This window comes from Pinus tabuliformis, chromosome X (assembly GCF_031772625.1).
Source record: "Pinus tabuliformis cultivar Carrire ecotype Pingquan chromosome X, CPIR1, whole genome shotgun sequence".
NCBI classification, from domain to species: Eukaryota; Viridiplantae; Streptophyta; class Pinopsida; order Pinales; family Pinaceae; genus Pinus; species Pinus tabuliformis.
Window position 1 is genome coordinate 60,113,729 of NC_142308.1, and position 72,089 is coordinate 60,185,817.

Here is a 72,089-nt window from a genome sequence, read left to right on the forward strand (position 1 = left end):
GAAAAATTTTTCAGATGGGAGATTTAGTTTTGAAATGGGATAAGGCTCATGAAGAAAAGGGCAAACATACGAAATTTCAAAAGATGTGGCTTGGTCCTTTTCAGATTGTTGAAGTCATAGGTCCATCAACGTTTGTGTTGCAGGATTTAGTAGGTAGAAGGGATTCTTTGCCTGTTAATGGACAAATCCTCAAAAAATATTTGTTGTGGGGAAAAATGCCTATGCAGGACGATCCTATCCACCTAAGGTGTGACAGTGCCTTAGCAACAAACAGAGACAGCTATTCTGGTATTCTTCCTTTATGAAATGTGACAGAAGAGAGAGATAAATAGACTTACCGATGTCTTCCGTTTGTCCCTCGATCCGGTCTCTCTTCTCTTTGGGAGTTCACAGCTACTTGCCTTCTTGCTCGTCCAGCTTCAATAGATTCCTGCAAGATCACAAGAGAATAGCTACTTGCGACAAGAGAACAGCTACTTGCGACAAGAGAAGAACTCTACACAAAGACAGATATTCACATTCATAACTGATTTAGGATTAGAAATAAATCAAATACACTAATGCAATCATACATCAAAGATACACCAATGTATAGGAGAAACCAAGATAGCTTTATTGATGAATAACAAGGTTCAGGAAGAGATACAACCCAGAGAGGCCCAATCCAGCATCTCCTTCCTAGCAAATGGAATTCCTATCTTCACCTCCCTTCAAAGCATTAAGCACCCAATGATCTCAGTCTCAAACCAGCAGCAATTCTTTGCAATAACAAAATTCCAGCCTCTGGATCTCACGGAGGAGAGATCCATATATAGATGTTTGTAGAGAGGATGAGTCAGCTTGAGATCTGACTAGTGTCCTCTCCCTCTGTTAGTTCTTGAGTCCACTTGGAGGTTCTTGCTTCCACTTGGAGATTTGGAACCTCTTACTCATCACCAGTCGAATTCCCTGAGGCAAGTGTCATTTTGGAAGCTTCCTGGGTTTTGACACCTTGAGGAATGAGCCTGCCACATGTCCAATCTTGCTCAGCGCAGGTAGCCAGTGTTGGAGTTGACATTCAGCGCAGGTAGCCAGTGTAGCCATTGACATTCAGCGCAGATGGTCAGTGGATCAGTTGACATGATCCTGAATTGACTTGTTTTTTAGCAGTTTTAGGTGGAGAACTTCTGTGAATTACTGTGGTTTGTTAGCCTTGTTCCTCTAGGGGTAGGAACAACATGTTTAGGGACTTTGGATCCCTAAGATTATGGACATTTCATGCTCAATGCTGTAAGGCACAAAAATGTCTATAACAATATTTTCCATAGAAGATTATTCTTCTATTTTGTAGAATAGTTTTGGTTTTTCTTTTCTTTTGCATAATAAAACCAGTTGTAAATGGTTACTAAAGGTATTCACGAAAAAGACACCAATTCTCTTTCAGATTTTGAGCTTTTCGCTTGTATAAATAACAAAAAATTTCATAAATCTGATCTTTATTATAGACAAATAGAGTTAAAAAACTTTAGCCTAGATATGATGCTAGTTTCAACTTCAAAAATTTGATGAAAGCAACCTTTAGCGAAGAAATTGTTTTATATCAGCACAATGAAAGGTATCAATAGCAAAATAAGGGTTCTCTGTAAAACTGCTGTTTTCAAACTCTATTATTGTCGTCCAGAGCTTTCTTAAGGAAAAACAATGACTTCCTCCCCGCTAAAGAAAATCGTAGCATTCAGAGGAACAATCCAAGAAACACTATTTCTTAAAAGAATAAGAGGTCTCATCATGAGCCGGCTTATCATGATCACAGATATTATAACTTGCTGACTTTGCCAATATTTTCTACCAAAACAGGGCAATGACTCAAGATTGTTGCAATCAAAAGACAAGGGGTCTCATCACGAGCCAGCTTGTTCAGCAAAAGTGTAAATCAAGTGAATGACTGTGTCATAATTTGGCTACCAAACCAAGACATTGTTCTTTAGAGAATAAAAAAGGAAAAAGTGTCAATGTGGATTTTTCTTCGAACGTTGTAGATAGCCTTAAGCAGGATAAAGGATCATTGCTGGGTAACAGGTAACCCTGTCGAGGCTATGGACGCCTGCTGGCAGCAGAGGCTCTACCTACGACAAATGAGCATATTTTAAAAGCCGGCACACAGAGAAGACTTTATTTTACCTTTACAAGACCAAGTAATGGCTGATGTAAATACAAGGACAAAGCCTGAGGAAGCAAGCAATTAGAATAGAAAAAGGTTGAAACAAAATATCATTAATAGGATAAGGCATAATGTACTCTATCTGTCCATAACGAAATTTAGACTTATGAAAATTTTTCTGTTTTGGAAGTTAGAATTCAATAGAAAAACAGAGATAACTGGTTCTTCCAGGTGAATCGCCATTGTTGTGGCCACAAACAACCCCCCTCTTTGTTTAGTATTAGCAATAACACTAAGCAAATGGGGACCCTTAATAAAAATCCAAAAAACATTTTTATAAAAACTTTTGTATTTAACTCCTTAAAACTATATCGCATCGCGAGAAGAGAATAAAGCATTTCCTTATGAGCATAATAAACTTCAAAGAAGCGATGCGAAATTCATCACATCGCGTACATTATGAAGCGCTCTTAAATGAAAATCTTAAGAAATCTCCGATGGCCGATGTGCGACGTCGCATATCGCAATATCGCATAAGCAGCACCCAATGATTTAATGACTCGTGGCGATCTGCGATCTGCGATAATCTAATCTGAAAAAGTTGCGATGACACATCTAGGTAATGCGATGACGCGATGCTGCTATCGCCCATTGCAAATTTCCTCTGCTCAACATTCAAGAAAAGCTGTCTATAAACCAAAATTGGGCGTGCGCCTTAAAAGAAATTAATGAATGTACGCCAAAGTATTCAAGAAGGACAGTTTTGTGTTTTTCGAAGAGTCAGTTCACGATGAGTGTCATGATTTTATACATTCATAGAGGTTAGAGATTTCGTATCAATATTGATTATCATTACTCTTTTCCTTTGCGTGAACTGCAGGAATGAAAAACAGGAAACAATATGAAGCAATGAGCAGGAAACATCTAAGGAAAAGGGGAAAGCGTCAATGCTCGGAGAACAGAGAAGAGATGCCTTCATAAACGGATGCCGCATGCAACAGAACCGCAGATTCCAGAGTATCACTCAACAGATGCTGATGTCAATAGGTGATTCAACATTCAGGGTCAGAAAGCTCACAAAAGCAGCATGTTTACGAAAAATCCTGAAACTTCTACCCGGTGAAGGAAAAAGCGCTAAAGGCGGAAAATGCACTAGAAAAGCCCGGAACAAAGAACGGAGGCAGTTTTCGATTCGCAAGGCCGGAAACCGAAATAGCAAAAGCAGAAGCAGTTTGAGAGAAATTTGGGTTATTACCAAGTATACACGCAGTAAATCCACCCAGCCAAAGGAAGATTCTCAAAAATATCTTCTAGTTTACTAGAAAGTGGTGCCAGCGCTTGCCATTTCTATTTTCATAGCTCAAACAAAAGCAGAAGACGACCAGCCGACTCTTCCCAGGCGAATGTTGCATGCTCGCAGCACTGAGGAGCAAATACAGAAATAGTTAGGAATTAGATTCAATTTTTAGAAATAGTTTTGCTTAAGAAAAAGGGCGGTCATTTAAACCGTATCCGAAATTTATGTAATTAAGTTATTTTAGTTAGCAGTATTTAAACCCTTCTCATGCATTTGGAGAAGGGTCCAGAAATTTGTCAAAAACTTGTCCTCAGAACATGCACTTTTGCACCCTCGGAGGGGGTTTTGATGAATGGATGGATCAAGGTTTATTAATGTTTGCATTTGATATCTGCTACTGATGTTGCACTTCTGTACTCTTAGTAGATGTTAGAGCAAGGAGAGATAGATCATTGTTGCTTGAAGCTTATGAGTAGAACCAATCATAAATGGTACTTTTATCTCTTGGCCATTTCTGCTTATATTCTTAAAGTGATATACAGTCTGTAGTTGTTTATATGCTATTGCATGAATGTGTGAGTTACCATTTGGCACTTTTGTACGGTGGAGCCATTTATTTATGTCTGATATATGAATAACTTATTATGCAATACGCTGTTCACAACTGTTTTGCCTAACTTTTTATGCAAAGTGGTTTATCTTAATTGATTTCCATTCTTATGATAGCTGAATGATCTTTATTACCAGTTATTGTCTGAAATCTTTTTAGATCGCATAATAGAAGAAATACATCCCGGGTTAGCATAGATTAGATGTGTTGTTTTTCATTAGATTACAATAGCATAAAGTTAGTTTAAAAGTTTGAATTAGATTAGCTTTAAGTATTCTTAGATCAGCAACATCCAACTCTGCACATACACACACACCCTTAGATTGGGAAACTGGTCCCATTATCCCCAGTCGGACCCGCTATACCAAACGGATAAGGAGCTGCCAACCAAGGTCCGGACCGGGTGGGTATCCCCCTTGTTGTCGACCCAATTTTCAGGGCCTTCAATAGGACACAAACCTTTTTGAATTATAGATAGATGATTGGATGAAAGCATAGAAATGTATGTTGAAATGGAAAACTTTGGATAAGATTCATGTGTATGAGAACCTTGTGGAATAAAGTTGGTTTATGATTAATTATTTATGATGCTAGAATAGAATATAATGTGACTTGCTTAAGAAATGCATAGAAGATTGGGAATTTCTCCAGAATATACATTTTATATTTATTAACATCTAGTAAAATCTTATGAACAAAATTTGTAACTTGGTAATCAAGTTTGATCCTTGGGCACTCTAATGCATGAAGGAAATATCAAGTGGATATGGTCAATATGGATGTTGATAGAATGAGAAGGTCACCATGGAGAGGTAATTCTATTTCATTTATGGGTTGGTTATCTGGATAACATATTATTTTTGGCTACTAGGAAAGAATGTTGCAGGAATACATGATGACAATTAGGGCAAGTTCAACTATATAGATGAAGAATGTTGAGAATGTTTGGTACCTGACAAATGTAAAGTCAAGATGATTTCATCTTGGGATTGAAAGGGTAGTTGTATGAAAAGATAACTTGAAGGTCAAGGAAGATCACTTTTATTATCAGATTGAAGATCGGGAAGTCTCAATGCAATGCCTATATGATTGAAGAAGAAATTGATGGGCAAGTAAGATGACCTGGATCCTGTCACAAGAATGAAAGAGTGGAAATGGCTCCATGATACCTCAAAAGAAAACAAATGTTGCAAAAGAAAGAGGGAGCCATGTAGCTATGGAGAATTAGTAGGTGATACTCTAATGAAGAAAAACTTGTAAAGGCTTGTGGTGTTGGCTTCCATTATTGGAAGGCAAGAATATCCTCTAGTTTGAAAGGGGACAAAAGGAGTCTCCTTGAATATGGAGCAACAATATATTCTCAATATTAAGGGAGAATATGGATGTACTCTCTGGTTGAGAAGGAGTGATAATGAACATCACATGTGCATTCTCCTCTTCAAGTGATGAAGAGAGAATGACAAAGGATTGGATAAGCATTTGTGGTTTCCTTGAGGATATAACATCCAAGAAAGGAAGGGATTGACACTCTTTGAGGTGCGGGGGCTTCACTCAATGAACCTCTCACATATCACATGCGTTCGTGACATATTAAACAATACCCTTATTTTAACTACATATTGGAAAATACCTCTGAAAATCACATTATTTAACCCCCTACCAATATGAACCCAATACACCTTCCCAATTTAAAAAAACCCTACTTTCACTAGATATTGTAGGTATCCATTTTTTCATTAACTTTGAGCTCCATTTTTTATACTTCATAATATAAAAACCCTTTACCCCCAATATATGCTACAATATATTATGTAATTTTTTCCTCAATATATATATATCCCCCAATATGAACCCACGTCCTATGACATTACTCCCTAAGTGAAGCCCCTATGCTTTGACGATGGGACAAGAATCCAAGAGAAGAGTGGTCGAAGGGGACCAATATTCTTTGAGGACTCTGGTATGGAGATGATCCATAGATAAAAAAAAATAGGCTCAAAAATGAAAGTACTCAGAATCTTCTGAAACTAGCGTCAAGTCATAGTGTTTGTCATCTTGATTCCAACAACACTTAAATCGCCTCAATTTTACATCGTATGAAGAAGTTATGGTGTTCTGAAGTTTTTGACCAATAATTAAAAATTCAAAAATAGGGCTGACTAGGCAGTCCATACAAATGATGTCATCATATGACTGTGGAAGGTATGGTCGATGGTGGACCAATCAAATCTTGACACGTGGCATGTTCGTACAGGGTGCATTTGGCGCATTTTGGTTGGTTGCTAAAGTTTAGGTGGCCCAATCAGAGGCTGCCACATGGCCCTATCGGAGGGCACCACATGGAATCAATGATTGGTAAAAAAAAGTATATAAGGCCCGAAGGCCTCAGTGGGGTTCGACCCCTTGACCTGCTATTTAAAAACTTTGCACCCAAACATAACACAATCTCACAAGTTCTTAACCCATATAGGGCGTGATTTATATTTAATGTCAAATTTTTTGGCATTTGGGAGGAGGGGATAAGTGGTGAGCCCTGGCCCCTAGTCACACCACTACCATGTGTCCATAACATAGACAAAAGGGAGTGGGGTTGGGCACTTGGACCTAGCCCTTGGCCACATTAATCACCCATACGACCAGGAAGAGCACTTGGTGGAGAGGGTAGATAAACCCCAACCCTTGGTTCTCTGCGACTGTTGTGACCATTACCTAGGAGCTCCAGCAGTGGGGGTGGGAAGTTGGCCCTAGCCCCCGGCCACATCAACACATGTGACCATGCCGAAAGCAACGAGGATCCTAAGTTGTCGATGGCAAGCAATTGGCCCCAGCCCCCGGCCCTATGGGTGCCACGTGACCCTGATCCGACGCATAAGGGTTATTGGAAAAATTAAAGAGGCAACAAATTACACTTTTTTAAGTGGGAATCTCGTCAGCCACAAGAAAAATTGTCACTTGGAACACTGAGAAAAGGGTGAAATCTTCACATAGTTAGCAGGTTTTGCCAATTTGTAGGACAGATAACAGAGCTTGGATTGGAGATGCATATCTTGCTCAATTTTTAACCTTTTTGAGCTAAATAAGAGCCTATATGGGGTTTTTTTAGTGTCTTGGACTCAATGGAAACCTTAGTTTTATGATTTGAGCACTTTATGATGGAATTTTTTAGGAATCAAGTATTTTAGTGTTAGAGGCAGAGTCAAATTTGAAGCATTATGGAGGCATATCTCAGCATGGAGAGAGCCTGGTTAGAGGTTTTCTAGAATTCCAGTTTCATCTACAGTAGTTGTTACTTTTGTAGAGAATATTTTTTTAGTCTTTTCTCAACGTGTTAAGGAGAGAAGCCCTTTTTAAATCTTCATTGTGGAGGAGTTGCATGTTTGTGCTTTTGATTCAGGTGGAGTACAAGGACCTATTGAGTCAAAGTCCTTTCTATGTTGAAATTTTTATGACTTGCTGTACGGAGTCATTTTTCTAAGTGAGAAGTATTTGTAAGAGAACATTTCTTTGTAGGAGAAACAAGCCACACTACTACTAACAAGTTGTATGTACTCATTTGATGCTGAAATCAATATAGTGGTCTATTTGTTGGAGTAGGCCTAGAGATGTATCCCAGGAGGGCTGAAATCCATCATCAAATGTTGGTTTCTTATCTTCTTGTTTATCATTTTGAGATGAATGTGAATTTGTTTCTCTTTTAAGTTTATATGAAAACTTAACTCATCGTCTTGAAGAGGTTGTGAAACTTATTTTACCTTTAAAGACCCATTTTATTAACTTGCAAAGTGTTAGAGGACGATCGGTTTTTAATAGGAGGAGCTTCCCTCCATTTCCATATTAGGTGGTATCAGAGGAGGTTATGAGCAAGTTGCAAGTATGGAAAATAAATTGAAGCGTGAAAGACTCTAAGAGTTGGAAGAGATTAATCTATCTCTTCGAATGGAGAATGTTGAGTTAAGGAGATTGCTTGAAATTGCAAAGGAGGAGAAAAGGAAAACACACCTATAGTTGTAGCATGTAGTGGAGGAACAAACTGGTGATAGTTCCATCATGTAAGCAACAAATAACCCCTCTAAGATGAAGCCAATTTGTGGACATGGTCCATACACAAGATATTGACCCTATGTTGAGAACGATCCTTGTGAGTTTTTTCAACATCTAAAAGATTCTCCTTATGTGTCAGTTGGTAAAAGTGGTTGGCTTGAGTCATCATTCAATTATTCATCAAAATCTGAAACAGAAAAGATGGGTGATAGGCCAAAGGAGGTAACTATCAGTTTTAGTTCTACTCCTTCAACTAATGTTGATAGCACATATTTTGTAGCTTTTGAAAGGCATACCAATGGTATTGGTATGAAGATTTTTACTCATATGGGTGATGATAAAAGAGGCCTTGGAGTTAATGGCCAAGGTATCACTAATCTTATCGAGGTGAAAGAACGACCATGTTATGAAGGACTGGGTTATGGTCATAGAGAAATTGGAGAGTGCTCTAAAGTTGTTGAGGCAAAGAAATCATCAAGTGATGATATGTCACACCATGATGGTAGTGATGATGGAAAATTGTCTCCAAAGAGAGATGAATGTTCCAAGGGACATGCAAAGTCTAGTCCTCATCGTCAAATTCACAACCCAAAGGACAGGTATAAGTGTCATGGGGATTTTAGAAATGTTGGTGATTTTTATTATTTATGGGAAAAGTTTCCTTGCACATTTTGTGATGCAGCTAACCATTGTGTGGTTGATTGTGAGCAATGTAAGGTGATGGTCAAAAGAATGGATCAAATCCTTGGGACAAAATATGAGGAATCTCTCCCTATTATGAAGACTTCCTTGTCGATGGGAAAGTGAAATAATTTTTGTACCCATTGTAGCATGAATGGGCATCAGATTGAAAAGTGTTGGAAACTTCATATAGAACTTCGTCCCAAAAATGAAAAGGAAGTCGTGCGATCCTTTGTAAGGAAAGTGACAAGTGGCAATGTGGAAACTGAAGTAGTTCCTGGAGAAACCTTCAAAGCAAAGTGGGTGCAGAAAGAGAACCCATAAGCATGGGATAGGCAAAGAATGGGTAGAAAATTTTGTACAGTGTTCTTGCTTTGTAAGATTGTAGTTACTTATTATATATTCCCTTTTAGGTACTTTGTAAAGTGAAGTCATGTACAATCACTTATCTGCAACAAGTGTGTTTTCTTTGGAATGTTATGTTATTTTGGCTTGATGATGAGTCCATTTGTTTGGGGACTTTGGGATGAGAAATTTTTCTATTTCATCCAGTATGTCTATAGTTGTGTCAGGCACTCACTTATATAAGTGTTTCGATATGAAGCTTGTTTGTGAATTTAATCTTTGGTAAAGATTGTGCAGAAGATGACCATGATTATTGGACAAAGTTAAGCATGCCAAATGCAACCAATGTATCTAAGAGAATAAGTGCAGATTGAGGATAACAAAGAAAAGTACGAATCAGTGCATGGTAAACATTGAGTTGCTTATGATTTCCACGTGAAAAATCAAGATTGGGTTTAACAAGGAGGGACTTCAAGGTGAAGTTTGTTTGAACCCAAAGAAAGATGGTTTTAGAGAGAATGTTCAGATTCCATCCATCGAAGTTTTCTTGTTCCTGAATGTTTAAGAGAATTGCAACAAGCCACAATTCTTGGGAGGAAGATAAGGACTTCATGCAGCAGCAAGGTAGAGTACCTTGATTGGAGCTCGAAGGAACTAAGTCAAACATAAAAAGAAGGATTGAGATCGAGAAATTTAATGAGATTTTTCCTCACTTATTTGCTAAGTGAAGATAGAATTTTGGAGATCCAAAAGTTCCTAGTGGGGAGGTATGATCCAGAGATCAAAAATAGGCTCAAAAATGAAAGTGCTAAGAATCTCCTGAAACTTGTGTCAATTCATAATGTTCATCATCCTGATTCCAATTATGCTTGGATTTCCTCAATTCGATGTCATATGAATAAGTTATGGCATTATGGAGTTTTTGACCAACAACTAAAAGGTCAACAACAGGGTTGACTGGGCAATCTGTATAGCTGACATCATCAACTGACTATGTGGGGTATGCTCAATGGTGGACCAATTAGGTCTTGACATGTGTCATGTTCGTACAGGGTGCATTTGGCGTGTTTGGGTTGGTTGTTGAAGTTTGAGGTGGCCCAATCAGAGGCTACCACATGGCCCTCTATGATTGGTTAAAATTTTGTATAGGGCTATAAGGCCTCGACGGGGCTTAACCCCTAAACCTATAGTGTAACAAAATTCATGCCCAATCGTCACACCATTGCATAAGTTCTTAACCCATATAGGGCACGGGTTATATTTAATGTCAAATGTTTTGGCGTTTGGTAGGAGGGGTCCAGCAATGAGCCCTGGCCACTGATCATGCCACCACCATGTGTCCATAACACAGACGAAAGGGAGTGGGTTTGGCCACTTGGCCCTGGCCCTTGACCACGTTAATCACTCATACAACTGGGTGGAGTGCTTGGCAGAGAGGGTGGATAAGCCTTGACCCTTGGTTCTCGGCGACTGTTGTGACCGTTATCCAAGAGCTTAGGTGGTGGGGGAGGGAAGTTGGCCCCCATCCTCAGACACATCAACACATGTAACCATGCTGACAATAGCAGGGAGCCTAAGCTATTGGGGATGGGCAGTTGGCCCCGGTCCTTGGCCCTTGGGCGTCACGTGACCCTGATCTGACGCATAGGGGTTATTGGAAAAATTAAATAGGAAACAAATTGCACTTTTTACGACAGGAAACTCATCAGTCCCAAGCAAAATTTTTGCTTAGAGGACTGAGAAAAGGGTGAAATTGTCGCGTAGTTAGCAGGTTTTGCCAATTTGTAGGACAGATAGTAGAGCTTGGCTTGGAGAAGCATATCTTGCTCAATTTTTAACCTTTTTGAGCTCAAGAAGAGCCTAGATGGGGTTTTTTATATGTCCTAGACTTAATGGCAACCTCAGTTTTATGATTTGAGCACTTTATGATGGATCCTTTGAGGAATCAAGTCTTTTAGTGCTAGAGGAAAAGTCAAATTTGAAGCAGTATGGAGGCATATTTGAGCATGGAGAGAGTTTGGTTAGAGGTTTTCCAACCTTCCAGTTTCATCTACAACAACTATTACTTTTATAGAGTATCTCTTTTCAGTATTTTCTCAATATCTCAAGGAGAGAATCCCTTTTTAACTCTTCACTGTGGAGGAGTTGCATGTTTATGCTTTTGATTTCAGGTGGAGTACAAGGACTTATTGTGTTAAAGTCATTTTTATGTTGAAATTTTTATGACTTGCTATAGGGAATCATTTTTCTGAGTGGGAATTCTTTGCAGGAGAATGTTTCTTTGTAGCAGAAACAAGTCACTCTATTGTCAACAAGTTGTATGTACTCATTTGTTGTTGAAACCAATATAGCGGTCTAATTGTTGGAGCGGTATGGTTTCTTCTCTTCATGTTTATCATTTTGAGATACATGTGAATTTGTTTCTCTTTTAGGTTTATGTGAAAACTTAACTCACGATATTGAAGAGGTTGTGAAGCTGATTTTACCTTTAAAGACCCATTTTGTTAACTTGCAAAGTGTCAGAGTACGATCAGTTTTTGATAGGAGGAGCTTCCCTCCATTTCCATATCAAGAGATCCGAGATAAGAATAGTCCTAAAAGAACATACCTTGTGGACATCTGGATGGGTTATGTACCTTAGAGAGGTAGTGCAATATCACACATAAAGCCTCCCAACATAAAGCTCTTGAATAAGATAAGATCTTGCCTAGTTAGGCCTCAGGGACTGTGTTGGTTATAATGATGATTTTTACAGTATGGTTTATCAATTTGACTCTTCTTAATAACTCTTCAGTTTGAGATATGATGTTGTACTGGTTGTAAAATTATGAATACCTCCCTAGTTAAGAGGGAGCGTTGAGAAATATAACTAGTTTTAGTATTCATAAATGTTGTACTCATTTCAATATGTATCCTATGTAACAAACAAGAAAAAGAAAAGAAAAATATTATTATTAAAGCATGGGTTTCATGCTCATTATTTATGTTATTTTAGGTAAAAGCATGTTCTTCATGCTGCTAGGGTTTGTTAGGTCTTAATATTTATTAACATGAGTCAAAGAAGTCAACATCATGTTTATAAGACCCTTCCAGGCAATTTGTAATTGTAAAAATAGTTATTTTTGAGACTAGAATGTCTTGGAATCTACAATATTACAAATCGGACCTAGGATCCTCAAGTTGGCCTAAAGGAGGGAATTCAACCCCATGAGAAGGCTATATAAAGAGCAGTTCAACTTCATTTGGAGACACACTCACTTACAAGTTCGATCTACAAGAAGGAGTTCAATCTATAGTTGGTTAGCTACAAGAAGGAGAGAAAAGGTCAAGAAGAAGGAACAAGGATGAAATTTATTGGTTTTTGGGCTCTATCCCTCTCACACGTGTGAAATTCTAGGGTTTTTGGGTTGTAGGAAGAGGTCAAAGTTGCAGGGTTAAGTTGTTGTAGGACGAAGTGCAGAAACTAGTAGCTGGAAGGAAGGAAACTTTGTCTAGACCTCGCTAACCTTAGGAAGAGTTGTCTTGCTCTTGGAAGGTCCCAAAAAGAGGTCAAATTAGGGTTTATTTAGGAGCTACAGGGCCGAAGTTGCAGGTCAAGTAGCAGTGTTGTATCTGACATATCAAAGTTGCAGTGTGTATCAGTTTGGTGTAGATTCAAGAAGGACTTGAGGAAGCGTTGACTTGGTACTAGGAGAAGGACTTGGTATAGGGATTGGGTCTTTGTATCTCATTTGAAGCAGATTCTATGAAGAGAAGAGTTTCAGGTTTTCCCCTTCGAGGGGTTTTTCCCTGACTGAGAGCCTATATCTGTGTCCTCTTTTGTTGTTGTTGTTTATTGATATTGTTTTATGAAAAATATCTACCTAAAGAACATAAAGAAGATAACTAAGATTCACAAGAAAGTATCAAGGTTAAAGAAAATAAGATATAGTCATTCCCACTTTACATTTTATAATAGTGGGAGGGGGCATTATAGATACATTGCTACATAATTGTTCATTGATAAAAAGTTGTGAAATGGTTAAATTGTCGGCACACTGATTCATACCCCCCCGTCTGATCTTTGGTCCAACAATATATAATCCTTATTAAATTCCAAGTCTCTTCGAGGAAGCCATTATTTTTCCTAGAGTTTATTGCTTGACCTCTTGCAATATGCCAAAGTGTGTCGTATCATCTTGATTTTAGGTCATGGATGAGGGGTATCAATATTCTATGCATATGTGGATCAAGGCCAACTTGTACCTTATCCCCATTTCCTACCTTTCAAATTAACCAATTCCCATTTAAGGGGGTAGAAATGATTATGCATTTCTAAATCATAGAAGAGATTTGGGCCTTTTTAATTGGGGTTTGGATCCAATATTCAATGAAGAGGGGGTGAGACATTTATCTTTTATTGTTTATCCCAAAAGAATTTCCCTTGAATGAACCTCCACATGTTCTTTGTTATTAAAGTTTTGGAGAAAGGAAACAAGTTTTTTAGTCCCCATCTTGCTTGTCTCTTTATGATGGCTATTTTTTTTCCAAGAGACTAGAGATATTCCCTTACTCTCTTAGTCTCCTATCTAGACAAAATGGGAAGAAAATTGTTGATTTTTTTTCAAGGATGCCTTTTATCATCCAAGGAAGAGACATCCATTATACTAGGATGGGCTCAAGGATTGATTTTACTAACACTAATTGGCCACTACATGAGATCCATCATTTGTACCAGGTATTACATTTTGTTTTACCTTGTCTATGAGCCACTACTAGTCTTCCTTCATATATAGGTTTACCTTAAGGTGGAAACCTAGATACTTAAACCTTGTGTTGAAGGTAGAGGGCATGAAAAGAAAGATATGAGTGATAAAATTCTTCTCAAGTTTAGAAAGACCTTAGCTAATTACCAAAGACTTAGAATCACTGATAATTATACTCATAATTATGCAAAATAAATATATGATTTATTTTAGTTTATCCACACTACATCTTGAATCATAACCAAAAAATAAATTAATATTAGTAATTAATAATAATAATAATCTTTATTATTAATTAAATAAAATAATAATGATTAAAATATTTTATTCGAGCATCATGATAAGATTAAACAATTTGTTTAACCTCCACAATCTTATGGCTGACAATATTCTTTTTATTATTAAATTTGTTTTAGTTTATTCATAAAACTTACACTTTTAAATAGATCAATAAATTGATCAAGAATATTTTGAAGAAAACTATAAAAAATAATCTTACACCCTTATAATGATATTCTTAAAAAATGATGATACCAGGAGTAAACATTATTCTTCTATTCAGATAATTGGAGCTTCTTTAGAAAAAGTTGCGGGAGGCGCCGAAGAAACTAGGGTTTGGAACTGGGGGCAACAGAAGCGAGCTAGTAACTATGGAGGGGTAGGGAGGAGGGAGGTCCACTCCCTCCTACAGTAACATGGTTTCAAACAGAGGCAGAGAGCTGAGTCAGAACAAGCTCCAAAATTCAACGGAGAATGAGACAAAAACAACTGGTACCCAAAAGCCGGAAGGCAGCAAACCCCATGAAAAGGAAGGGACCCACGAGGAGGTTCGAAAGGAAATGAAAGCTGGAGACAGTGGTCAGAGAATGGAGGGTAGAGCTACAATGGGACCCTGCAAGCCCAAGTCTAATATTAAACCACGGGTGGTCCTAAATGATCCTGCTCTGCAGGCGCACAGAGATCACATGGCAACCTATGCGGTCATATGCAAGTTTATGGGTATTTGGCCCACAGAGAAAGCACTATACACTTGGATAAGAAACACCTAGAAACCAAAAGGAGAAATAACTATACATCTTGGGTCCAAGGGTTTTTTTTACCATGGTTTTCACGAACCTGGAGGATAAAGACAGAATTTTTGAAGGAGGACCATACTTCTATGCTGCTGCAGGCCTCTACATGCGACCTTGGATGATGAACTTTGTTCCGGAGCAAGAAACATTCACATCAGTCCCGGTATGGATTAGATTATATTCCTTACCTTTAGATTACTGGCTGTCGGAATCCTTAAAAGCTATAGGTAAAAAATTAGGACATTTTTTAAAGATATCAAAGGCAACTCTGCAAGGTAGATATACATCCTTTGCCCTCATATGTGTAGAAATGGACTTATTGGGAGCACTCCTGGATGAAGTCATCCTAGAAGTATATGACGAGGAATGGGTACAGATGGTCGACTATGAACACATCCCATTCAGATGCCGCAAATGTCATGAACATGGGCACCTCTTCAGAGAATTCCCACTCAACAAAAGAGAGGACAATCTGAAAAGCAACATCAGAAAAGACCTTGAAGGTTACACCAAAGTGGCAGGCAGGGGGGAAGGAGTGGGGAAAAAGCACCAAAAGTAACCTAGTGAGAAAAAACCACCATGTCACAACAGTTTTGAGATTTTAGAAGAAGAGGGGGAAGAAAATGGAAAGAGTAATGACCTGGAGAACATCCCAACAGAGGGAGAAAAAGAGGACAGCATGGACATCATACAGGCAGATAATGAAGTAAAGGAGGACCCACTAAGCACTATAGGACTTGGAAGGGACCAGGAGATGACCCCAAGCAAAGGAGGAACGGAGGATCAAGACCTACAGGAGATTCTTGATAGGGAGAACCTTGAACTAGAAAAGTTTCTAGAACAAGGAACCAGCAAAGGGATTGACTCTCTGCCACAAGAGGAGTTTGATAGAGTGCAACAGCTATTCCTCCGAAGGTCTCAAACAAAGGCTGCAGGATTCAAAAGGAACTATGACAGTCATGAGAATAAAGGGGTCAAACAAATGGAAAGTAAATCAGGAATCTCCATCAAAAACCCAGGAAAGAAAAGAGGAAGAAGGAGGAAGAATGATCTAATGTCAGAATGTGGGAAACTCCTGATTAATTTGGGTAAGATGAAAGATCTTACCAGTTACTCTTTCACAAACACATCATTATGAAGCTCACAACCTAGAACATTAGGGGGCTAGGCAGAAAAAGAAAGCAAAGAAATCTCAGTAACAGAATAAAAGAAGAAAAACCAGACATGGCTCAGAGAACTTCACAGCAAATGGCTCAACAACTATGAGTACTTTGAAGTCAAAGCAAATAATACAATGGGAGGAATTCTCACCGTATGGAATCGCCAAAAATTTAAGATCATAGATGCAGAGGCATCCAGAAATCACCTTTCAATGGTAATACAACCTTCAGGGGACAAAGAGTGTTACTTGATCACAAATGTCTACGGTCCTCAATTGCTAGAAGACAAACTAAAGCTCCTTACCTCTCTGGAGGAGCTAAGAGAGAGACACTCAATTATCCCCTGGATTATGGGAGGGGACTTCAACATGATCAGATCCCTCTCAGAGAAAAAAGGGGGAAGCAGAATGCTGGGACGAGACTCACTTGCCTTCTAGAACTTCTTAGACAACATGAGACTGGTGAGTATGGAAACAATAAATGGCACCTTCACATGGAATAACAGGAGAGGGGGATCTGCCCAAGTTGCATCGAAATTAGATAGATTCATAATCTCGGAGGATCTCCTTCTCTCCGGTCACACTATGACTGCTTGGATCCTTCCTTTTGGAGGCTCGGACCACTGGCTAGTCCAGTTGGAGGCTTCTTTTATTGGAACCCTGAGAAACAAACCTTTCAGGTTCAAAAATGCATGGCTCACTCACCCCAACTTCATCACTAATATTAGAAATTGGTGGGTGGAAGATATGCACACCCAGGGCACAAAAATGTTCCTCCTGCATCAGAGACTCAAGCATATCAAACGAAGGCTCAAGGAATGGAACATGAAGGAGTTTGGTAACATTTTTGAAGCCAAAAGAGAAGTGGAGAGAAAATTACAAGAAACTAATCAAATTCTCATCACGGAAGGATTCACAGAGGCAAGGAAAATACAGGCGGACTCTCTGCAGCAAGAATGGGACAATCGATGTCAGTAGGAGGAAATCTTCTGGAGACAGAAATCTAGAGTACTATGGATAAAAGAAGGGGAGAGAAACACCATATTCTTTCACAAGTCCACCATGAAACGTAGGGCTCACAATAGGATCACAAAACTCTTAGATCCGCAAGGGGAAGAGTTAAATATGCACAAGGAAATGGAATCTGTTCTGGTACAACATTTTCAAAGCATAGCAGAGGAAACCATTGCAGACAGATCTCAATTCATTAAGAGCTTCACAAAGAATATTCCAAAATTGGTGACCAGGGAAGATAACTATAATCTCAACAGGCCAGTAACAGAGGAAGAGGTCAATGAAGTAATCAAAGAGATGCACAATGGGAAAGCTCTAGGCCCGAATGGTTTCAATGTAGACTTCTTCAAAACATGCTGGGAAATCATCAAATATGACATTTTGGATGTGGTGGAGGACTCGAGAAAATCAAGAATAGTTCTTAGAGCGATTAATGAATCCTTCATAGCATTAATCCCTAAACAGGAAAAAGCCATGACACTAGAAAGATTTAGACCCATAGCGTTATGCAATGTGGTGTACAAAATCATTTCCAAAGTTATTGTTAACAGACTCAAACCTCTACTTCCATCGCTTGTGTCAGAGGAGTAGACTGGATATGTGGAAGGAAAAAGAATTCTCAACAATATCATCCAAGCTCATGAAGTGGTTCATTCCCTCAAGATCAATAAGCAAGCAGGTATGATAATACAACTGGACATAGCGAAAGCTTATGATAAGATAAGTTGGCCCTACATAAAGGAAATTCTTAAAGCTTATGGATTTGACTACAACTAGATAAAGTGGGTCATGGCCCTAGTTACCACATCAAGTTGCTCTATCCTTCTCAATGGCTCTCCTTCAAGAACCTTCAGGCCTTCAAGGGGCCTTAGGCAAGGCGATCCTCTCTCCCCATTCCTCTTCATTCTCATGATGGAAGGATTGGGCAGAATGATCAATACAGCCAAGGAGGAAGGAAGAATCAAGGGGCTAAAACTCACTCAAAATGGGGACACATTGACTCATCAACAATTTGTGGATGATACTATGCTGCAGGGTGCACCCACTGTCAAGGAAGCCAAAGCCTTCAAACAAATCCTGCAGGATTTTGCAAAGGCTGCTGGCACAGAGGTAAGCCTCACAAAATCAAAAGTTTTCTTTTTCAATACGGATATTTCCATCCAAAGACATCTCACTAGAATTCTTGGATTTCAAAGAGAGAATCTTCCCTCTAAATATCTGGGAATGCCTCTCACTGACAAACCCCTGAATAAGGAAGTTTGGGAGTCAGTTACAAATAAACTGAAGGACAAAGTCAATAACTGGACTAGCAGATCTTTGAATTTAGTAGGAAGACTAACTCTTACAAAGGTTGTTCTACAAACCATTCCAGTTTTCATGTTCTCAGCCCTTCCTGTCCCAAAAGGAGTTTTACAGCAGATCAGGAATACTCAAAGAAACTTTCTTTGGGGTCAAGAGGAAGAGAAAAAGAAATTGGCCCTGGTAGCATGGGACAAGCTCTGCAAACCCAAAACCCATGGTGGTTTAGGTCTCCATGACCCGGATACCCTAAGCAAAGTCTTGGGGGCAAAACTTTGGTGGAGATGGCTAAAGGAAACTAACAATCCATGGACCAAGCTATGGAAACAAAAGTATGCAATGGATTGGTAGGAAAAGGACCACATTCGGATGATAGGGCACATCAGGGGATCTCATATTTGGAACAAGGTTTGGGAGAACAGAGCCTTAGTTCAGAATCATAGTTTTTGGGAGATAAGAAATGGGAATCTTGCCTCGTTCTAGGAGGAAAACTGGTAGCAGGAACAAAATCTCTACAGAGAAGGTCTAGACATCATCAAAAGTGATACCTTTAACAAATGACTAAAAAGGGTAAGTGACTTTTGGGATCAGTCAAGAGAGGAAGGGAAGTGGAGAATTTGGAAGGTATCGGAATAGAGTGCAGAGACCCCCTTGAAAGCCCAAGCTAAAGTTCTTGAAGAGATTCCGGAAAAGAGGCAAATTTTATCATCAACCTCGAATGATCTACTAAGGTGGGGTAGAAACAATGACGGTAACTTCAACCTCAAAGAAGCCAAAAGAATAGTCACCGGATTTGACCATCCAAATCCTGGCAAGACTTGGAAAAACCTTTGGAGAAACCCACAATGGATGAAGATCAAACTGTTCATGTGGCTAGTTCAGCATAAAAAGATTCTGACCTGGGAAAATCTTAGAAAAAGAGGTTTTGCAAGTCCTTCTAAATGCCATTTATGTGGGCTGCAGGAGGAGACCATGGATCACCTACTTAACCTTTGCGCGTTCACCTCCTCCATATGGAATTGGGTAGACTCTATCTTCAACCAAACTGTCAAGAGTGAAGATCACATTACTGTAACTCTAAAGAATTGGAGGAAAGACTTCTCGGATAATGAGATAGTCAATGCAGCCTGGACACTGATTCCAGGTTTTTTGAGCTGGGATGTGTGGAAAGAATGCAACAACAGGATCTTCAAAGATAAATCTGGTTCAACTCAAGGCATCATGGCTCAGATCTTTAAACATCTCAAAGAAATAATGTCTTTCTAAAGCAACCTCCTGAGAAACCCCCTGGTCAAAGGGACACTCACATCCTGGAACAGTTGGGACTTCAGTCTTATAGCCCTTTGGGCTCCAAAAAGATAGCTAGGTATAGATCAGATGGCAAGGCTTTCTAGCAACGCCCTCCTCATGGCTTCCTGAAACTCAACACAGATGGAGCCTCTAAAGGGAACCTAGGGGATGTTGGGTACAGAGGAGTCATTAGGGATGCCGAGGGCAATATCAAAGTCATTTTTCACAGTCATTTGGGGAGGGCCACCAACAATATGGTAGAACTCATGGCCATTGAGCAGGGCTTAGAAATCCTGATGAACTATGATTTACATAACACAATCATAGAGGCAGACTCAAAATTAACGATTAATTCGGTCAAAAGGATAAGCAATGGCACAACACCAAACAAAGTTTCAAATCATTGGAGACTTTCACAAGTATTTCATCGAGTTCAATCTCACCTCAGAACACTTAGAACTCTGAGCTTTGTTCACGTACGCAGAGATGCCAACAGAGTGGCGGACATGCTAGCTAATGAAGGGGTGATTTGCACAAAAGAAAACAAGTGCTGCTTGTGGGAGTTTGTTCAGGCGGGACAACTGCGCGAGGATTGCAGCACTCTGGTGCACAAAGACAGGGAGCTTTATCATCACTCCAAGGGGAAACAACCAGCAAAAAACTAAGATGATGGATGTCAAGGGTTTAATTAACAGGCAGCCCAAGTTCTGGATCTGGCAGAGGAATGGAAGGCAGAGGAGGAAGAGCGCTAAACCAGAAAGTGGATCTAACGCTTCACTACAGAAAAGGGGGTTTTGCAGTAGTTACCAGAGTTATCGGGCGTCCGATTGTACCAAAAGTGGTTTTACCGAAAAGTCTCCGATGCCACAAATGGAGTTACACGTGGCTCTAGGAAGAAAGATAATACTGCCTTCATCGGGCGAGTATCCCTTGCTCTTCTCTTCAGTCTGATATCCTTTCCAGCTGTCGGATCAGGTAGCAACAGATCTAGGGCTGAGGTCTGTCAAGATTGTGGTTGGTGGGACCGGGATGGTTTTGCTACAGTTTCCCTGGTTATCGGGCGTCCGCTTTACCATAAATGGGTTTTCGGAAAAGCTTCCGATGCCACTGATCATGTAACACGTGGCTCCATTTAGTTTATGAATACTGCCCTCATCAGGCGGGTATTCCTAGTGCTTTTTGTTTGCCCGATATCCCTCTCAGTCGTTGGATATTGTGGATGCAGATCGATGGCTCAAATTTGTCATGCATGTTTTTCAACTTTAGGTCAGCTTGTGGATCTCTTTATCACTTTTGGGTCCGCTCTTTGGCTTTGTTGGCTGTATGGTTTTGTGGGCCCTTAGCCGCGTTCTTGAGCTTGAGGCTCAGTTCCCAAACTTTTGGTGTTTGTCAAGTCTTTAATAGCCTGTATATTATGTATCCTCTTATTTCTTTTGAATAGAAGGTCTGATTCTTTCTTGAGCAAAAAAAAGATATTCTTAAAAATGATAAATTCTATTGTGAATAATAAATCCTTAAAACCTAATTTTTATAACCATTATCTTTGATAATCGCTAAATCTTATTATTTTAACGTCGAACCTCTAACACACATAATTTTTCACACAACCAACCTCCTATCACAATTGACCACAAACATTTCAAAGAGAAAAATGCGTCAGTAATTAAAATCAAGGAAAACTAGGATTCCAAAGTTCTGTGAAATTTCAACAATTCCACACTAAATTGATGACATAACAATGAATTATGTGCATTAAAGTGTTTGGTATATGCAATATGAATCTCAATATTAACAAAGTTTTATTATTTGATGTTAGCAAGTTAGATCAGATGTTTAACAACCCAATCTAGAAATGTTATTATTTAAGAAAATGCGCATTCAATGAGTCTTTGAAGTTCAATACAACAGGGTGTAAGAAGATTAAGGCTGGTTGTAACTAATCATGGGGTTTTCTACACATTTATGAATGAATGGGAAAGTAACTTTACATGATTAATTTCAATCAAATTGACTGAGTAAATTTTTAAATTGTGGATTTCATAGTAATGGATGTTAATGAAATTTGAAAATATTGGAAAGAATTCTAAATTTTTACTAGTAAGCATGCTAAAAATGTTTACTAATTTAAAGATATTGAAGAAATTTAATATGCACTTTTATTTATTGTTATAATTCAAAATCATTGTTCATAAGAGAGTCCCAATATATTAGCAATAGTGATGTTTGTTTTACAAGAGATAAAAAGAATAGATATATTCGCCTTTTAAGCAATGAGAAAGAACATAGGCAAAGTTTTTTAATGTTTAAAATTCTTGTTTTGAAAATAGTTATCCATCACATAAATTATTGTTATAAGGACCATTCAGAATCTAGTTTTATATTTATTTCATCTATGTTATTGTGTTTTCATTTGAAGAATCTAGGGTAAATAGGCTAATAAGATTCTTCTGACGATGATAATTATTTGTTATGTATTTTTTTCTTATTAACATAATCTTCTCTTATTATTATTATAGTGTGTTTTCTTACCTCATCAAATGGTTACCAAAACAAAAGAGACAAGAACACAAGATGTTGGCTCTCTGCCAGGGCTAAAACCTCTCACTCTTTGAGAGGAAAACGCACACAAACTCTTCTTATAGAGATTCTGATTGACGAATACCAAGACCAATACCCTTGACCTATTAGCCTCTTCGAGATCAAGACACACATCCTTTTGACAGTCACTCTTCTTTCGATTCGACCTTCTTCTTCAAATCTTTCATCATCACTGTCATCATGTAGTTAGACTGTAACACTCCTCTTCCTTTAGCAGCAAAACCGAACCCTTATTTCTGATATAGTACTGAGACCTCATATTACAAAGGGTTGGTCACATATTTGTGCTTCTCTTCCTAAGTCCTTCTTCACTATATATATCAAATTTCCATGGCACAATATTGAGCTGCAACTTCTTAATGATGGGAACTGTGACTTCTACAAGGACACTGAACTGTGGTCTATACCGAGACCATTCTTCCTTGTTGCCACCGTGATCATAAGAGGGATTTGAATTCCCTTGTTGTTGATTGACTATAGAGGGGTCCCTGTTGTCCCTTCTCCATCTGAGTCTCTTCTTGAGATGCATATAAACTTTGCCTCAGACATCCGAGCTTACTGTTCTGTGAGATCTCAGAGAAGAGCGAAGTCTGAACTATGATTTGTCATCAAACTTATCATTGTAATGTCCACCGAAATTACAGAAGAAATTTGAACTGTCTTCTCCACCGAAAGACCCAGACATGCGAAGTTCATTCACTGTGATTACCCATCTGAAAATTGCAGAGGTATCGAATGCTTTTTGTTGTCCTTATGCGAAAATATTAGCTAGTATTTATAGTAATTTGTCCTCCATAAATGAGCTAACATGTCCATCCGAATAGGTGTGTCTATTTGAGGTGAGCCGACATGAATGTTCCATACAGTTTTGCAAGCCGACTTCAAGAGAGTATTGTGCTTGTCTTTTTTGAGGGCTATTTAGACATAAACATAGACTCTTATACATTTTACATATGCTCAAGAAGAGATCTTCATACATGACATTGACTCTTTGACTCAATAATAAATCCTAAGGCTCTCAATGGGAGCCACTAACAAATAAAACTTCTTGCTCATGAAACCCATGAAGCAAGGTATTACAAAAATAATTTTATTTCTTTTATTTCACCATTTGCAAAGGTCATAATTACATGTCACTATGAAAACCGAACCTAGTTACATTTTACAACATTTTCACTTTATTATTTGATGAAATAGTGTACATCATCTGGGAAAGGACTAATGATTATGAGTATTTCAGAGGCACAATTAAGATGGAACTCTAACTCTTGAAGAAATAAAATACATATTAGAATGGGTTCATTTAAAATAGTATACCCTTAGTATATGTATGATTAACATATGTGAAATTTATTGACAAAATTCAAGAGTATTTGGAGGCCCTTCAACTATAGTTTCATGAGAGTTAAGAAGACATTTCAAGGGGTTGTGTTAATCTTGAAAGGTCAAAACTATGGAGAGTTACCAAGTTTTGTTTTTCCTTTATCCTAAACATTCAAGATATACAAATATTTATTTGTGTAGACTTGAGATATATAGATATTTGTATTGTGACAAACCATTAGCAAACACTTAGCCCTAGTTGAATGGTTTTCCCCTTGTGGTTAAGACTTATGATGTTACATTAGTGGAACTTAATATGTTTGGAGCTCAAATTTTCAAAATTCACTTGGAATAAGAAAATTAAATGTTACTTGTTACTTATTGTTTACAATTTCAATATGTTGAGATGTTTACAACTTCTAGATTGTACACCTTAACATGTTTTTGCATGGCCTGATATTGCAACATTGAGGAAATTTTTTCGAGTTTTTTTAGAGGTTATTATAGGTGTTTTTATGCGTATTTTGTCCATGATTTTATGTTCATTGTAATCTAATATTGGTTAAGGACCTAGATAAAAAGGTTAACTAATGATGATGAACAAAGAGGTGTCGCTCTAAGTTAGGTTGTTTTTTTTGGTTGAGAATTTTAGGGGTATGCGTAGTGAGCAAATACTAAGCACCATGTAGTAAGCCAATAATTGGCTCTCTGCTTTTACATCTTGTCCCTTGGATGTGAATAAAATGATACCCAATGGATAAGATGAAAAACCAATAAAACTAATGATTGACTTATTGTATGGTGCTTAATGTTTTCCATGTATAGTTTCTACAAATATGCCATGACGTCTCTTCTCTTTAATATTCTATTAGTATTGCTTTCATTTACTAGGTTATGCACAAGGGCTTTACCTTTTTTATGAATATCATGTTCATTCATTCATAAATATATTGTAAGTACTTTAGGGGAGGGAAAGATGTGGGGTAGTGGAGTTTATATGCATTGAAGCATTGAAAAAGAAATATTCCATAAAAATAAGAGATATATAGTAAAAAATTGAAGTTGTTTTTATTTAAAAAATGTACTAGGAAATTGTTTATTAAAAAAAATGAAATATTTTTCTTAACGAAATTAAAGATATTATTTAGTATCTCACTATCACAGAATTAACTAAAAATGCTAGAAAATTTTCATTAACTAAAAACTCTAGAAAACTTTCAACTCTTCAAAAGATAAATATAAATACATAAACTAATAATATTTTTATAATTTTTTTGGATCACTTTAAATACATAAATTATAGGAGTTGTCTTTAGTGTGACTTTTTGGAGTTTCCGGCAGAAACATTTGTGGTGAAATCTCTATTTGTGTTGTTTAAACAGCGTTTTTAACTGTATACATAGATTCAGCACCTTGAAAAACCCCTAAGGCACTTCTATTGTACAGGGGTTACCATCAAACTTGTGATTTCAATAAACTCCTGCCCTATTTTAGAGAAATTAGACCCGAAAAAATTCCAAAAAGTCACACTAGAAACAACTCATAAATTATACAATATTTTTACAAGTTTTTTGGATCACTTAAATGGCGGCTTGTTTGTTCTAGTTTAATAATGCCTTTGTGGCTTTCTCAACTTCAATATATATATATCTACAATATTATCCCATAGATCTTTCTGGTTGATCTTTTTGATCTTTCTAGTTGCTTGGCTTAATCTGTAGCTTACTTGAGTTTGATAACCTCCACTACCTTTTGATAATTTCAATATATATTAAATAGTAAATACTATTTATGTTAAGTGGATTTGTGGCTTGTTTGATCATGTTCAATAATTTTTTTATTATGTTAATTTTTTATGGAAGTGTTTATTGAGGCTAAGGAATTGTCTCAACTGTCAAAAGTGGTGCAATTTTTTTTCTCAAATTTTACATTAATAATGCTTAAATCATGTTTGTAAGATGGAAATGAATTCAGCACCATCAAAAACCTCTAAAACACCCAAAACTTTAAAATTTAATAACTGTAATTTAAATTTACCAAAATCCCTAACCAAACTCTTACCAGAATTTTCATAATTTTCAAAGGAAAAAAAGCAATTTGATTAAACTATGGCATTTCGGATTTGTCTGTCTCGTTCGATAATGTCTTCCTTAGCCGTTGACTTGATTGCCACCGTATGTTATTCATCTATCATGATTATATATCTCGTGTTTAATGCTAACTGTTTAGTCTGACAAATTTATATTTGACAATATTGCTTCCACCGACTGAACTTTGCTCGTCTCAGTACCATCATAATATTTCATAACAATGAATAAACTATGGTCATAAAGAATTTATTTGACAATATTGCTTCTACCCACTGGATTAAATGTTGCTGGTGTCAGTACCATTACAATTTTTTATCACAATGAATAAAATAATACTGTTACTGTCGAGCCAGAGATTAAATTGGTGTAAGAGATTTTTTTGTTTGTAAGACAAGAAACCCACTTCTGCCGCAAGGATTTGACTACTAAATTTATAAAAACATACATATTCTACTTCTCTGATTTTAAACCAATAACTTTTAAAAAACACATATTTTTAACTATCAAACATTTAAAAAAATATTAAATATGTGATTATTATGTCTCGGAGGGACTGTTACAAACAGTTCTGCATGGAAATAGAAAGTAAATATGTGATTGTTATCTCTCAGAGCAACTGTTACAAACAGTTCTGCACGCAAATTGAACAAGTGGGTAAAATGGGGCAGGCCAGTGGGTGCAATTTGCAGGCTACGTCAACTTTCCTTTGGGTAAAAAATGCGCACTAACCTTTCCACTGGGGCCGTTTATTTGATTGATCGATGCGTGAGGGAATTCACGTGGACGATGCGCGTGGAGTGAGATTCGATATTCTGACCAATGGGTCCAAGGGCTTTCAGAATCATCATTGTAGTGCGTTGACGGTGAAGGAGAAAAGAAAAAATTGAACAGGCCGGTCCCTTTCCGGGGCTCCACAGATACGGTGGTGTTTAACCCGCCCCAGCGGTTTAATTTCTGTGGGTCAGGCCTCCGATTTGCTGCGACCTCCAAACAGCAACCCAACCCGTCTCATTACTCTGGTGTGGGGTCGTGCCTAGACTCCAATCAATTTTTTTTTTCTAACTTCACAATATTTGAGGTTATTTTGTTTAAAGGTTTTGGTGTATGCTGTATAAATCAAATCAGATTATTTGTTTTTGATGAGTTGTAAAAAGTTAGATTTTTTATTTTTATCTATATTTTGTTTAAAGGTTTTGATGTATAAATCAACTCAGACTATTTGTAATGATCTTCTCTGATGAGTTGTAAAAGGGTAGATTTTTTATTTTTATCTGTATTTTGTTTAAAAGTTTTGATTTATAAATCAAATCAAATCAAATTATTTGTAATGATCTTTTCTGATGAGTTGTAAAAGGGTAGATTTTTTATTTTTATCTATATGATTGCTTTGAGTAAAGAAGACAAACTCTTATCTAAGTAAAATCACTTAAAATTATAATATAGGACCAAAACACACTTTCGACTAATCACTAGTATCCACTATGTACTTAGTCTCTGATTTTACCATAAAAATTTTAAAGAGGATAATATCATATCTAAAAGTACATCTCTTTGAGCTCCATACATGCAGAAGTTTAGATACTAAACCTTATATGATATAACTTTGTGGATTTATGATTTTTTATTCATTATAATTTAAAGCAACATTTTAGCTAGAGACTAAATTAATACTTGAGAATTTTGTTTTTGAGATAAGGAATTTCCATTTTAAATTGTTAAAATAATCTTTATATTATTTTCTACATTGATACATTCACCTTGTCATTATTAGTTGTTAAGACAAAACCTATTCTAGGGCTAAACTTTTTGTTCTGCTTGAATGTTCCATACCACTCAAGAAGCCTAGTTGCTACATGCATTGTTGTGACTTCACTAGTTGGGCATGACCATCAATTGCTCATATCACTCACATTATGCTTAATCAACATGTCAACCAATGGTGCAAAATATCAAAGTGCTCATTTCATCATAAACAATGCTACAACATGACCACTTGACTATAGGGAGCTTATTGTTGCTTCCCCAAGCTAGGGATACTTGTACAACAACTAGCCAACTTGCAATCATGATGCCATGGACAACACACACAATCTATCATAGTACCAAGCCACACCATCCTCCATTGGCATATCATTTGTCACATCCTTGTCCTCCTAGCATACACACTAGTACACCATCATAACCATCTCAAAATCATCTTGTCACTTAGATAACCAAAATATATGGACTCACCATACAACTTGCCAAATGTGCTTAGTGCACCCTCCATCACAAGGTTTTCAATAACACCTCAAGTCAGTTTATTGGATAGCCTTTATATTTTATTATTATACCACAACCTCTATATTTTATGATTATCCCGCAAGCTCATGCATTTTGACCGAAAACTCATGCATTGATTTGTTGTTGCATTGTTTTAGGGTTTATGCATTTGCTTGGTGAGCTAAACTCTGCATTTTCTGTGAAGAATATCAAATTTAATGTTGAATTTACTTTTTTAATAAGGAAGATGAAACATCTCTACCTTGTTTGTATACTACAAACAAACAATCACAGTGAGTGAGCTAAGTTTTACTTTTTCATTAAGAATATTAACCCACTTTGCTTTTTTTAGTTAAGAATATTAAGGGTGAACTCTCTGTGTTAAGAGACCACAAACATATTTGGTAAGTTACTTTATCATTAAATACATTTGGTTGATGAGCTAGGTTGACTAGAGGCATCTAGTTAATGAGCTATATTGGATTTTACTATTTTATAAAGAACATAAAACTTTACTCTACTTTGTTAGATAAAACCTCTCTCCTTTGGTATTAAACCAAAGATTCATGTATTTAGTAAAATTTTCAATTTATCATTGCTCTATTTAAGTATTTTTCTTTGTTAAAAATTTGAATATAAATGATTTATGTAATAAATATTTTAAAAAAATAATTTTTCAATTTAATTATTTTTATATTATTATTTTTACATAAATAATATTAAATTATATATATAATTTTTTTATTAAAATAATTTAAAATTTAATATGATATAATTATTCATCATATTATTATTATAATTATTATAAAAATAAAATCATTAAAAAGATACCTTCACAGGCATAAAATTTTTAACCAATCAAAATATTTCCATCCAGACAACCTCCATATTCATCGGCATAAAGATAAAGATGATGCTGAATACTATTTCTGAACCAATCAAGATATTAGTTTTGTAATACCAAAATAAATGTTACCAGCTAAAAGATAAATAGACTTCAAAACCATAAAACTAAATCAAAACAATACAAAATATACCATTTAGCTGGCATTTACAAAAGTTGTTGGTAAATAGTATTGATGAACCAATCAAAAAGTTAGACATGCCTCACCGGGAATAAATGTAAGCCATTAAAGTTAGAATAGACTAAGAGACCATAAAACTAAATCAAAATCATATAAAATGCATGGGCTAGCTCGCCCCATTACACACTATCATATCAACAAATAGTAAAAAGGGGGATGGGTCTCTATCATTAGAGGTTGGCACTCATGAAGCCCCTTGTTTGATTGCCCAATCACTTAGATAACATGGAGATCAAGTAACTTGTTAGGCCATGTCCCCAGAGGTGCACTGAATGGTGGTTGAAAAGTTACCTACTTTGGTATACATTTTAACTTGATCTTGATTAAGCCCCCACATAAAAGACAATAGGCAATGGGATAAATTTGTTATTGTGGTGTGGGAACTTTTGGGGTGGTGAGTATAGTAACACAAGTATGGTTGGTACAATGTAAATGGTTAAAAACACCAAATATTCCATGCAAGAAGACAACTATATGATCCAGTTTGCACTCACTACCCAACGTCATCTCATCTAAGTGTTCTTGTTATGTTATGTCATGTCATGTCACGAGAAAAAACCTCTTCCCACTAGATATGTATTCTCCACCAAACTTTCACTGCCATGGTTTATCATTAGTTTTGACTTTTCTAGATATCCACGTCAATGACTTAGAGGACTTCAAGATTGGCAAAATTTTAAAAAATAAAATAATGATTCTCCACTTTTGTGGGTGCAAGATTGGCAAAATTTTAAAAAATAAAATAATGATTCTCCACTTTTTTGGGTGCCTCCACTACTTTGGGATGGAAATGTCATTTACTTTTGGAACCCCCCCAAAAAGTTTCACTAAATTAGTGGCGTTTGTCCGGGCATAGATTTTGGAGGAGAAAAGGGAATGTCATGGAGTTGGGCGAGACTGAGAGTTTTGGTCGAAATGATGGCGGCACGTAGCAGGCGTCAGGTGCTTGTGACGGCCTTCACGAGCGCCTAAGCACGTGGAGTGCGTGCACTGAGACTGTAAAAAATAATAAAAAATAAAATTCCTCGCGGCCCCTTTGGTTGGATAGGAGGGGACCAGCGCAGCGCCCGCTGCCGCGTTCAGTGCCATGCCTCCTGTCCTTTCCTGTCCAGACCCGCCAAGCGGGACGAGACAAACGCGGCGACCGTCCAATCCAGCCCCGGGCGAGAAGCTCGTGACCTCCGCTTTGACACCATTCTCGGCTTTGACCCGCCTCTGTCACTCACGATTTGCAATTTGGAAAGAGGGGCCACCTGTCATTTTGATGGCCACTGCAGCATTTAGCATGTTCTTCAATGAATGCCTGTGACAGTCAATTTGGCTCTCAGATTCCAGAGCTCATCAATCACTTCACTTCAATACAAGTAAACGTTTGCTTTCACATTCTCTAGCCCACTCTTCTTTTTAGAAGGTGTGTAGAAGTTTCTTTGTTTCTGGAGTAATATCAATTTGCAGAGTCAAACACTGATATATATATATATATATATATATGTTTTACGTTTATTAGTAGTATAATTTAGGTTGATGTCTCATCCTAATTTTTAAATCATTTTTACAGTGTTTTTAGGTTTTGAATAAATTTAAAAGATTTTTTATTTTATAATTTTTTGAAAGAAAATTTCATCAAATTCAAATCTGTATTTAAAATTTATTGATATTTTGATTTTTTCCAAAATATATTATTATTTAATTTAAAAAATAAACATATTATTAATTTTATGTTATAATATTAAAATTATTTTTGATCATGGATAAATAAAAAATATTTTAGAATATAAATTTTATTTATGAATTTTTTTTAAAGAAAAAGAAAATACTGGTTTGTATTAATGTACTAATAGAAATGTCATAATTTTCCATTACATTATGTAATGCCAAAACTCAAAAGAATGTGTTTCTACATATATTTCCCGGAAATGGCATAATTTAAAAACAATCTATCTAGAGTGTAAATAAAAATCTATAGCCAAAACAGAAAATAGTATCCATGGTTGGAAATATCTCATATACAAAATAACAAAGATGAAACATATCCACTATATAAACACAAAGATGCTTGACCATCATAAATTATGAAGTCCAGATCAGCTCAGTGGAAGCTCAATGGAGTGCTCAACCATAAGAGTCATGCTAGCAGAAACAGAGAGTCCCTTCTTAGACATGGCATCAACAATGGTATTTTTTTCTCATGGTATTTTTATTTATGAACTTAAAAATGAAATTTAAAAGTAAACTAGTTTTAAAACATTAAAATTAAAATAAAAAATATAATTTTGCAATTTTAACTAAATAAAATAATTAAAAAAAACCACTTTTATAACCTGGGTAATAAAATTGACATTATTATATGTTAACTCATGATTTGATCATTTTTAATTAAAATGTTCTTTAAACTTAAAAACAACATCATTGTTATCATTATCATTATAATCAATTTCTCATAGAATAACTCTTTATCTTTAAATGGCTCGTTCGACTTATGAGGACACTCTAACACGTGAAAGAGTCAAGGAGATTTGACCCAGTGACCTCCATTAGCGAAATGTTTTAGCGATGAGAATTAAACCAATTGAATCCTAAGAATTTCTCAATTCTATATTATTTTAACAACTTTTCTAATTATTTATAAATTCATATTATTTTTTTGTTTATCTTTTATGTTATTAGCTTTATATTAAATAATATCTTTTTATAGTGTATAAAAAAATATATACACAAAAGTAAAAAATAATACATAACTAATTTAACTCTTTATTGCTCACATTAACTACAATAAATACCATGAAAATATAATTTAAATTAATAAGTAAACAAAATAATATTTCTAAAATACTAAATATCATATTATAATAATTTAAAAATACAACTTTTAAAAGTAAAAACAATTTACACAACTGAAAAACCATCCCTACATAAACCATCAATACAAAATCACCTTTCTCCAAACAAACAAAAGTATTAATACATTTAATCTTAATAATATTACAAAATCACCTTTCTACAAACAAACACAAGTATTAATACATTTAATCTTAATAATATTACAAAAATACATTGAATTACATACACCTTTTCTTTTAAATATAGTTTCCCAGGTTCTGCTAACAAAAATAGAAATTTGGATTCCCTTCGAAAGACCTAAAATGATTTTTAATATTTTAAAGTATTCTAATCATTTTAAAGTATTCTAATCCGCTTATAAATATTTTTAATATTAGAAAGTATTCTAATAAGCTTTTCAAATTTATAAAATTTGAAATTTATTTTATTAATTTTTTTCCCTAGGCTTTACAACTCATTAACCTATAATATTAAAGAATTATAAAAAAAATTGCATTTCAATACTTCAACTCATTAACGTGTATTATTAAAGAATTAAAAAAAAATTGCTCATAAATACTTTAAACATTTTCAATATTTTCCAAACAATTTCAATATTCTTCTTCCATTAATACAATGTTAAAACATTTTATTTTGATTTAAATTACAAATCAATATAATAATTAAAAAATACCTTATTAAAATCATTTTTAAAATATTTTAGTAAATTATATCTAAAAAATAAAAAATATACAATGTTAAAACATTTTATTTTGATTTAAATTACAAATCAATATAATAATTAAAAAATACCTTATTAAAATCTTTTTTAAAATATTTTAGTAAATTATATCTAAAAAAATAAAAAATATATATATTTATATTTAAAAAAATATATATTAAATTTTTTTTTTAATAAAAATTATTTTTTTTAAAGGAAAGAATGAGAATGAAGAGCAATATAACAATATTTAAAAATTATTTTTTTTAAAGGAAAGAATGAGAATGAAGAGCAATATAACAATATTCATATTAAGCCGGTAGTTATTACAAAGTTATTTTTATTAAAAACTTATAAATAATATTATTTTTGTTTAAAAGCTCACTATCATGTTAGTCACAAAAAATTAAACATAAATAAAGAAAATAACAATTATTTTACTCAAAATAAACTTACTTAATAAATCTATATTTAAAATTACTTATTTATTTTAAATATTTTATTAATACAATTTTAAGTTCTCCATACTTTAATGTATACCCTAACATCATTTGGTAATAAATTTAAATTTTAATAATTTTAACATAAATTCAATTTTGATATATTAGGAGTGTAATTATGTCTGATCATGATTTAATTTAAAGTTAAATCGACTCGTGATTCACAAAATAAAACATTCCATATAAAGTTGATGTTACAGACATTTATTTGAAAACGCATAGTTTTAGCAATTATACCCACGATAAACGAAAGATGTGACAAGATTACTTCTACCAAGCTGTAAAGTACATTTGCTTTGTCTCAATGCAATTATGATGGTATAACGTTTAATGAAAATGAATAAACTATTCCCTTGTGACTTGCGTGATAAGTAATTGAATCTCTGATTGTTTACCTCTGTGATTACAAATTCCACCCATGAATGGTAAAAGTGGGTGAACTGGGCAGGCTACGTCAGGGCCGTGCCAACTTTCCTGGATTGCCCCCATCTTTCCTGTTTAGGTCAAAAAATCCCATACCAACTTTTGCACCGGGGGGCCTGTAACTCTGTTAGATAAAATTTAAATGTGTGAGATTTCACGTGGAGGATACGCGCGCGGAGCGAGATTCGATAGCTTTCAGAATCATCATGCAGTGCACTGACGGTAACAGAGATTAGAAAAATTAAATGAAAAGGCCGGTCCGTCGCAGGGGCTCCACACATGCGCTGGTGCGCTTCGCTTCCTCGTTCGATTCCCCATCGTTTCTTGACTCGTCAAACCCTGCAGCCCAAAAATTATGATATAAGTGCAGCTCCAACTGCCCCAGCTTCTTTATTTTCGTCGGCCAGACCTCGAAAGAAACGTCCACCCCTTTGCCTTTGGTGGAATTCGAACTCTAGACCTCGTGGTGTAACTCGTGAGATTCACGTTTTTGTAGCACATAACTTGCTCTGCATCTGTCATCTTGAAATGCCTTTGGTTCGATTCGATCTCTAGACCTCATGCTGTAACTCGTTAGATTCAGGGTTTTGTAGCACAGAGCATTGCTTTCCATCTTTGATCTTGTTTTGCTATGGCGCCGTTAGTGCCAGATGAATTCGATAGCTCTTCTTCTTCCTCTGATGGCGGGGAAGAGATTGTAAGTTTCAGGGGCCATGAAACCCAAGCATGGCGGTCCAGGAAACGGACCTACGGCCTTGTTTCGCAAGAAGTCGGTAGCCTGCACAGAGGAAGTAGGAAGAGGCTGCTGGATGAAAATCTGTCCCTCTTACGCTCCCTTACAAACTCCTGTGCGGTATGTATGAATTAGCGCAGCTCTGAAGATTGTCACAGGGTTTCAATTTTACAGTAGGTTCGAAAAATTTCACCATGTTTTAGATTTCTTGAATAAATTCATCTTCTTGATTGTGTGATTTGTAGATATTGAATTCATGATTAAAGATTTTATTTATTGATCATTTTTTTTTTGTAAATTCGACAAATTAAACTGGATTGCTATGATAATCATCGGTTCTTATCTTATGATTATGAATTTAATCTTATGTCTCAGATCAAAATGACCTAATCGTTTTAACTTTATTTATAAAATCGACAAAAATGGGAAACTTTCTTTATAATCTTTTTAACCCTGTTATAAATTTCCTTAAAATCCGAAATATTAAACTTATTGTAATGCAGAGCAATCTTGGATTCAATCTTGTGTCACAGATCCGGAAAAATTGCATAATCTTGGATGCCCTAAAGTACATCGAAGAGCTGAAGCGGCGGGTCAATGAATTGAACAGAGATCTCGTCGCAGAGCTAGAGGTCCAACCAGGGGAAAACGCTGGCCGAGAAGACTTGGATATCGATTCAGTGCCCGCGCTGCCCACGGTGAGCATTGGCCACTGAATTTCTCTGTTTCATTTTTGGCGATTTGAACCTTTGATCTGAAAATAAAATTGTTGAGCACCAGGTGACCGTGGCGAACGAAGAGAGGACGAGGGGTCTGCAGATCCATGTGGCCTGCCAGAAGTGGCCCGGCTTGCTCGTTGCGATCCTGGAGGCTGTGGAAGTGCTGGGCCTCAATGTGCTGCAAGCTCGCGTCTCCTGCAAAGATTACTTCATGTTTGATGCATTGAGCGGAGAGGTGATAAAATTAGTACTTTGGTTTCTTTGTGCACAATAACATAAATCTACATATAATCTGCATTGCTTTGAATGTTAAAGAGACTTGAACTCGGTATCTCTGAACGAATGCGTTGCAGGACAAGCAAGGCAGGACTATGGATCCCAATCTTGTGAAAGCGACGCTTCTGCAAGTAATTGACAAGATGAACCCAGAAAACGGAGCTTGCTCTCCCAGCAGCGATGTCACTGAGTAAGGAAGAAGTCTGCAAGCTCAGCAGGTATAGGATCGTCCTAATGTGGAATCCCACTACTATTGTCCTTATTAGTGTATATATATGGTAAGTCTATCGGCGGAAGTTTACTGCAACTAGTTCAGATTCAATTCTCATGCTTTCAGTATGATACTAGCGGAAGCTATCATTATAACTAGCCCAAATTCAGTACTATTGTCATCATATTCAGTAAGATTTTCATTACCTTACCCCAGCTGGTCCAGATATAAGACTATCTGAAAATGGCTGGCCAGTATGGAGTTTCAAGTTGGGTTTCTGCAAATCTACAAAGATGGGGCAAGTTTTGTATATGATGAAAAGGGCACCCAAGGTATTTTATACTAAGGTTCGATATACAGAAGCAAAAAAGAGAACTGCAATGCCACATAGCGTCACTGGCCTGTCCAGTGGCTGTCAGATTTCTTTTCTCCTTTCTGTTCTGGACATTCGTATGGTGTTTATATGTCATCTAATGTAGTAAAGCTTAGATTTGGTCTATGCACATGTTTAGACCTGCAAAACAGTTCTATTCCTGTGCATCGATCCATCTATTTACAGGATCAAGAATTTCCTGAATGCTGAACAATATCTATGATTTTTTTAAGATAATATTCAACCTGTCAGGCTTGTTTTTGAGTTGTTGGATGCTCAATCTTTTTAATGAAGGGATAATGTGCTTTCCTTTTTTGGGTTGTGTGGTATTTTGGGCAAATTCCATCAATTTTTTGGAAAACTTTAAGCAACATGGAAGCTTCCGGCAATCACGGCAAGGTGGGAACCAATTCGATGCGGTAGTTTGCATTCTTAATACTCTCCGAATAAAAACATTTTAACAATTTTAATTACGAGGCAAGCGGAGAAAATATTGCATGACGATGAAAAGGTGAAAAAAATATTTATAAATATATAAAAACACTCCTCGGCACATGGATTGAACTCATCTCCGCACACAAATTGAGATGAATGACACTTCAATATACGATCCACTGGCTTGTGCTAATTATTTAAGCTTACACAGTATCCTTTTCTGAAATGTCAGGGGTAAATCTTTAAATTACGACTATTACATGCGACAATATCTCAATTACGACTCCACTAGCTTGTGCTAATTATTTAAGGTTACACATTATCCTTTCCTTTCCTAAAATGTCATGGGTAAATATTTAAATTATTGAGCGAATGTCTTCGACATTGTTTTATTTTCCATCTACTTTTCCCACCTTGACATTGTTTTCTTTTCTTGCTACTAACCTTTTCCCGAGGTGCCTTTTTATCACTTTTGGGTTACTCCAGCCAACGCTCTACACAATTTTTGATCACTCAACAAAGTTTTCATTAACACATAAGTTGGATTTTCCTTAGCGTGTATTTTCTCCAATTGTAGCAGCTCATCATTTAACACTTCACAAATCCAATAATATCGAACATCAATGTGCTTTGTCTTAGAATGATATGTTGAGTTATTTGCTGAATGAATAACACTCTGACTATCACAATGCAACAAATATTTATCTTATTTTATTCCAAACACTCCTAAAAATTGTTACATCCACAACATCTCTTTGCAGCCTTTTGTGGCAGCTATGTATTATGCCCCTTTTGTGGAGTGGGCTACTACTTTTTGCAATCTAGACATCCAAGAAACTGTTGCACCTGCAAAAATACATAAATTCAATGATGGACTTTCTAGTATCCACGTTTCTAGCCATGTTTGCCTCTGTGTAACCTTCAAGAAACATTGTTATTACCCAAACATAAAAAATAATTACTAGTACCTCTGAGATGTCTCAAAATCCACTTTACTGCTTTCCAATGTTAGTTGTTTGGATTTGCAAGGAACCTACTCACTACTCCCATTGAATGTGTAATATCTGGATGAGCACATACCATGGCATACATCAAAATACTAATAGCTAAAGCATAAGGGATTTTACTCATTTTCTCCTTGTCGTCATAAGGGCACAAATTAGCATTAAGTTTGAAGTGTGATGCTAGGGGTGTACCAACTGGTTTGGCATCCTTCATATTGAACCTATCTAACACCTTTTCAATATATTTTTCTTGTGACAACCACAACTTTATGTTATTTCTATCACATATAATCCTCATGCCCAATATTTGTTGTGTTGGACCTAAATATTTCATTGCAAATTGACTTCCTAAATCTTTCTTCAACCTATTAATCATATTCTTATCATGTCCAACAATTAGCATATCATCCACATACAATAATAGTATAATATACTTTTCTTGGTCATACCTCTTGATGTAGACACAATGATCAACCTCTAGCCTTTTGAAGCCATGCTCCAACATAAATGAATCAAATTTCTTGTACCATTGGCGAGGTGTCTGTTTCAACCCATAAAGGCTCTTCTTCAACCTGCAAACAAGGTTCTCTTTACCTTTTACCTTGAATCCTTTCGATTGTTCCATATAAATTTCCTCCTTCAATTCTCCATGAAGAAAAATTGTCTTCACATTTAATTGTTTACATTCAAAGTCTAAAGTGGCAGCAAGAAAAGGATAATTCTTATGGATGACATTTTAACAATAGGTGGAAAATTTTATGTAAAGTTAATACCTTCTTTTTGGGCAAATCCCTTCACTACTAGTCTTTCTTTGTATCAATCCTTCTTCTCCTCACCCTCATGTTTAATCCTGTATACCCATTTGTTTTGTAGAGAATTTCTTCCTTTCGGAAGCTTCACTAACTCCCAAGTTTTATTTTCCAACAAAGAGTCCATTTCTTCCTCCATTGCTTTCTTCCACTTTTTGCTAGTTTCCACTTCACAAGCTTCTTGAAAAAAATGAGGTTTACCTTCATCAATTAGCAAAATATAATTTGAGGGTGGATACCTTTGTGAGGGCTTATGAGGCCTAGTAGACCTACAAACCAATTGTAGTGGTGTGTTTTCCACTTGCATCTCTTGTAATGGTTGCGGCAAGTTTTCTTCTTCTTCTTGTCCATCATTTTCCACTTGATGCCCATCTTGTTCTTGAATTTTTCGCCCAAATTCTTCCAATGGTGGGATATTTTCTTCTTGTTTTATGAACCTGTCAACAATTTTCTTGACCTCCATTGACATGCAGGGATTTTATCACTAATACAAATGGGGCCAAAATGCGACGCCTATTAGTCAGATATGCGACTTATTGGCGTTGGCTATCTAACACATTGGTGCTCATCAAATTGTCGTTGGAATCTTGTCAAATAGTAAATAATTTAGTAACTGTCAGATATTTGACGGTACATATTTTGATTATCCGACACAAAAACACGCTGAAATGGTCATTAAAAATCCAATGTTTTGAAGTCGTTTTTGTAACGCTATAAATTGTCGGATACCCGACACACCAAACGTCGAATATCCGACAGGTCTCACATTAGTTTGTCGTCAAATATTTGACACAGTTAGTTTTGTTCGATGGGAAAAACCGATGTTTGGGCGTTGGGTAATCAGTGGTTGATCTAGCTGGATATTGGTGGCCACCTTCCTATTCCACTTCGAACCCCACCATTGTTTCTTTCAGTTTTTCAGTTTCCTTAATTGTAGCACAAATTTACTATTTTTGGCAGTTTTTCGAGTCCTGAACTTCTAGAGTTGTTTTGAGGCCTTAACTGACGTTTTTTTGGAAAACGGGCAAATGTGGACCTTTAATTGATATTTGCAGTTGAAAGTTATATTCATTGGATAGATTTTTCTAACAAGGTATCGTGCGTGTCAAACGAAGATCGTATGCCAAAGTTACGACCTTGGGAAGTTGATGTACCAATTTACCTGAATGGGTCCCATAGTTTTGGTGCTTCATCTCCTAGGGTTAGGTTTTTCGATGTTGAGTGTTTTCCATTGTTTCTCAAATAATAAATAGGCCTTCGAGTGTCATTCTAACACATTTTAGAGGAATGTAGTCGCCACATCTCTTCTCAGAGATAAGCTACCATTGTCCGAGCTAGTTTATTTGCATTTCCGTATGTAAACATATTTCAGTTTTTTGATATTAATGAAATAAAGTTTTATTTCTGTTACACCTATGTGTTTATGTGTATATCTGTATTTTGTTGTGTTCTTGTATAAGTATGGATCAGTGGTACCAAAGCGGTGTGTGCTTTCTTTGTTTTTTATTTTCATGTCCCCAACGAGGTCAGGGTATAAGGAGTTGGGATCAAACTGGTTGAACTTTTGCAAGACCAGTCTCGCAAACCCTGACAACCTCCCATGGCAGAAGAAAAGAAAGACGAGGGAGTAGGAGATGCCTTCAAAATATTACTTGAGGAAGCCCTCAAGCGACAAAGGAATGTGATGATGGATAACTTTACCCAGATCCTTCGACGACTCCCATAGGCGACACATCTTCATCCAACAACCACTCTTGAGGTGCCACTCTTTTGAAGGTACAAGTTAACTTTGACATTCCCATATTTGAAGGTCAGATATATGTAGACGTCGTAGATAGATGGTTAAATCTATTGGAAAGATATTTTACAGTTCATGACTTTTCCAATCAAGAAAATATTACTTTTGCACTCCTCAAAGCCGCCCCACATGTCAAGCACTGTTGGGAAACCTACTGTAAACAAAAGGACAAGAGGGAATCCTCACTATTTTCAGCCGCACCAATTGTAATTCTTTTCGAGACGCCGTCAAGGAACAATATTACCCTGTCAGGAGCTATGAAGATAAATACATAAAGTGGACCACGCTGCGGCAGGGAAAGGGCCAAGATGTGTTGGAGTTCACAAATATTTTCCATACTCTTCGCACGAAGTTGGGTATCAAGGATTTTGGGTGGCATTTGGTACTCAAGTACTGCGGCTGTCTACACAAGTACATTCAGGACGAGATGGAGTTCCTAGACATCACCTCGGTTGGCACCGCCTATCGATACGCTGTCAAGATCGAGCATAAATTTAAACAAAAGAAGCGAGACTTTGGATCTGCGAATCCGAAGCAAGGGAAAGACGCCCCCAAACTGCAGAACAAAGGACAAAGTCAAGGCAGAGCGACCTAGGACAACCTGCTGAAGCCACAAGCAAAGAACAACATCACGAAGATAAAGAAGGACACACAAAAATGGTGTGAGTTCCATAAGAGCCCCACTTACAACACAAGTGAGTACCAAGCTAAGCAACAATTGGTGGCCGAGCTGAAGGGTTCCGAATCAAATGCATGTTCTGAATCTAAGTCAGAAACTGATAAGGGGAATGACAAAGGGAAGTAGATTATCAATGCAGAGCCTAGTGCCACCATTTCCACCACCAAGATCGAGAAAGATGAGCCTAAAGATCTAGAGGAGGGAGAGCGACTCTTCCACTCATAGATGTGGGTGAAGGGTTCTTCACTGCAATTCATTATCAACAACGGGAGCCAAAAGAACCTCATTTTAGTAGAGGTCATGAATCGCTTGGGCCTACCGATCACACCACACACGCAGCTATGCACCATTGGGTGGCTTCACTAAGGGCAAGATCTCTGCGCAATCAAATAGTGTCGCTTTCCCTACAACATCAAGCCCTTCAAAGATGAGGTACTGTGTGATGTTTCTCCTCTTCAAGTTTGTGATGTATTATTAGGCCAACCATACTTGTGGAAGAGACATGTTGTGTATGAGTCCAGACCTCACATTGTTATGATTACTTTGGGAAATAAGTTGTATAGGATACTAGAGGTAGCACCACCTACTGTGATTTATTTGATCACTGTGAAGAAATGCAGTAAGATCATTTCCTAGATTGGGAAATTTGTTTTCCTTATGATTCGCCCTCAGGGAAAGAAGAATATTGTGGTCGTGGCCTCCAGATAGGGCTCCTTCGCATGACAATAGAAGATGGACAAGGTTGTCTAGGAGTACAGGGACATCTTCAGCTCACCCATAGGGGTAACTCTGCATTGTCAGGTCAAGCACTCCATCGATCTGACTTTGGGCGCGCCACTACTTAATGGGCCGATGTATCGACACTCTATTATGGAGAATGATGAAATCATGAGTTAGATTCAGGAGCTATTGCAGAAAGGGAACTTCAGGCCAAGTTCATCACCCTGTAGGAGCTCGATCATGTTGGTATAGAAGGACGGGACTTGGAGACTCTGTATTGACTGTCGGGAGTTGAACAAGATCACTGTTTGGAATAGGTATCCAATCCCGTAGATTGATGACCTTCTGGACCAACTCAAGGAGGCCAAGTATTTCAGCAAGATTGACTTGAAGTCAGGTTATCACCAGGTACCGATCGAACCCTCTGATGTGTGGAAGACTGCTTTCAAATCTAAGAAGGGCCTTTTCGAATGGCTTGTCGCACCTTTTGGGTTGATGAATTTGCCCGCAAACTTCATGAGGCCAATGGATGACATGTCGTGACCTTTCACCAACTCATTCGTGGTGGTGTATTTGGATGACATTCTGATCTTCAGGTGGAGTTGGGAAGAGCACATCCAACATATTCGACAGGTCCTCCAAACTCTGCAAAAACACAATTTATGTGCCAATTTGGAGAAATGCACTTTTGGTATGACCAAGGTTCAATATCTAGGGTACATCATTGATGATCAGGGTGTGCACGTGGACCCGGCCAAGTCATTTGGGATTGGCTAGCCTAAACCACTCTAACAGAGCTTCGCAACTTTCTGGGTCTTTCCAACTTCTACTACAGGTTTGTGTTGGGGTTCTCTCATATCACTTGGCCTTTGAGTCAAGTCATGCAGGGAGGAGCAAAAGAAAAGTTCTTTTGGTTTGAATCCCAATAGAAGACGTTTGCCGAGTTGAAGCATCACCTCTTCTTCGCACCAGTGATCACATTACCAGATAGATGCCTTCGACTATGTTATTGGTGTAGTTCTTATTCAGCTGGGGCATCCAGTGACATATCATAGTGAGACACTTTCAGACACAATCTGAAAGTATCCCACCTATGACAAAGAGATGTATTCCACTGTGCAGGCCTGCTGACAATGGAAGAATTACATTCTAGGGAAGGAAATGGTCATCCACATAGACCACTGACCCCTGAAGTTCATACAGACACAGGGGAATTTTCATAATGATCGCCATTAGAAATGGTCCATTTGAACATTAAGTACAAGAATGGCAGCACCAAAAATCTTGCACACTGCCTCAGCCGACCACCGGTCATTGCACTTACCAATGCACTCGACTCTTGTGGGCACTAAACTGCGGGGTAGCCACATCTTTACAAGAGCGATACATGATTTGGCAGCACATACCAGACACTCCTGGAAGGAAAGAAAGTTCCAAATTTTCACCTCCAGGATGCACTGTTATGCCACATGGGACACCTTTTTGTTCCTTCAGGCAAACTTTCCAAGCTGATTTGGGAGGTGCACTACAGTCGAGTCATTGGACATTTCAGGGTAGAGAAAACAGTGGCATCGCTGCAAAAGTATTTTTATTGGTTGAACTTTTGACGGAATGTTGGGAAGTACATGAGATCCTACACTGCATGTGCCATTGCCAAATTGACCATCAAGAAGAAAGGCCTATATACTCCTCTGTCTACTCCTAGTCAACCTTGGGAATCCATCTCCATGGATTACATTTCAGATCTTCCTTCTACTAAGCATGGCAACGACTGCATTTTCGTGTTTGTCGACAGATTCTCTAAGATGTCCATTATGGCGGCATCTGAGAAGAGTATCACAACAGAATCCATTGCTAAGATCTTCTTTGAACGAGTGTGGGTACACTGTGAGATCCCACAGTCCATTATCTTAGATTGGGACAACAAGTTTCTAAGTACATTTTGGTTAAGTTTCTGGTCGATGTTGGATACTAAGCTCACTAAGTCCACAACTTTCCACCCCCAAATTGATGGCCAAACAAAGGTCATCAACATGATGATTGTACACATTCTACGCATGTACAACTCAAAGCATTCACACACATGGGATGAAATCTTCCCTTATGTCCATCACAACTACAACAAAGCTCTCCATAGCTCAACTGATCACAACCCCTTTAAGGTGGGATTGGGATTCTAACCACTATGTCCCACTGATGTGGCCATACTATTTGCAGCTACTTAGGCAGATTCAACTCATGCCCAATCTAAAGCCAACATGGCTAACAACTTCATTAAGCTCATTCAACACATCTGCTAGCAGGTCCATGATATATTGGACAAAGTTGATGCTAAGTACAAGCAGTGATGTGATCAACATCAAGTGCCACACAAGTTCTAGGTGGGGGACAAAGTTTGGCTACACCTATAGAAGGAATGCCTCACTGGGCCCCACCACAATCTTTGCCCACCCCGATATGAGCCATACATGATCACCAAGGTTTTAGGGGACAATGCTTTTGAGTTAAACATTCCATTGTTCCTTGGATTGCACCTAATATTTAATGTGGACCACCTTTGGCCATACTTTTCACCATTTCTAGACACAACTAACATTGCAAAACAACTCACACCAACAGAGTTAAACCCAAACTGCATGGAATATGCCACAACTGATGAGATCATGGAAACACAGATCAAGAACACTCGCCAACAGAGGGTCCAACTATATCGGGTTGTTAAGGTACGCCAACTCCTTCATCAGGGCAAGTGGTTTACCAGGGAGTAGGTTCAACAAAAGTTTCCCCATCTCATGGAGGCATTCAACACAATGGGGACCATTACTTCCTAAGGGGGGTGGACTGATCTAGGATGATATTGGTGGCCACTATCCTATTCCACTTGGACCCCCACCATTGTTTCTTTTGGGTTTTCAGTTTCCTTAATCGTAGCACAATTTACTATTTTTGGCATTCTTTCAGGTCCTGAACTTTTGGAGTGTTTTGAGGCCCTAAACGACGTTTTTTTGGAAAATGGGAAAACATAACTTTTTTGCTGACATATACAGTTGAAATTTATAGTCCTCGGATAAATATTTCTAACAAGGTATCGTGTGCATCAAATAGAGATCGCGTGCCAAAGTTACGACCTCGGGAAGTTGATGTACCAATTTACCCCAACGGGGCCCATAGTTGGCGCTTCATCTCCTAGGGTTAGTTTTTTTTATGTTGATGGTTTTCCATTGTTTCTCAATAATAAATAGGCCTTCGAGCCTCATTGTAACACAGTTCAGAGGCATATAGCCACCACATCTCTTCTCAGAGATAAACTACCATCGCCCGAGCTAGTTTATTTCCATTTCTGCATGTAAGCATATTTCAGTGCTTTAATATTAATGAAATGAAGTTTTATTTTTGTTGCACCTATGTGTTTATGTGTATATCTATATTTCGTTGCATTTCAGCATAAGTCTAGATCAACGGTATAGGTAAATTGTGCGACAGGAGTGTTATCACGCCAGTGCTCCCTTCGTACAGTCTTGAGCAACCTGTTTGACGTATACGGGTCAGATAGCCAACGTCAAGTTGAATTAGATCGACGAGAGTTTTTAATATCATACGTGTCGCTCCATCGGTTTGGGGCATGCATGTCGACGATGACACATCGAATATTTGACGGATGAGAGTTCTGTCTGACGGGAGTGTCAAACGACTGACATGTTTATCTATCGGTTGTGGTGTCGATTATCTGACGAGTACATCGATCAATAGGAGTCAAATATTTAATGGCTAGCTTGTGCCGTCGAATATTCGACGGAATTCTGCGTTTTAAAAATATATATATAATTTTCACCTACTTCGATTCTTAGGTGAAGAGTAATGGGTTGTTCACAAGGTAAATGTTGTACCAACTATTGGTGGCTAGATTTCATACTTTTACTCACCCTTTTACCCTGTTCTTTTTACCCATTTCAAGCCAATAGTGGTTAATCGATATCTTAAAACGCACAGGTATACCTCTTGTCATGTATTTATGGATTATTGGTCAATGAAGCATAGTCGTAGGGGATTATTACCTAAGATGCTTGCTAACTCAGTTATTTCTGCATTTTTGAAGGGAGAATGACCAAGACCATGATTCACTCGATAATACCTTCAAAGCAGGCAATGTTATCCTTGAACATTGGCTGCAAGGGTGAATCAATCTCTCGATTGACACACTGCTATCTCTTACATTCTATTTCATTATGAAAACCACCATGTAATTAAAGGCAGATAATGTCGTAATTCTAGGAGCTGTATTATTGACAAAATGTATAGAGTTGTGGGTTATGAAAGCTATTGTTGTTAAGAGTCATTAAGGCTACAAGAGAAATACTCTAACTCTGAGTTTGTAATAGCATACTTGTAATATTTCTTTAATTAATGACAATTCGATCTTATGAGCATATCATGATTCGTTGATCTTGACACAACCCTAATCATGGAGTTCGGCCCACTCTCTTGACCAGGGGCTGCTGGATTAGATGTGTGTTAGGTTTATTTCCGTGAGTTTATTACTGTTGTGAATTTTTACCAGTGTGTTGCTGTGAGTCCTAATTGTTGTTACTCTTATTGATGTTACAATTATTACTTGTTATTACTCTTATTGTTGTTACACATTGATGAATTTATAATTAATGTTCAATGTTGGGTAGGGAAACTGTGGCCTGCACATACAATGCACAATAGCCTTGAAATAACTAGTAGAACCCCGGTTTGACAATTAAATGTGGATTGGGTGAATTTCATGATTCATACTTCAACACCAACATTTTTGTGCCGTTGCTGGGGAGGCTATCAAAGGCACAAAAGTACAACCAATATTGACCATAGGATTGATCTCTCGTCCTGGGGAAGGAAGCTTACACCTTGCTCCAGGTCCTGAGTATTAGACCATTTGGCTTTTTAGTTTCTTGTTTTTCTTGTTGGTATTTTAGGATTATTCTCTCGTCTTAGAGTTTTTATCACATTGCTCTAAGTCTGGAGCTTTAGATTGCTTTGTTCTACTTTCATAAAGTATTTTCCTCTCGTCCTGGGAAGGAAGTTTTATTTTTCGCCCTGTTTTAGGTCCTGAGCTTGATTTTTGAGATTTGTTTATTTTCTTTCTCTTCTTTTCTTTAGGGGCCACTCTCTTGTCCTAGGGAGGGAAGTTCTTATTTTTCTCCAGGTCTTGATATTTTAATTTTTTTGAATGTTTCCATTTTATTCCCTGATTGTATGAAAAGAGACACCAATAAAAGGGGCAGAGGGAGACCCCTGAAAAGAAAAAGGGTTGATTTAGGAAGAAAAACTTACATCCAAGAGATCATCTCAAGGGTTGAGTCTGGAGCATCGTCACGAGCTATTGCTAGGGTAATATCTCATACAATATCAGGAGGACAATCAGTTTCACAACCAGAACCTCCGCCAATAACATAAGTGAAATTCGAGGAAGAAGAAGTAGAAAGCAAAGGATCTGAGGAACTGCATATTTCAAGTTCAGAGGAAGAATATTTGAGGGAATTATTGGCACCATTTGATCAAGAGAGTGCTATTAAACAACTTCCATCATCTGTTATAGAATAGTCAGAGCCAGAACCTATTGAAATTCCAAGTGGGTATTGACAGATATTCATGGCTCCTGCAACTTCTTCGATTGAATTTCCAATTGGAGATATCAGAGGTGATGCACCTATGAAGCCTATTCTTTTGAAAACACTACCTAATTTCCATGGTCTTACTTCCAAGGATCCAGACATATTCCTTTTTGAATTCAACGTTGTTTGTTGGGGGTATGATTATATTTCTGATGCTTATAAATTGAAGATATTCCCCGCTACTTTAAAGGGCACAACTTTGAGATGGTTTATGGGTTTAGGGGGGGAATCTATTGCTACATGGGATGATATGAAGACGAGTTTCCTCGAGAAATATCAAGGCTACTGCAAATCCCAAGATGTAAAAGAAGAACTTTTTAATATTATGCAAAAAGAGGATGAGAATATGGAAGATTTTGTGGAACATTTTCAATATAGTTTTCAGAGATTAGGCCACAGTGACCTGGATAAGAATATCTTGAAGATCATCTTTCTCAAAGCACTGAGGGAGGAATCTCTGGAGCTATTGAACATAGTAGGGAAAGGAGATATATCAAAGGAATAATTTGATACCATATATGAATTATGCATCAAGTGTTCATGAGGGGTTGCGAGACAGAGGTGGGGAATCCGAACTCTCAAAACATCCAACGATGGAGTTACAAAGGCTGAAATTGGGAATCTGTTGGACAACCTGAAAACCAATATCCTGATCACATTATCATCGCAGATAGACGTGTTGCAGGTGAAGAAGAAGCAAATGGAAGCAGAGAAGGCCATGTCTATTTTCTACCCTTAGTGCAGAAAAAAGCATATGTTGAAGGAATGTCCATTAAATTCTATGGAGACTTGAGCGCTATGTGAACAGAGTCATTCCACTAGCACTTGCACGTCTCTTCCTGGATTGAAGGTAGTCTTTTAGGGAACAAATGAAGAAGCAAATCAACTTTATTTTATGTGATCAAGGAAACCATGTCAACCATGACCACTGAACATGAATCAATGTATGCCTCAAGACCTGTCTAAGTATTTTAATAATATGAATTTTGGTCAGAAGTCTGTACCTTTTTCACCTTCTTGGCTATAGTATTACCAATATCCAATGCCCTGACAACCCTAGTACCCTTAATCTGGTCCAAATTCTTCATGGTCCCAGAATTGGTGTGGACCTCCTCCTCCTCCTTCAGGAAAATTCTCCCAACCTATGCCACAACAATAGCTACAACTTCCTGCTAATGTGCCCACTAGTAATCCTCCTCTTCGTCCTCAACTGCCTGTCCAATCCAATCCAAATCCAAATAATAGAGGGGCTCAACAGGTTGAGACACTCAACCTCCCTACATATAGTATTGCCACTATGGAATGTAATGAATTAAATCTTCGATCTGGTCAAGTGGTCAATACTTAGACTTCACCTATAATTGTTGAACATACCGATGATGAAGTCTCAGAACTAGAACAAAGAATGATAGGGGATGAGCCAACACAAATTCCTATAAAGCAACAAACCCCTTCACAAACTATTGTTACTAGAGGATGTCAGATTGATCCACCTTATCCGGAAAGATTATCTTTGAGCAAACAAAGTCCTCATCTTGAATTTGACTTTTTAGGGGAATTGTAGAATTTATTAGTTAAAATTCCTTTACTTCAAGCTATGAAGGACACACCGATTTATGTTAAGACAATTAAAGAGTACTGTTCTAAGAGACCTGGTAGAAACTGAAGGACCCACTTACTATTCATGTCATGGGTAAATTATCATATTTAATGTTGGGGAAATCTATACCTGTCAAATATGGGAATCTTGGGAACTTGATTCTGACAATGCATATTAATGGGGTGGATATCCCAAATGTACTGGTAGATTTGGGGGAAACGATTAATGTTATAACCTCTATAACTGTGATTACCTTGGGTTTGCGGAACCTTAAACCAACTCCCACCATCCTAGAATTGGCAAATCGGTCTACTATTAGAATGGTAGCGAATCTGGAAGATATCACTATTTCGGTAGACTCATGGCAGTACCCCATTGGCCTTTTGGTTTTACATACCCAATCCCCAACTGGTGGGCATCCTTTGATTTTAGGAAGACCTTGGCTTGCAACCGCAAATGCTTACATCGGGTGTCGGTTTGGAAACATGGTAATATCCAATGGGGAAATTACAAAGAACCTTATCCTTTACTCCCCTACAGAACCAAGTTCATCTAATAAACCTGGATTTACCTTGATACAAAAGTCTCTACCTACCAAAGAGCCCGAGCCTGATAATGAAGAAGTTAGACCCATTCTTACTATCAGCGAGGCTCTATGTTTTAAGGATGAAACAAAGGACGATGCCATTAACACCTTTCTCAGCAATCATGACTCTGTTTCTAATTCAACCTGTGAATTGTTAGAAATTGTCATGAGCTGCAATGTTCAGGAAGATATTGAACTAGAAACAGAAGTAGAAAATATTCTTGAAATTGTACCTCATAATAGTGTTCCTGTACAAATCGAACGAGGGAAAACATTGAATATTAATCCTGACCTTTCACACTCCCAATACGAATAACTGCTTAAAGTCCTTCAGGAGCATAAAGAAGCCTATTCTTGGGAGTATACATATATGAAACACATCCCTACATATTTATGTACTCATCATATATACATTAAAGAGGAATGTCAACCTATTAGGTAGCCACAAAGAAGAATGAATCTTTCCTTAAAAAACATTGTCAAAGATGAATTACAGAAGCTATTAGATGTGGGTTTTATTTATCCGATATCGGACAATCAATGGGTTTCCCCGCTGGTCATTGTTCCTAAGAAGAATGGAAAGTGGTGGATTTGTATTGATTACAAGGAACTAAACAAAGCAACTCAGAAAGACCATTTTCCCTTACCTTTTATTGACCAAGTCCTTGATACATTAGCCAGGAAGGAGTTTTTCTCCTTTCTGGACGGGTTTAGTGGATACAACCAGATACAAATAGCTCATGAGGATCCAGACAAAACTATCTTCACATGCCCTTGGGGAACCTTTGCTTACCAAGTCCTTCCATTTGGCCTCTATAACACACCTGCTACATTTCAAAGGGCAATATTAGGAATTTTCTCTAATCTAGTTAATGATAGTGTTGAGATTTACATGGATGACTTTACCCCATATGGGGATTCCTTTACAGAAGCTTTGAAAAACTTAGGGAAATTACTTGAAAGATGCAAGCAAACCGATGTTTCTCTTAGTACAATCAAATTTCATATGATGATGAAAGAAGGGGTAGTGCTGGGACACTTGCTTTCAGCTGTAGGAATTCGGGTTGATCCTGCAAAGGTAGAGGTAATATTAAAATTTCCTACTCCTAAGACACCGACACAGGTACACAACTTTATTGGTTATGCTGGCTATTATAGGAATTTCATAGAATTTTTTTCTAAAATAGCATTCCCACCTTTTCAATTGCTACATAAGGATGCATAATTTGTGTGGACAGGTGAATGTGAAGTAGCTTTTGTAGAAATCAAAGAACTTGTTTGCAAGGCTCCGATACTACGCAATCCTAACTAGAAGCTCCTGTTTCACATCTCTACTGATGCTTCTCAAACAACAGTAGGGGCAGTTTTGGGCAACAGGAGGACAAGAAACCGTACACAATTTACTATGTTAGCAAGAATTTGAGCCTTGCTAAATTAAACTATATGGTAACTAAAAAGGAATTCTTGGTTGTCATTTATGTTATTAAAATTTTTTGACATTATATCACAAGGTATCCTACTTTCTTGCACACCGATCATACAACTATCACGTATTGAATGAACAAACCAATAACCCCTGGTCATGTTACAAGATGGTTATTGTTAATTCAAGAATTTGATATTACCATTGTAGATAAACCAGGGAAAGATAATGTAGTTGCAAATTTCCTATCTAGGATGGATACTAGTGATGAAGGTACACCTGTAGAGGATAGTTTTCCAGATGAACATATTTTTGCAATTTCTACTCACACTCCGTGGTATGTAGATATTGCTAACTATCTTTCTACAGGAAAGGTGCCTCAACACTTTCCTTATAGAGAACAGCGAAGGATTATCCATCATAGTGCTCATTATTCATGGATAGAGGGATATCTCTTTTACACAGGATCTGACCAGCAAATCTGGCACTGCATAAGTGGTGATGACATCTATGATGTCCTGAAAGCTGCTCATGATGGCCCCTGTGGGGGACATTTTGTAGATAAGCGGATAGGTCATAAGGTGTTACAAATGGGATACCATTGGCCTTAAATTTTTCGTGATGAAAGGAAATATGTTAAAGGGTGCAATAGTTACCAGCAGATGGGTCAGCCTGGTCGGGTAGATGAAATGTCGTTACAGCCCCAACTAGCTCTTGAGCCCTTTGAAAAATGGGCTATCGATTTCGTTGGGCCATTTAATCTGCCTTCACAGCAAAAATTTCACATTCTGGTTTGCACGAATTACGTGACAAAGTGGGTAGAAGCCAAGGATGTTGTGAAAGCATCATAACAGGTTGTCTCAGACTTTTTATTTGAAGAAATTCTTGCATGGTACGAAGCTCCTAGAGAGATAGTTTTGGATGGAGGGGCACAATTTACATCACATATAATAGCAGGACTTATGAAAAAATATGGAATCAAGCATAGGGTAACATCTCCATATCACCCTTAGGCGAATGGTCAAGTCGAAAGCACAAACAAGGTACTAAAGAATATTCTCACAAAGATTGTAGCGAACCATCACCGTAATTGGGCTGAAAAGCTTCTTGAGGCACTGTGGGTGTATAGAACACCATGGAAGAAGACATGAGGGTTTTCACAATACGAGCTTGTCTATGGGAAATCCCCTTTGTTTTCAGTGAAATTCAAAATTAAGATGCTCAAGACAACCCTTGAAGTAGGTTTAGATCTTTCATAGGCCCAGAAACACCGACTAGAACAGTTGAATGAGTTGGATGAAATTCGTTTGGTAATTGTCTAGAATATTGTTGCAATCCAGTAGCAGCGAACTAAATGGCATGATAAATTCATTAAGAAACAGGTGTTTCAAAGAGGAGATTGGGAATTTCTCTATGATTCTTGGTTCAAGGATTTTAAAGGAAAACTCTGCTCCAGGTGGATGGGACCATATGAAGTTGACACAATGTTCGATAATGGAACTGTTAGACTTATAACAATTCATGAGGCACATAATATTTTGATTTTGAATGGACATTGCCTCAGATTATATCACCGTCTAGATTCAAGAGGCTCCTTTATTAAATATCTTTCTGATAACTCTGGTTTTGAAGTTATTAGTGCAGTGAATTCCTCCTCTACACCCCTAATCTAAAATAAATGAATAAATAAAAATAAGTAAATATATATATGTAATATAATAAAATACTTTTACTACTCTATCAATCTTTTTCTTGCAGGTATTTTTTAAAGATACTTGTAATAAGTACAAAATGAAGATGTTATGTCTGGCACTACTTCTATAGAACCATTAGAAGAGGATGTTGCTAATAAGACTAACCCGCAAGGGTTAGAAACCATTCCTGAGCAGATGGAAAAGGATTTTGCTGATAAGACTAACCCATAAGGGTTATAAACCATTCCTAAGCAAATGGAAGAGGGTGTTGCTGATCAGACTAACCCGAAACAGCTAGAAACCATTCCTGGGAAAATGGAAGAGGGTGTCGCTTATTAGACTAACTCGTAAGGGCTAGAAACCATTCTTGAGAAAATGGAAGAGGATGTTGCTCACAAAACTAACCCTCAAGGGCTAGGAACTATCCCTGAATAGATGGAAGAGAATGGTCGAGCAACAAAGCAACTACAACAAGAGGGTGTCAAAGACACTACCCCACAAGACCCTGCAGTGAATCCAGAGCTGCAGAGGGAAGACGTAGAGGTCCTGATACCCGAAGAAGGAGATGGAGGGGCTGTTCCCCGAGTCGAGGAACAAATGGAAGAAATTAGATTAAAACAAGAACCAATTGGCGACTTTGTCAACGTCAACCCACTAGGCCCTAGACCAGTTGTGAGACTTGTGGAAGAAGTTGCTGTAAAACAAGAGTTCATTAAGCAATGCACAGAAAGGAGACCCCCTCTTAAGGAAAGTTATCAGGCCAATTTAGAGAAAACATGAAGTTGAACTTGGAAATCATTAAATTGAGAAAACAGGTACGACGTTTACGAAGGAGAGTGAGGAAGCACAAGAAAAACACTGTGAAGCCCCAGCCTGAAACTGTTTTAGTGGAAGCACAAACCAAAGATAGGCCAACGAATTCAGTGACTACACAAATAGAGTCATTTTTGCATGTGATTGAGGCATGTGATTTTGTCCTGTTTGTAAAAATTCAGAAGTGGCAAGCTACAACAACTTGCTTTCAACGGGGGACCATTCCTTTAGAAGCCCATTAGGAAGAAATAAGGGAAATTCGTGAGCAAGCTGCGAAAACAATCTTCCGCTACATAGAACAAATAGAGAAGGAAAATTAGAAGCGAGAGAGATAGAAAAAGTGAATTGAGGGGCTGGAAGAACAGGTGAAGCTATTAAAGGCCGATAAGGAAGAACTGTTTACTTTAGCACAACAGGTAGTGGCTTTCTGACCCCCTCCTCATAGCTACACTCTGTTCCTCCATGAATAATATATATTCTTTTGTTTAGAAATTGGATGCTAGGAGCTCAGTCATGAGATGGAAGATTCAATGCAGTTTTTGCGCATCTTGAGATGCCACAATATTCTAGATCATCACTTGATGTGTGAGTTGTACATGCATGATTACTTTCTGGGCAATGATCAATCATTTAACCCAGTGCCACATGTAGGAGACATTCAACTGAGAGCCTTTACCTCCTACACAGTTAATCAGGTTAAATGTAAGAAGGCCTTCGACATGTTCGAAGAGAATTAGGAAAATAAGTCACTTGTCATTCAGATTGAGAATTGTCAATCTGTGAATGTTTATAACAGACACAAAACCCTCTTGGGGATCGAGGGACAAAAAGAATAGATGCCGACAAGCCAGAAATGGTGCATTGATATATGCAAAAAACAAATCTTTACTTGTCAAGAGGAGGCAAGGGACAATTGCCAGAAATGGTGGATTCTCTCGTCATCAACCGTCAGGATACATGAACCTTTTGGGGCCCCCAATTTTGCTTGGGCTCTAAATAGGGTACCTTGGTCTATTGCATGGATGCGGCTTCGTGGGGTTCGATGTATGGGTTTGAGGTTTCGATTTCCCATTATCTGGCTGCGAGACAATTAGTACAATCCAAATGATGAGGTAGGCGAGGATTGGAGGAAGGAAGTCATCCAGATAGATGGATATAAGCCTTCGGGGATAGAAATGGCTTCAAAATACAATCTTGCACAGCTTCATGCTGATCATCGAAACTCTAGCCCAGACTTGCACAAGTGACGAACTGCACGAGGACATGCAGTAAGGCCAGTTGGGGGGAGATGTTGGTGGATAGATTTTCATACTTTTACTCACCCTTTTACCATGCTCTTTTTACCCATTTCATGCCAATAGTGGTTAATCGATATATTAAAATGCACAGGTATACCTCTTGTCATGTCTTTATGGATTATTGGTCAATGAAGCATAGTCGTAGGGGATTATTACCTAAGCGGCTTGCTAATTCAGTTATTTCTGCAGATTTGAAGGGAGAATGACTAGGACCATGATTCACTGGATGATACCATCAAAGCTGGCAGTGCTATCCTTGAACATTGACTGCAACGGTGAATAAATATTTCGATTAACACACTGCTATATTTTACATTCTGTTTCGTTTTGAAAACCACCATGTAATTAAAGGAATACAATACCATAATTCTAGGAGTTTTATAATTAACAAAATGTATAAAGTAGAGTTGCGAGTTGTGAAAGCTATTGTTGTTAAGAGTCGTTAAGGTTATAGGAGAAATACTTTAACTCCGAGTCTGTAATAAGATACTTGTAATATTTCTTTAATTAATGACAATTTGATCTTCTGAGCATATCGTGATTTGTTGATCTCGCCACAGCCCTGATCAGGGAGCTGGGACCACTCTCTTGACCAGGTGTTGTTGGATTAGATGTGTGTTAGGTTTATTTCCATGAGTTTATTATTGTTGTGAATGTTTATCATTGTGTTTCTGTGAGTCCTAATTGTTGTTCCAATTATTACTTGTTGTTACTCTTATTGATGTTACAATAATGTTTGTTGTTACACATTGATGAGTTTATAATTAATGTTAAATGTTGGGTAGGGAAACTATGGCCTGCACATATAGTGCATGATAGCCTTGAAATAACTGGTAGAACCCCGGGTTGACAATTAAATGTGGATTGGGTGAATTTCATGATTCATACTTCAACATCAACACCAACCAATTAAGCATTCACTAAGCAAGAAACAAGTGTTTTCAAAGGCCTATCCTAGGTTTGAAGTCTGTCCATCCTACGAGGTTCTCTGACCACCCACACCACATAATCCAAGCCACCATCCGACAGTTAAATGCCACAAGAGCATATTACTACAAGTATTGCCTCGGTTAATCAACGATCCATCCATCTGGTGCTTTATAAGATTGGGTCATGGGGCACCATTCCCTTGACTAGGATGAAGCAGTAAAGAAAGTGAATAACATAAGGAGAACATGCTTGTAAGTAGTAAAAGATGTGCCTACTAAGACTAAGATTCCTAAAGTAAAGTGCGATAAATAAAGCATATTCTGGTTGTCCCTGTCTGGGCATCATATGCTTCTTATAAATATCCATTGATCCCATCCAACCTTTGTGATGGCCCATAATTGAGTTGTTATCTATCCGTCAGTTGTTCAACCATGAAATTTTTTTATGAGTGGTTTCTCTTTGTGTTGATTTTCTATATCTCACATATGTGAAATTAAAAGTGGCCATATTATCATTCACATCTACCCTCCAAAAAGGATAAAAAGTGCTAAAACACAAAACTTCTAACAACTTTATGGTTTTGGCATCACATTTTTTTAAGTCATAATGTTTTCATAAAAATATACCAGTAGGCTAATGGAATTTCCATTTTAGCACACACACAAACCATTAGGTTCAATCTTTTAGTAGATGTGCCTAAATTAAATTTTGACTATGATAACATGTAGATATTTTGAGATACCCCAAAATTAAGTATCAGACAATATGCTATAAACTTCAAATGCTAAAGTTATGATCATTCCAAGTTACAGGTAAAGAACCTTGGTGATTTCTAAAAGTTCTATTTTTAGAATCAGTTGCCCCTAAGACTTTGACATGATATGAAAATCACTATCCTTATATATTTAAATACTATTAATAATACACATAATTATCCAATAACCCTATCTACTAGTATAGACCTCACTCATAAACTAGTTTTACAGTAACAAAATCATGGGTAGTTTCCTTATGATGCAAAAATTCATCAATGTATGACAAAATCGATAAGGTTACCTCATAAATGCAGCATTATCCTTTTATGCTTAAATATGTAAGCCACCATTCTCTAATGTCTGAAATTTAATATATACAAGAGGTTGTAAAGTTGCAATGGAAGATTATTTCCTTCTGTCGGAAAAATTCAACCATAAATGACCCAAATCAATGAAATATTGCCTCTAGACAATAATGTCTCACTTCTCCTCAAGATTATCCTACTCTTTGATACAATATCACTTCAATTGAGCCCAAAGATTAGAAAATGATGCAAAGATATATGGAAATGATCAATGATAATGAGATAATGAACAAATCAGGAGAGGGTCTCAATTATTTATACCATTTTTGTGTTATAATCATGCAATATTCTCTTTGTTGGCTTACTATTTATTCATTATTTCATCTACTATGGGGCATGCTAATATGGCTAGCATGCCCCCTAATTTAGGCTGACTACCTTATTTCATGTCTAAGTGTCATTGCCATTTAAAAAAGAGGTGCTTAAATTTTTTCCTAACTTTCTTCTACTCATCATTTAATTTTATATATTATCTTAGAAGCCTCGGTACAACAATAAGAACCTATACATAAAATTAATTTCCATTAAGTTTTTCTCTTTGACATCAAAATGGTTTAGTTATCTTGACACTGCCAAGGGTGGGTTTACTGCAGGTGGTTTACAATGGCACATAACATTAACACGTGGTCATCTATTTAAGTGGTTTGTTGTCTCCATTTTAACGTGTGTGGCTTATTGTCTCCATTGTAAAGTGCATTGAATGACCATATTGTGCAAGGATAATAGATATATCTATTGGAAGTCAGTTTTCTTGATTAAAAACAATGTAAACTTTGAAACGTGAACTGATACTGTTACCCGTTTCGTAGAGATAGCAAAAAAGTGACCTGATTTTGAAAAGGGGTGATGCAGAACACACATGTTTTTTTTAGAGCATAGTTTTTGGCACTTTAATTTTTTTTATGTACATCACGTTTTAGAATGGTAGTGATTTTCATGCTGATTTAAAAAAGTGAGCATTCTGCATCATAGTCCTTTTTAAAAGCCCTGTTTTTTGGCTTTAAATTTTTTAATGTATAAAATGTAAATAATTATTTTGTAAATTTGATAATTTTTGAAGTGGTCGTTTTCTTCACATTTTCTTGTTTTTTATTATAATTTTAATAATTTTTTTTTTGTGAGGTTTTTATTGTTTTGCATTTTTAAATTAGAAGATATTTAGACTTTTCGATATTCTACATATTTATACATCCTTAATTAATTTTTCAATCCACATGAAATAATTGTTTCTAAAAAACAATATTTTTTAACAATGGACATAAAAATAACCATTTTTAACATAAATATAACTAAAAAACTACACGTTTTGATAATTTTTTGCTAGAATTGACATGTCAAAATCACAATTTTTATACGATAAATTTAACTAAAAATGGTTAAATAATAGTTTTTTCTATGAATTTCATGTCAAAAAATAATAAAAATCACTTAAAAAAAATAAATAATGATTAACTTAAAAATCAATGCAAAAATCACATATTACCAATATTGAACGTATAACAACCCTAATTGAGTGTTTATTCTTCTCATAAAATGTCAAAGTCAAAACATTGCAAAGCTTGATTTACAAGCATAACTTAATTTAATCAACAATGTCACGTAATCCAAACTCTTCGTCCTCTAGAGTTTCATCATTGTCTTCTTCCACAATATTTTCTGTTTCATTTTGCTCATTTTCCTCTTCTAATGGGTCTTTGATGTCTGCGAATCTCCCAATGTATGTCTTTCCAAACATTCCATGTAATGGTGGTTGGGGTTCCTTTGCCTTTTTTGCCACACGTGATTCACTAAAGTCCCATTTCTTCAACCCAATTTCTTGCATTGCATCTGGAAGAAATTGAAGAGCATTAATTCTTTGCTGAATGAAATTGCACTGTACTGGATCTTTTTCAATTGCAATGCAATTTCTTTATTTTTGAAGGCAACATGCTAGTGTTATACCTAATTATCAAGCACAAAAGAAATAATGAACTAAATTAGTACAATGACATATTAATTAAAAAAATAACATATTGAAATTCAATTCCATATAATAAAACTTACCTGAGCCAGAAAATAAATCCAGAACCCAATCTCCTTCATTTGAACAAATGTCTATAAGATAGTTAATCAATAATTGTGGTTTTTTATAAATGTTAACTATCTCTCCTTTTGCTTCTTTGTCTTCATATGTTAGTTTTCTCACAACAACATCATAAGTCAATATTTGGCTATGACTCTTTCTGTCTACCCGATTAAAAATCATAGACATATGACTATCATCTTTTGCCCAACTATCAATATGAATGAACTCACAATCATTTATAAATTGTTGATCTTCATTGTGAAGAAGATTTGACTTTTCCTTGTAACATGAAATAGTAAAAGTTCAATTAACTTGTACATAAATAAATTTTTCAACATTAATCAAATATACATTTTAAACGTCTTACCATGTAAGCTGCATCCTTGAATTTGTTTTCCCCTTGAAGCTTGACAATATCATTGCCAATTGTGTGTCTGAATGAAATGTCACAAATCTCCATAATGGTGATGACGTGACTTCTACAAATCCCGCAACCATTTTACTAAAAGCTTGATAAGTATAAGGGTCACTATCATAGTCAATGTTTGGAATATTGAAACCATGGGGAATATCTGCAATGACTAGGGCATAATCCCTTTTAGGTATGAGTTTAGCAATGTCTTCATAGTCGCTTTGTATTACTTGATATTGAATAGTGTCTAGCCCATTCCAAATGAAATGATTAAGAGTTGGATCAAGTTGAATATCTTTAATACGTTGCTTCCTCAGTCTTTCGATCTTTATTTTTTCAATAAAGGTTTTGAAACTATCTGGCACTCCATTATCATCCTTCCTAATCTTTTATAAAATAAACAAATATATGTGTAAGTTATAAATTAAAAATAGTACACAGGTGAATAAAAATGAATGTATAAATCAAGATACCTTTTTAAATGCAAGATAAAAAGCTTTTAATGTTGATGTAGAACTTGAATCTGGATAGTTGCGTACGACATCATCCCAACTATCTTCATTCAACAATCTAACCATTTGTTCTTGAATTTTCATGTAAACTTTGTGACTGCATAGATAAAGTAACAAAAAGTTAATATAATGATATGTATAACAAATACTACCAAGAACAACATGTTTTATTTAAAATATAATCATAATCTAGAAAAAAATAAAAATATTTCAACAAACTTACTTTTGAAATTCTTCAAACATTTCCTCCAATTATAATTCCCCTGACCTCACACGAGATAATATTGTTTTGACAAATTTTTCATCTTTCACTCCTTGCATCGCCCTCCAAGGTGTGATAGTCATATCGTCTGGAAGATGCTTCATTTCAGGAGCTAATTTACTGTTGCCACATATGAATGGCTTAGACTTTTTGACCTTCTGGTTTTTAATGGCAATGTCTTCCCACATGCTAAAAATCTCATCAATCAACCTCCAAACATCTCCAGTTCTAAATGCCAATTGGAAAATATTATCAACACCTCTGAATAAATCACTATGTTTGCTGCCTTTTCCACCTTTTGAATTGGTTTTCTCTTCAATTTGATATCCTATTTCCATTCAACATTCCTTTCGGAAATTTGCAGTAACTTTTGTCCTATCCCCATCACATTTTCTTCAAATTCACTATGAATAAATCTAACCCTTTGGATGAAAGTCATAGACATTTTATATTCATTATCTGAATTATGATCCCATGCCACTAACTTTGCTTCTGTATCAGATAAACCAGCGTACATGATACATTTCATTGTTTCAAAACGTGGGTTATTAGGATATTCCGGGCGGGCGGGTAGGTAGGGCTCCCGGAGGGGTGGGGTGGGCGGGCGAGGGCCCTGGCGGCGAGCGGGCGGGCGGGCGGGTGAGGGGGGTGGGGCGCACCCACGGGTATTAAGCAAATGAGGTTGACTGGGCCCACCATGCTCACGATGGATGTAATTGTTATTTTGGCTCAGGAAAATTATTAATTAAAAAAAAATTATTTTTCATTAAACTAATTTAATATAAAAGTTTTCAAGGAAAAAAATTTAACTTACCTTTTAATTGCGAGAATTCTTCGTTGAATATGTTGTTGATAGCGATTTAGCTGCTCCACAAATTCACGAGTCTTTCAACGATTTTCAGAAAGCCTGGATGTGATGTGAGTAATAGTGATAATGAAATTTTATTATATAAGTGAAGTTACGAAGATGTTTTATTGTACGATTAATATGGGATAATTTGTTTTACAATATTATAAAGTGAATATTATAGATTTGTTTTACAACGGGTTGAATGTGGGATAATTTGTTTTAAAATATTATAAAGTGAATATTGTAGTATTGGAAAGCGAATATTATATGGTTTAACTATTAAAATAATTAATGTAGAAGTTGTAGTGTACAATTTTAATTATGATTTCATAAAAAAATTTAGTTTACATTTTTCAATAAATTGTAGAACAAAATAATGAAGGTAAATAAATTTAACAGACTTTTTGGAGGGAAATATTTTCGTGAAACTTTTTGGAGGGAAATATTTTCGCGAAATTTTTTGGAGGGAAAATTTCATTCTTTAAGCTATATAATATCTTTAGGAGACTCTCCATTTGTATCATTCAACATCTTCTATTTGAAAGGGATGGATTGTTCTGATAGTGAAGTTTCGATTTATACACCATCAACTTCTTCATCGTGTAACAACTCTATTCATATTGATGAATATAGCGGGAATTCTTCCACTATGAATAGAAAGTCAATTCTTCCACTTAGTCCTGATTCTAAGGACTATGAGAGCAGCACTGATGAAAGAGGGGATGGAGAATTTCAAATAAATAAAGAGTCACAGATTCCACTTAGTCCTACTTCTAAGGACTATGAAAGCCGCAGTGATGAAGAGCATGATGGTGAAGTTCAAAAGAACGAAGTGCCACGATGTCCACTTAGTCCTAATTCTGAGGACTATGAGAGCAGCAGTTTTGAAGAGCATGATGGTGAAGTTCAAAAGAATGGAGGGTCACAGTGTCCACTTAGTCCTAATTCTGAGGACTATGAGAGCAATAGTTTTGAAGAGCATGATGGTGAAGTTCAAAAGAATGGAGTGTCACGGTGTCCACTTAGTCCTAATTCTGAGGACTATGAGAGCAGCAGTTTTGAAGAGCATGATGGTGAAGTTCAAAAGAAGTGAGTGTCACGGTGTCCACTTAGTCCTAATTCTGAGGACTATGAGAGCAACAGTTTTGAAGAGCATGATGGTGAAGTTCAAAAGAATGGAGTGTCACAGTGTCCACTTAGTCCTAATTCTGAGGACTATGAGAGCAACAGTTTTGAAGCACATGATGGCAAATTTCAAAAGAATGGAGTGTCACAGTGTCCACTTAGTCCTAATTCTGAAGACTATGAGAGCAGCAGTGATGAAAAGCATGATGTTGATTTTCAAAAGTATGGAGTGTCAAAGTGTCCACTTAGTCCTAATTCTAAGGACTATGAGAGCAGTAGTGATGAAAAGCATGATGTTGATTTTCAAAAGTATGGAGTGTCACAGTGTCCAGTTAGTCCTAATTCTAAGGACTATGAGAGCAGCAGTGATGAAGAGTGGGATGATGAATTTCAAAAGATTGGAGTACCACAGTGTCCACTTAGTCCTAATTCTGCGGACTATGAGAGCAATAGTTATGAAGAGCGTGATGATGAATTTCAAAAGAATGGAGTGTCACTGTGTCCTCTTAGTCCTAATTCTAAGGACTATGAGAGCAGCAGTGATGAAGGACAGGATGATGCACTTAGTCCTAATTCTAATGAGTATAAAGGTAGCAGTGACAAAGGACGGGATGTAGCATCTTCAATAAGTAAACAATCACATTTTCAACGTAGTCCTAATTCTATGGACTATGAGAGTAGCACTGGCAATGCATATGAGGAAGAATATCCATTAAACATCGAGTCAGATTTTCCATTCAGTCCGAATTCTAAGGACTACGACAGTAGCACTGAAGAAGCAGAAGATGAAGAATATCCTTCAAGTCAATATTTGAAAAGCAGAGCTGATCATAGTGTGGATAACATTCCTCTTAATGATGATGAAAAGCCTTATACAAATGATGATCAAATGATGGAGATGTTGCCAAGAAATATTGTATCAAGGAGTAGGAGCAGACCTTTTCGTATCAATGCAAGTTGTTCTAGTTATACAAGGGGTAGAGCAGAATATCTGACGAGAAGAAGTTTTATCAGTGCTCTCATTTCAAGTGAATGTTGCCAAAAAGATTGCTTGAAACATATGGATTTCAAATTTGCATTAGAAAGCAGGAAGAGATATTTGTCAATGAATAAAAGCATGCAAAATTAATATTTAGTTGGGTGCATGCAATCTACATTGTCAGGTTATGATTATCATATTGGGACTTTTTTTATCTGTAGAAAAGGTTTCAAAATGTTTCATTCGATTGGGAATTTTCGTCTCTCGAGAATTCAAGAAAATTTGGAAAAGGATCCCACATTTTATTCAGAAGTACGTCATAAAAGACAGTTTGGTCCATTATCAAATACTGCAATGTCATGGATGAAAGATTTCTTTTCAAAGCATGGAGAGTGTATGCAAATAGAGATACAATACATATTCCAGATAATTTTTCAAGACGAGAAATCTACAACTTATACAAAGAATATGCAGAAGGTGCTGAGGGACATGGCCAGTTTATTACATATCAATATTTTGTGAAGGTATGGAAGAAAGAATTCAACAATGTCCGTATTCCTAAGAAGACAAGGATGGGGATTTGCAGTACATGTGCTTCTCTTAAATAAAAAAGGGACAAATGTGAAGGCTCAGAAAGAGGTAAGCGTTCATAACTTTAACTTTTAAAATTGTATAGTCATCAACTATGAAAAAATATTTCTTAATGAATCTCTTTTATGTTGTGTAGATTTAATTGTCAAACAACTTCAGGAGCATCGCGAACAACAAACAAACGAAAGGAAGAAGTTGTACAAGCATCGAAAGAAGTGTTATGATAATCCGAATAAATATTTGGGTTTGATAATTGATGGTATGGACCAGAAGAAAACACTTTTACCACATTTTGTTCGCACACCCAAAAATTTACAGGAGGAAAACTTTATTCAATTTCACTTGGTTGGTTGTATGGTCTTCAATGGGAAAATGTTGCCAAGGGTGTACTTCACAGCTCCAAATATTCATAATGATGCAAATCCCATAACCATAATTCATGATGTGATTTCTCATTGGTCTGGTAATCTTCCTGAAGTTTTGTATCTACAATTGGACAACACTTGCCGTGAAAACAAAAATCAGGTTGTTTTTGGATATCTAAACATGCTTGTTGAATTGAGAATTTTTCAAAAGGTAAAGGTTGGTTTCCTTCTTGTTGGGCACACTCATGACCATATTGATCAGATGTTCAGTCGTTTTTCAGTCACATTGAGGAGGAAGGAAGTTGGGAGCTTGCCATCACTAATTGAATGTATTAAGAAATCATACATGCCAGAGCCTACTTTTGATGTGTTGGAAGAAACTGTTGACATGCGAAGGTTTATTATGGGATCATATGGTGAGGGAAATGCATTGAACAACTTAATGACATTAGCTTCCAACATCAATTTCGTATCAAAAAAATTGATGGGAAAACACTAATATGGGGCAAGAAGTATTCAACTACTACAGAATGGACACCGTCATCAGGATTGCAATTTTTGAAGTTCATTCCAGATCATCCAATATTTGCATCAAAAATATTGTTATTACAATCAGTTGGTGAAGTTCAGAATGCACGCAGACAGAACAGGGCTATAAATTATTCTGATTGCCTAGAAGAAATTAAAAAATGTATTAGATATACATATGAGTACTTTGACATTGCTGATTCAGTTTGGTGGGAGTCATTTTTCAATAATCAAAGTGATATCATTTCAACAAAAACAAATGAAGATATACCTTTGAAAAATCCATTTATTTGGCCACAAAATGTGTCGAATGAACATGAGGAAGTAAACATTGTTGAACAACAACAATCTCAAGGTATTATTAATTCTTCACAGGCAGCAGAAAGAGAGATGTATATTGGTTCCAGAAGATCTCGTGCACAACGTGAAGCCATGGAAGACCTTTATAGGGGTTCAGTACAGGATATTAAGGAGGGTTGCATGATTGCAGTGCTAGCAGATGGAGATCCCAATGGCTATCCATTTTGGGTTGCTAAAGTTATAAATGTATTTACAGAAAATGAGGATGTTACAAGTGTTGAAGTACATTGGTATGCCACAAATACACACCCATTCAATGGTGTGTATAAGCCAGAGATGGTAGTTGACAAAAAAAATGGCGGAAAAAGAAAAAGAAAGGGTACAAATGAAAATCACCGCCGCACAGACATATTAAAATTGGAGGATGTAGACATACTTGTTTATGACTTCAATTTAACAAAGAGAGGAACTCTTCGCTTCAAGACGATAGAGATTCTGAAAATGTTGTTACCAGAAGGAACAGTGTTGACATGGGAGTCACCTGAAACCAGTCGTAGATCTAGAAGAATTTTGAAACCTGAAATGTTGGGCATGCATGTGGACTCAGATGGGGCACTAGTTGATGAAAGAGAAGAATATGGAACATCTTCGTCAGCATCCAGTCACTCATCTGAAGATGTGAATTCTGATGGTGTGCCAGAAAACATGAATGATTTTGAATAATTGTTTAAGACAGTTTATATAACTGATGTATGCATCGTATCTTCAAATAAAATTAATGTTTTCCATATGGTGTTAAATGAGAAGTTATGAGGCATTTTTATGTTGTTGGATTATATGTCTTAATTATGATAAATTTTATTGTTTAAAATATCTACAATGCAATATTAAATTAGATATATAATGTATGTTTGATTCAATATACAAATAATGACTTTTGAATGCATTTAGTGACGTAATTTGTTCATAATGTCATGGTTTTTTAATTTTATAGTTGAAAAAATTTCAATTTTTTTTTGTATCTAGCATGTTATGGTTGAAAACATGTTAAATTTATACTTAGGAAAGAAAAATGATATTCTACCAAAAACATTAGTGTGTTTTTTCCCGCATAAACAACTTTGTTTGACACATAAAAATTTGGTTTTATTAGCATTTTTTAAAATTTTGAAAATTGACCCTAAAAAAAAATCATTGTTCCAGTGTCATCACTTTCATTTTGAAGCTATATTTTGCATGAAAATTTCATAGTAAATTTTGTAATCACTGCCAATTTTAAAACATGTTCAAAATTGACGCCTAAAAAATAAAAACATCGTTCCAGTATACACACTTTTCATTTTGAGCACTGTTTTTGATGTTTTTTTGGGGTTTTTTGGCCAGAGTTCCCGTTTTGAGTTTATAGTTTCCATTTCAAAGTTTACATTCTTTAAAGGGTTTCCAACGTAAATCGTTAATTTTTGTGTGTTTGTTATTTTTGTTATTTCTCTTGTGAATTTAATAGGGCATCAAAGCCCAAGTAGACCTAGACTCTCTTAGGACAATGGTCTAATAATTGGAGCCATGGATAAAGTGTATGGAATTCATTATGTTAAAATTTAATGCAGAAAGCATGACGATTTCCGAGTAGGCTGGAATGGTGAATGAAAGAGGCAACAAATTTGCAATTGTTGTTGTTGTGGGGTCCATCCTACAGACTGAAAATGAGAAAGTCTTTGTTGGAGAACTTCCCACACAATGGTGATGAAATTCCAGTGGTTGAAGCAAGCGTTAGCAGAAGCACACCGAGGCCAAGTGGAATGACATGAAAATATTGCATGTGAAGACCTTGATTCAAGGATTCATCTATTAAGGTTGAGACTTGACTTTAGGTGATACAAGTAAGGGGGCTATTATAACAATCCCAGATTCTCAGATAAACTTAAAGGTGGGATTCTTAGGTTAACCTTACTTCAATCAAGGGTCAATTTATTGTAAGTGGTTTATGGTGGCACATGATATTCATGTGAAGGAGGCCTATTTAACTGGCATATTGTCTCCATTGTAAAGAGCCTCAAGTGACTGGTGTTCACTGGATTAGCCAAGGGTAATGAATATATCTTTGTGTGGTTTTCCCCACTATGGGTTTCCACTTTAGATCAGGTCTTTGATATATGACCCATGGGTGCATGCTCGTGTTTATCTATCTCCTTCAAAAGTAAAATTCAATAAAAACTAGTGTATTTAACCTAATGTTGAGATTTGTGTATATGTTCCTATAAATGAGTGCATAGGCTTGTGCAACAGTACAAGCCAACATTTTACTGTGTCATGCATGTAATTTTTCCAAAACAAATAAAACATATCATAATTAGAAAATACATACAAACAAATAGAATAGAATAACTATATATTTTTGTGCGTTTAAAAAAAATATAATATTCACCAACAATTGTCAATATATGACAACAATTCACGCCTCAGTCCCATTTTGTATAAGTTGAATAACTTCAAGTACCAAATACAGTATCCTAATCATTGACTTTGAACATTATTTTTTATGTGACGTATACAAACTTAACAAGTGATGTATTGTCCTAGTGAAAATAGTGACATGTAGTGTTAGTTTGACTTATAGGACTTGGCATATTAATAAAACAATTACATGACCTTGACTCCTAATTGTTGATATAGTCTATTGACTAGTATTCTAATCTCAGCGAACCTACTATATCCTACAACTTGTTAAGACCTTAGTTCTGTCTTATACCTACACTCATTATTGTAATTTAACAAGGTTAAAAACATCACCTTGGTTGACATAGTGAGCATACTATGATAATATATTTGAATTTGACACTTTATAAGAATGATACATTACTATTGACTTGACAATTTGACTTATTGTACAATGACCTTGATATATTAAACTTGACATAGAAACATTGACTTGAAGACAACTACTAACTTAACATAGTGACCTTATGAGTTGTAAAAGTAGTTTCTGAGTATATATATGCACACACAACAATGTCCCTGACAATGGTACATTGATATGGTCTTGTGTTAATTTTACAACCATAATGCATGAAGCAACAACACCTTTGAACTATGTTGTAATATAGAATATTGAGCTATGCAAATATGAATTGATAGACCTAACATTGATGCCTTACCATGACAAGTACTATGATGAGTTGCTTGCTTTAACTTAACTCGTTTGACTGTGACATTGACAGTGATAACATCGACAAGTAATGTAATGGGACAAGAAGTGAAATAGTCCCACTTTGTAAAAATATGTGAGTTGAATACCTCCGCCTTGGGAATAATGGGAATAAGGGGACGAAGTCCTCATTTCATAGTTATGATATAGGACATGCATTAGTGGTGTGTAATCCTTACTCCCCAACACTAATCCTTCCAAATTCTACTTAAACTAGTACAAATGTAAGTGGACTTCTTGATATCAATTCATTTAAAAGTTACCCACTTTTGGAGTGAAAATTAATATATTATTAATTAATTTGGTAATTAGGAAGAACATTTATTTCGAAATCCAAAAGGTGACACATAAGGATGTTGATTAATCCTTTGTTAACAAATTACATTGAAAAAAAGGAAAGGATGCCACATAGGTGGTTAATAATGACTAATTTTAGTAAATTAGAAAATATAATTTCTTTGTGAAGGGTTAGATTGCTAGATTATATATTTTACATAAAGATGAGACCTCCATGGGATTTTTTTTGGATGGGGAAATAACATTATATACAAATACTATTGAAATTCTATCAAAACACAGTGAAGTTTGAGTCACTAGTTAGTTAACTCTAGAAGGAGGTTGAGTAATTCAAAACTAAACTCCCTTGTGAAAGGGTGAAAAGTACAATAGGCGAGAAAAACCATCTATTAAAACATATCCTATTGTTGTTTTTATTCTAGTTCTTTGTTTCTCCCACATAAATTAGTGTTCTTAAGGGAAAAATGTTTTCCCTGAGTGTGGTCGGCCAACCCATCAAGTCGGCCCCACAAGAGGCACTTGAACCACAACAAAAGACTATATAAAGGAGAGGGATTGGACCTCATTTGAGTCACACAAGTCATTTGGTCTCTTAAATAAGTGTAAGGAAAATTTAGAGCGAGAAAGAGGTGAAGGATGTCGAGGAAAGCAATAAGGTCTACTTTTTTTTCTTGTGCATAAATTCTTTGTTTGGAAGGCTCACACATATGGGAATAAAGATATATCTCTTCAAATTTCGAGCTAGAGAAGAGCAAAAGATTGAGTTATAGAGAGAAGCATTGTTATTTGGGTGCCTGGCCTATCACTTGGTGAGTTGTCTTGATCAAACGTATTGGAAGTCTTCCTTGAATTTCTATAAGAAGATAAGTTTTTAGGTTTTTTCGTTGTGGAGGGGTTTCGTCCTATCTTGGAGCATATTTTGGTGTTCTTGTTTGCATTGTCATATTCTTTATTGGCATTTTCTCGATGATGAAAATAAAATAGTAATGATGATGATGAACTAACATGATATCACAAGAATTGTGAATATAACAAGAGAAAACATTATAAAACAAACCCTAATTCTATTTGCCCTAGTTTTTTTCAACATCTATGGTCTTGGAAGATTTGTAATATAGAAAGAAAAAATTGCTTGAAATCAAATGCAACGTAAAACTAAATCACGCACCTGGTAGCCAAGCGCTTGGTAGGCTAAAGTTGAGCAGTACTTTGATGTTTTTCTTTTCACGTATATGACTCCAACCCTAGTTAATCTTGTAAATCCAGATATGAGAATGAAAGTACCTGTAAAACAAAGGAAGGAGGAGAAGTTAGATGTGATAAATAATTAATAAAATAGAAGAAAAATCGTACCAATGCCTTATGCCCAATTAGTAGAGTAAAATTTTCTCCTATTGCCCTCCATGAAAAATGACAGTTTATGGTCTTTCATTCAAATACAAACATAATTGTCAAAGAAAGACAAATACTACATGAATTTTTTCATGGAAAAGTTTGTTATTTATTATAAACCTTTATGTAACTCCCACCTGGCCAAGACATACAACAAAAATATTAAACAAATTTTGTTGTCTTACCTAAACACTTACCATTTTGAGCTATTTTCTTCAAATAGTTGTTGCACTTCAATATCTGAATTGAAATTAATTGTCCTACAAATATTCTTGAAACCAATGAGGCAAACTTAGATTAAATTTGACCAAATATTAAATTTAATTGCGTGAATAAATAATAATTAAAAGGAATTTCATGCATGAATACCTAAATGAGATCCTCTTGGTTTCGAGAATAAATTGTTGGAGTAGTTTAATCTTGGAGCAAACCTCCCTCCACTCGACGAAGCAATAGTGAAGTCAACATTGACTTTCTTGTTACTTTGTTGGATTGAGGGTGTTTTTTCTCCAAGATTATCCAAGTCCTAATTTATTCTCTACTGAACAGGGCCAACCACGTGAAGGTGGAAGCTCTCATGGCCCCTTCCCCCCTCACATCGCTCTCAATTCCCCAATACCTAATATATCTACTATATAGGAAATAGTTGAAAGCAAGACATTAAGATACATAAAAAAACAAATAGAAAACATTCATTCATTTGTTCATATATTCATTCGTAAATCCACAAAATATTTCCTCTAAATAAATTTTATTGTAAAAAATATGTTTACATAATATGAAACAAGGTCATGTACATAAAGAGACATATAGAGATTAATTATTAACATATATCATTCATTCATTAGTCATAGACACAAAATACTTCATCTAAAAAAAGTTAACATCAAAAAAATGTTTTCATAATATGGTACGTGATGTTTCTAATTATATAACTAGTACAATAAATTCTTTTCATTTTTCTTTATTTTTGATGGCCTAGTCGTGTATTCATGACATTGTTGAGGTTGCCTCAAGAGGGGTGGATCATCAACTATGACAAACAAGAAATGTTAAATTGATATTTTTTGTTATTATTCATTAATAAAAATAGCAATAGAGTTTTCTTTACCTCGTGCACATTTGACACTGTTGGAATGGATACTATATATTCTACTAAATTTATTGTAACTAATTTATATACTGGTCACATTTTCTAATTTACATTAGTCTAACAAAATTCTAACATATTTAATGATAAATTCAAAATAGTTTGTGATTATGATGAAAATTTAAGTACATATGAGTGTAATGTCCATGATGGGATGTATAAATTGTCCTCTGCACATTGCCAATCAATGAAAATAACCTTGAATGGGGTAGCACTGGTATGTCATCACCATCTCAAAATGACCCGATAGATGAAAATTTGCCATGTCTGTCATCATCACTTCACACTCTCATAGATGACCCCTTATATAGATTATATGCATGAATTTTTGGTAGGCCATCCCCTCTACCTAGCCCATGATTGATTGTAAGAATATGTGAACAAAGTATAATCTATAAGTAGGGGATCTTGTCAACAAAAACAAGTCAATTTTCCTTTATTCACTTGTTGTCACAATCAATCATAGGGCTGGTAGAGGGGATGACCTTCCATAAATTCATGCATATAATTAGTAGAAAGGGTCATCCATGAGATAATGTGAAGTGATGATGACAGAAATTGTAAATTTTCATTTGCTGGGTCATTTTGAGATGATGGGATAGTCAAATGCTAGCCTATTTAAGGTTATAATCATTGACGGTAATGGGGAGGAAAATTCATATGTCCCATCATGGACATTACACATATATGTACTTAAATTGTCATCATAATACAAAGTGTTGTGATTAGGCATTGAAGTAGGAGTAGCTAACACCTAAATTAGGAGTGTGGCAGTGTAAGGTGGAATGGGATATGGATACAAAGTAGTAGATGGTTGATTTCTCATGGGAAAATATTGTGTAAAGGCTTAGTTTAACACAAGAATATGATTATAGGCTCTTGGTGTTTGTTATAGCTCCAAAAATCACTCTTCATATTTGTGATGCTGCACTCATGGCCTAGGGCAACCCCTCCTTCCAGACCTGGTCCAAATATTCAAAAAACAGTGTTTTACTCCCTATACGCGACATTTCCTTGAGCTAAACGCGTGTGTACGTGGGTCTGTGTATACCCAACCCGCGTATATGTCTTAAAACACTTAAAAAAATTAAAAATCCTTAATTTCGGGCGAAGATCACGGGTTTTACCTGCTGATTACCTATTAGTGTCCGTGGCCCAACTATTCCCAACGAATTCCCAACTAAAAAACTACTTTGGGAGAAGTATAAAAAGGGTTCAATGGGAAGGCCTAACGGAGAAGAGAATAGAGAGAAAGATCACTCTGCTGAGATTTTCCTTGACCAGGTCTGAAGATCCTTGTGCTTCCAGCACTTCCCCCATTTGCAGGAAACCCTTGTTTCCTTGTGTGATAATGTCTTTCTACTTGAGGGATCATGGAGTAAGTCATGGAAGGAGTTTGTTGAAGGCTGGAAACTGGACGAATCCGGAGGACGATTCCGCTTGGAGCCTGCGAAAGGACGAATAAGGTGAAATCATTCCTTTCTGTACTTTAGTTATTTATAATAAAAGAAACACTTGTCTCGTTCCTGATATAAATCTTCTTCATGTTCATGATGTCAATGTTATAATTCATATGTGAATGGTTATTTCTAATCATATAACTAACTGCCTTTCCTTATGTTATGAAGATGATTTCTTTATGATTCTTGGTCAATATACTGC

At 36.4% G+C, this 72,089-nt stretch overlaps 1 protein-coding gene across 1 annotated transcript; it reads left to right on the top strand.

Moving 5' to 3' along the window:
* Positions 1–33,665: 33,665 nt before the first annotated feature.
* On the top strand, positions 33,666–36,092 carry LOC149138323 (transcription factor bHLH61-like). The gene is made up of 4 exons (XM_089448691.1): positions 33,666–34,369; positions 34,783–34,947; positions 35,030–35,203; positions 35,322–36,092. Exons 1-4 carry the CDS (start codon positions 34,148–34,150, stop codon positions 35,436–35,438), a joined length of 678 nt encoding a protein of 225 aa, XP_089304817.1. The 5' UTR covers positions 33,666–34,147; the 3' UTR covers positions 35,439–36,092.
* Positions 36,093–72,089: the final 35,997 nt, after the last annotated feature.

Excerpts from the sequence above, each read along its gene's own strand:
- LOC149138323 (XM_089448691.1), top strand. The coding sequence starts at position 34,148 with ATGGCGCCGTTAGTGCCAGATGAATTCGATAGCTCTTCTTCTTCCTCT. Across the intron at positions 34,948-35,029 it reads CAGTGCCCGCGCTGCCCACG|GTGACCGTGGCGAACGAAGA; the intron begins GTGAGCATTGGC and ends GTTGAGCACCAG. Across the intron at positions 35,204-35,321 it reads TTGATGCATTGAGCGGAGAG|GACAAGCAAGGCAGGACTAT; the intron begins GTGATAAAATTA and ends AATGCGTTGCAG.